Source organism: Canis lupus, chromosome 10 (genome assembly GCF_048164855.1).
Source record: "Canis lupus baileyi chromosome 10, mCanLup2.hap1, whole genome shotgun sequence".
Taxonomy (NCBI): domain Eukaryota; kingdom Metazoa; phylum Chordata; class Mammalia; order Carnivora; family Canidae; genus Canis; species Canis lupus.
The window spans coordinates 10,851,070-10,923,158 of record NC_132847.1 but is presented as its reverse complement, the minus strand read 5'-3'; the positions used below and the strand labels follow the sequence as shown (position 1 = coordinate 10,923,158).

General features: G+C 36.3%; 1 pseudogene; it reads right to left on the bottom strand.

Moving 5' to 3' along the window:
• Positions 1-46,028: 46,028 nt before the first annotated feature.
• Positions 46,029-67,709, bottom strand: LOC140640855 (dolichyl-diphosphooligosaccharide--protein glycosyltransferase subunit TMEM258-like; annotated as a pseudogene).
• Between the last annotated feature and the right edge of the window lie 4,380 nt (positions 67,710-72,089).

Below are 72,089 nucleotides of genomic sequence, written 5' to 3'. Positions count from 1 at the left end.
GTTTTTTTTAGTTCTACTAGATTTTTGCTGGAGCCTTTAGGGTTTTCCATATGTCATATCATGTATTTGCTAACAGTGACAGTTTTACTTCTTTACCAATTTGTATACTTTTATTTTTTCTTGCGAGATTGCTATGGGTAGGACTTCTAGTACTAAGTTGAATAAAAGTGGTGAGAATGTACATAATGAGGTTGTAGTTTTAAGGTATATCCATATAATATGACGGTTATTAATTAACTGGCCATTTAATCAAAAGAATTAAGGATTTGTCTTTAGATTCCTTAAATTGAGTCAAGTGTTAACAGGTGAATGGCATCTCTAAGGGTTGGATTTAGGCTCTTAGGTGTTTTATGTGCCATTGGCCAAATTAATTGCCTGAGTATTATTACCATGTGCAAATTATAATAATAATTCATACACTGCAGGGGTATTATGATGATTATAGGAAAAATGTATATAAAATGTCTGAACATCTCACTCTACCTGGCAGAGTAGTTGTTAAAATAACTGCATAAATAAGCAATGACAGTGTACATGTGAATGAATTAATTGAATGAGTGAACAGAGGGATCATTATTAAAATAGGCTGTTTATTTTTAAACTTCTTAAAATTAAAAAAAATTAAAATAGTACACATACAGTTTTGGAATGATAAGACTGAAATCATAACCTCAGCACTACATATGTTACTATTATTTAATTTTTTAATATTTTGAAACAGAAAAGTTGTATGTTACAATAACATTTGTGTCCTGAAATATGTGAAAGTTAACTGCTGACCTGATGCCCTACCACCCTAGAATGCACTTCCATACCCACAATATTACCATTCAAATTAGGGAAATTTATACTGATTCATTTCTATCGTCCAACGTACATATTCCATTCAAATTTCACTGATTATTTATTTATTTGGGGAAGAAAAGAGGGGGAGAACTCAGGGGGAGAGTGAGGAGAAGCAGACTCCCCATTGAGCAGGGAGCCCAATATTGGGGCTCAATCTCAGGACCCTAAGATCATGACCTGAGTCAAAGGCAAATGCTTAGCTGACTGAGCCACCTGGGCACCATAGTGATTTTTTTTTCCAAATAAAAATTACTTACTGAAAGAGGGAACCAGTTTAGAAGCAAGTGTTGCATTTAGTTGTAATGTGAATTTAGTTTTCTTCAGTCAAGTATTTTCCTATTTCTATGTCTTTAGTGACTTTTACACTTTAAGATTATAGACCAACTTCTTTGTTCTTTTTTAGAATGTCCTTTAATTTGTGTGCTCTGTTGTTTCTTCTTGATTTGATTTACATTATGTACCTTTGGCAGGAATATCACAGAAATGGGAGCTCAGGGCAAGAGGGTAGAAGAGCAGGGGGCATCAACTCACCTGGTCCCACCAGCTTCCCTAGATAACTTTCAAAACATCCTGAACACCTATGAATTTGACCTGATATTTAAAGAGAGAACAGGGGGGATCCCTGGGTGGCTCAGTGGTTTGAGGCCTGACTTTGGCCCAGGGTGCAATCCTAGAGTCATGGGATCCAGTCCCGTGTTGGCCTTCCCAACATGGAGCCTGCTTCTCCCTCTGCCTGTGTCTCTGCCTCTCTCTCTCTCATAAATAAATAAGTAAATCTTAAAAAAAATAAATAAATAAAGAGAGAACAGGGAATGCCTGGGTGGCAATTCAGCGGTTTAGCACCACTTTTCGCCCAGTGCGTGATCCTGGAGACCCAGGGTCGAGTCCCACATCGGGCTCACTGCGTGGAGCCTGCTTCTTCTTTTGCCTGTGTCTCTCATGAATAAATAAAAGAGAGAACAATCAGGATGCTATACAGAGAAAAGTTCTCACTTCTAATAAGGTAGAAAGGCAGAGAAAAACAAAAACAAAAAACAAAGAAGCCGGGAGGGGCCGCAGGAGGGCGGGGAAGCCTCCAGGCTCCCGGGGTCCCCAGGAGGGGAGGGGCCCCGGGGAGAGCTCCCCGCACCCGCGGGCCGACCTCGGGGAGGGGCTGGAGCGCCGCAGCCCCGGGAGCACCTCGGCCAGGGCGGGGGCGGGGGGCGTGGGGGGAGCCTGCGGTGCTGCCCGCGGAGCTGACTCCAGGGCCGGAGAGCCGGCCGCCGCCCTCCTGCTGCTTCCTCCTGGTTCCCCTGAGCCCGGGAGGGGGGCCCGGGGGACAGAGGCCTCGCGGGGGAGCAGCGCAGGCGGAGCCCGGCACCTGGCGGGGGGCGGGGCGTCTCCCCCAGGTGCACGCACCTGAGAGTCAGTGCGGCAGGCCCCGCCCCCGGAACCAGCTGGAAGGACAGGGAGGAGCAAGGTCTGCACCACGGGGTGCTGGGAAGCTCCAGGACCAAGGGAAAATCGAGGGAATTTAGTATATAGAAATAGAGGGTCCTCCCTTTTTTAAAAAAAATGTTTCTCCTTTTTCCATTACAACTCGTTTTTATATCAGACTAAAAATTTCCAATATTTCTTCTTTTTTCCCACCTTAACCACCATATTTTACCAGCTCTTCATTTTAAGTTTCTTCTGTTTTGACTTTCATATTTCTATAATTACATGTCTTAGATATATTTTTCGCTTCTGGATTCCCTTCAACATACTCAATTTAATTTTGGGAGATATGCAGGATATGGGTTTTTGTTTGTGTTTTTTTGTTTTCTCTACCTCATTTTGTTGTACAATGGCAGAAGTTAATACCTTCTAAAACATGACCAGCCTACTCCCAGAACCAAATGGAATACCATGGTGGTTCATTCGGTGAGATTATATTCTCTCTCCATTCCCATTCTGCCCCCCTCTTTTAACTCATTTATGTTTTGGTGGTCAGTGTTGGGGCTCTCTACAAGTATTGCTGGTTTATGTAAATTTGGGATTGAGCATCTTCTAACATACAGAACAAACTACACTCAGAACCAAGAGGATCACCCTCTAGGACCCCTCAGGTAGACTAAATTCTCCCTCCACTATACTTCTTCACCACTACCATCTCCCAGTCACCCACGTTTTTTCTTTTGTCTCTTTTCCTCTTTACTTTTGTTTTTTCTTTTTTTTTTTTCTGTTTTTCTTTTTTCCTTCTTCTTTGGGATTTTTAGCCTTTTATTTTTTACTTCTTTATTTTAAATTTTGTTTTTCACTTTCGTGGTCCTTGTTTTATTTTGTTCTGCTCTTCGTTTTCATTTTCTGGCCTCTGACCTCATCAGAATCATCTAAGGTGGAATTTACTTAGGTCGTGGTTGATATTCTTGACTCAGCCTGCTCATACAACCACTCTGCATTGAACAAAATGACTAGAAGGAAGAATTCACCACAAAAGAAAGAATCAGAAACAGCACTCTCTGTCAGAGAGGTACAGAATATGGATTACAACCCAATGTCAGAAAACCAATTCAGAAGTGCAATTATAAAGCTACCGGTGGCTCTGGAGAAAAGCATAAAGGACTCTGGAGACTTTGTTACTGCAGAATTTATATCTAATCGGGCCGAAATTAAACATAAATTAAATGAGATGCAATCCAAACTGGAGGTCCTAACAGCTAGGGTTAATGAGGTGGAAGAAAGAGTGAGGGAACATAGAAGACAAGTGATGGTAAGGAAGGAAGCTGAGGAAAAAAGAGAAAAACAATTAAAAGACCATGAGGAAAGGCTAAGGGAAATAACTGATAGCCTGAGAAGGAAGAATCTACATATAATTGGGGTTCCAGAGGATGCTGAGAGGGCGAGAGGACCAGAAAGTATATATGAACAAATCTTGGCTGAGAATTGCCCTAATTTGGGGAGGATAACAGGCATTCAGATCCAGGAGATAGAGAGGACATTCAACACATTTAATAGTGAAACTTGCAAAGTCCAAAGATAAAGAGAAATCATCAAAGCAGTGACAGACAAGAGATTCTTAAATCATATGGGGAGAAATATCAGATTAACAGCAGGTGTCTCCACAGACACCTGGCAGGCCAGAAAGGGCTGACATGATATATTCAGGGTCCTAAATGTGAAGAACATGCAGCCAAGAATACTTTATCCAGCAAGGCTGTCATTCAGAATAGAAGGAGAGATAAAGAGCTTCTAAGATAGGCAGAAACTGAAAGAATATGTGACCACCAAACCAGCTCTGCAAGAAATATTAAGGGGCACACTGTAAAAGAAAGAAGAATCCCAAAGAAATAATCCACAATAACAGGGACTGAATAGGCATTACAATGACACTAAATTTATATCTCTCAATAGTTACTCTGAATGTGAATGGGCTAAATGATCCCATTAAAAGATGCAGGGTATCCCCAACTGGAAAAAAAGCAAGACCCATCTATTTAATGTCTACAAGAGACCCATTTTAGATCTAAGGACACCTGCAATCTGAAAATGAAAGGGTGGAAAACCCTCTACCATTCAAATGGTCCTCAAAAAAAAAAAAAAAAAGCTGGGGTAGGAATCCTCATATCAGATAAATTAAAGTTTATTCCAAAGACTGTAGCAAGAGATGAGAAGGGATTCTATATCATACTTAAAGGGTCTATCCAACAAGAAGACCTAACAATCATGAATATCTGTGCCCCTAATGTGGGAGCTGCCAAGTATTTCAATCAACTAATAACCAAAGTAAAGAGATATTTAAATAATAATACACTAATAGTAGGAGACTTCAACACAGCGCTTTCTGCAAATGACAGATTTTATAAGCACACCATCACCAAAGAAACAAGAGCTTTAAATGATACACTGGACAAATGGATTTCACAGATATATACAGAACTTTGCACCCGAATGGAACTGAATACACATTCTTCTCAAGTGCACATGGAATAGATCCAGAATAGATCACATACAGGGTCACAAATCAGGTCTCAACTGATACCAAAAGATTGGGATTGTTCCCTACATATTTTCAGATCACGATGCTTTGCAACTAGAACTCAATCACCTGAAGAAATTTGGAAGAAACTCAAACACATAGACGTTAAAGGCATCCTACTAAAAGATGAATGGATCAACCAGGAAATATGAGGAGAATTAAAAAGATTCTTGGAAACTAGTGAAAATGAAGATACAAATCTTCAAAATCTTTGATACAACAAAAGCAGTCCTAAGAGGGAAATACACCAATAGAAGCCTTCCTCAAAAAGTTGGAAAAAAACCTCAAATACTCAAACTAACCTCCCACCTAAAGGAACTGGAGAAAGAACAGCAAATAAAACCTACACCAAGCAGAAGAAGAGAAATAATAAAGATTCAACCAGAATTCAATGAAATAGACACCAGAAGAACTGGTGTCTTCAACAAAACCAGAGCACATCCTTTCAAAACCAGAAGTTGGTTCTTTGAAATAATTAATAAAATAGATAAGCCCCTAGCGAACTGTATTAAAAAGAAATGATAAAAGACTCAAATTAATAAAATCATGACTATAAGAGGAGAGCTCACAGTCAATATCAAGGAAACACAAATGATTTTATTTTTTATTTTTTTAATTTTTTTAAAAAATTATTTATTCATGAGAGATGATAGATGATAGATAGATGATAGATAGATAGATAGATGATAGATAGAGAGGCAGAGGGAGAATCAGGCTCCATGCAGGGAGCCCAATGTGGGACTTGATCCCAGGACTCCAGGATCACGACCTGGGCTGAAGGCAGGCACTAAACTGCTGAGCCACCTGGCAATCCCCACAAACGATTTTTAAAAACATTATGAGCAGCTATATGCCAACAAATTAGGCAACCTAGAAGAAATAGATGCATTTTCATAAAACCACTAATTACCAAAACTAGAACAGGAAGAAATGGAAAAAATGAAGAGGCCAATAACTAGTGAGGAAATTGAAGCAGTCATCAAAAGCCTCCCAAAACACAACAGTCCAGGCCAGATGGCCTCCCAGGGGAATTCTAACATTTAAAGAAGAAATAATACCTATTCTACTAAAGCTGTTCTAAAGGATAGAAAGGGAGGGAACACTTCCAAACTTGTTTTATGAGGCCAGCATCACCCTGATTTCAAATTCAAAAACTTCACCAAAAAGGAGATTTATAGACCAATATCCCTTATAAACATGGATGCAAAAATTATCAACAAGATACTAGCCAAAAGAATCCAACATTAAGATTATTCACCATGACCAAGTGGGATTTATCCCCAGGATGCAAAGGTGATTTAACACTCATAAAACAATCAACATGATAGATCACATCAACAAGAGAAAAAACAAGAACCATATGATCCTCTCAATAGATGCAGAGAAAAATTTGACACAATATAGCATCCATTCCTGATCAAAACTCTTCAGAGCTTAGGGAGAGAGGGAACATTCTTCAGTATCTTAAAAGCCATGTATGAAAAGGCCCACATCAAATATCATTCTCAATGGGAAAAAAACTGAAAGCCTTTTCCCTAAGATCAAGAACATGACAGGGATGTCCACTCTCACCACTGCTATTCAACATAGTACTAGAAGTACTAGCCTCAGCAATCAGACAACAAAAAGCAATAAAAGACATTCAAGTTGGCAAAGAAGAAGTCAAACTCTCCTTCTTCCCAGATGACATGATACTGTACACAGAAAACCCAAAAGACTCCACCCCAAGATTGCTAGAACTTACACAGCAATTTGGCAATGTGGCAGGATACAAAATCAATGCCCAGAAATCAGTGGCATTTCTATACACTAACAATGAAACTGAAGAAAGAGAAATTAAGGAGTCAATCCCATTTACAATTGCACCCAAAAGCATAAGATACCTAGGGATAACCCTAACCAAAGAGGTAAAGGATCTATACCCTAAAAACTACAGAACACATCTGAAAGAAATTGAGGAAGACACAAAGAGCTGGAAAAATATTCCATGCTCATGGATTGGAAGAATTAATAGTATGAAAACGTCAATGCTACCCAGGACAATTTACACATTTAATGCAATCCCTATCAAAATACCACGGACTTTCTTCAGAGGGTCGGAACAAATCATCATAAGATTTGGGTGGAATCAGAAAAGACCCCGAATAGCCAGGGGAATATTGAAAAAGAAACCAGAGCTGAGGGCATCACAATGCCAGATTTCAGGTTGTACTACAAAGCTGTGGTCATCAAGACAGTGTGGTACTGGCACAGAAACAGACACAGAGATCAATGGAACAGAAAGGAGAATCCATAAATGGGCCCTCAACTCTGTGGTCAACAAATATTCGACAAATCAGGAAAGACTATTCACTGGAAAAAGGATAGTCTCCAATAAATGGTGCTGGGAATATTGGACATCCACATGCAGAAGAATGAAACTGGACCATTCTCTTACACCATGCACAAAGATAAATTCAAAATGGATGAAAGATCTAAATGTGAGACAAGAATCCATTAAAATCCTAGAGGAGAACACAGGCAATACCCTTTTTGAACTTGGCCACAGCGACTTCTTGCAAGATACATCTATGAAGGCAAGGAAAGGAAACAAAAGCAAAAATGAACTATTGGGACTTAATCAAGATAAAAAGCTTCTGCACAGGAAAAGAAATAGTCAACCTAACTGAAAGACAACCTACAGAATGGGAGAAGATATTTGCAAATGACATACCAGATAAAGGGCTAGTATCGAAGATCTATAAAGAACTTGTTAAACTCAACGCCCAAGAAACAAAGAATCCAATTATGAAATGGGCAGAAGACAGGAATAGAAATTTCACCAAAGAAGACATACATATGGTCAACAGGCACATGAGAAAATTCTCCATCAGGGAAGTTGGCCATCAGGGAAATACAAATCAAAACCATAATAAGATGCCCCCTCACACCAGTGCGAATAGTGAAGAGTAACAAGACAGGAAATAACAAATGTTGGAGAGGATGTGGAGAAAGCGGAATCCTCTTGCACTGTTGGTGGGAATGTGGACTGGTGCAGCCACTTTGGAAAACTATGTGGAGGTTCCTCAAAGAGTTAAAAATAGACCTGCCCTACGACCCAGCAATTGCACTGCTGGGGATTTACCCCAAAGATACAGGTGCAGTGAAAAGCTGAGACACCTGCACCCCAATATTTATAGCAGTGATGTCCGCACTAGCCAAACTGTGTAAGGAGCCTCAGTGTCCATTGAAAGATGAATGGATAAAGATGTGGTCTATATATACAATAAAATATTACTCAGTCATCAGAAAGGACGAATACCCACCATTTGCTTCGACGTGGATGGAGCTGGAGGGTATCATACTGAGTGTAATAGGTCAATCAGAGAAGGACAATAATCATATGGTTTCACTCATCCAGGGAATATAAGAAATAGTGAAAGGGATTATAGGGGAAAGGGGGGAAAATGAGTGGGAAAAATTACTGGGTGTTATGCTATATGTTGGCAAATCGAATTTCAATAAAAAAAAGGCATATCACAGAAATAATGCTTTGTTCTTCTTATTTTAACCTACCAGATGGTTTGTAATTTTGAGTTATACTACTACTGAAAATAATAGTGCTCGATCATTGTTTAAGGGGGTATTTTCCTGGCCTCTGTATTGTAAAATGTTTCCCTCTTAAAACAAGATGAATTGGGGATACATGGATGGTTCAGTGGTTGAGTGTCTGCCTCTGGCCAGGGCATGATCCCGGGGTCCTGGGACCGGGTACTGCACTGAGCCCTGAGCATGGAACCTTCTTCTGCCTCTGCCTATGTCTCTGCCTCTCCCTGTGTGTCTCTCCTGAATAAATAAATAAAATCTTAAAAAAATAAAATAAAACAAATATGCCTGGGTGGTTCAGCAGTTGAGCATCTGCCTTCAGCTCTGGGCATAATCCAGGAGTCTCGGGATCAAGTCCCACATTGGGTTCCCTGAATGGAGCCTACTTCTCCCTCTGCCTATGTCTCTGCATCTCTTTCTCTCTCTCTCTCTCTCTCTTTCTCTCCTGTGTGTCTCTCATGAATGAATAAATAAATAATATTTAAAAAATAAAACAAGATGAATTTTATGGGAAGGTATTTTGAAACTATATAAATACCTCCTTCCTCTTCAATCTTTATTTTTTTATTTTTTAAAGATTTATTTATTGATTCATGAGAGACACAGAGAGAGAGGCAGAGACATAGGAAGAGAGAAGAGAAGCAGACTCCATGCAGAGAGCCCGATGGGGGACTCAATCCCTGAACTCCGGGATCACATCCTGAGCCAAAGGCAGATCCTCAACTGGTAAACCAACCAGGTGTCCCATTGGTTTTTTTTCAAAGATTCCTCTTCAAGCTTTAAATTTTATGTATTTTTTGTTTACGTAGTGGTATTCCTGTGATGTCCTGGCCAGTAGAAGCCCTTTTAAATTGGCTTATGTGGCCTTCTAATATACTCATCTTTCTTTTTTTTCTTTTTCTTTCTTTATTCATGAGAGAGAGAGAGAGGAGAGAGAGAGAGAGAGAGAGAGAGAGAGAGAGAGAGGCAGAGACACAGGCAGAGGGAAAAGCAGGCTCCATACAAGGAGCCCAACGTGGGACTTGATTCTGGGACTCCAGGATCACACCCTGAGCTGAAGGCAGCGCTCTACTGCTGAGCCACCAGGTCTGCTCTACCCCTGTCTTTCTTTAAACACTTCTTTGTTTTCTGGTACAGCATTAGATTCCAAGCTTGTTTTGTATTTTTACTGATCCATTAGTGGTATTAGCCATATCTTCAAGGAACCCTAGTTCTTTTAGAGGAAAATGCATTCAGAAGCCACACTCTAGATGATAGATGTGCTTCCTGTCATCAGGGTGTTACTACTTTCAGGCTCCCTGAGTAGATGGAGCTAGAGTGTGTTTGTGTACATTTATCTGTCCATTTATACATGCTTTTATATGTATTCTCTTGATTTAGAAAGATTGTATATCATGAGTTCACACATGTTTCTGATTCCAGTTCAACACCTCAGGGTTTATTCTATTTTTTCTCTAATAGTGAGAATCTTGGTTCCTTTTACTATTAATATATACTTAGTCAATTAATTCCTGTGCATGTAACTAATGAATCACCTATCTGCATGGCCACTCTTTCCCCATATATGTGCCCTTTGAACCCTGTTGGACAGGTGGCTTTAAACTTGATTTTTGTTTCCAATGCATTGAGCTGTATTGTCTCATGGATGGCTTCCCTACTCCTCAGAGGCTATAATTCCTTATACTAGACTGCCTGCCCATGTAGGCACATTGCTTGTCCCATTTAAAGTCTGAATGTCTACACTAGTCTGTCCACATACAGAGCTCCTTCCATACCCTTTCACTCCTGCTTGGCTGACTCTGGAATCTGGAATGAGTGTCCTGCATACTCAGGATAAATGGGAATGGAGGCTCTCACTCCACACACAGGGCTACCCTTTATGTGGGTGCCTTGCTCACCCTGCATGGGCCCTAAAGCTCCACAGCAAGATGCACTCAAGTGTAGATTCTGTCTTCATCCTGCTTGAGATCTGACTTTCCTAACTGGACTCTTCCCTGAGGCCTGGATACCTTTTTCTGCCTCCTCTAGCTACCCAGCTCCTATCCAATCCCACCCTTACTCCATGTCTGTCATCTTGCTTCTCTTCCAATATCCTGTTCTGGGCCATCACAGCATCCTTAACCCTGGTTTAGGTAGACCCTGTTCTGCTTCACCTGTTTCACAAGTGAATTATTCAAGCAAGGAAAGGAAGAGGAAGAAGAGTAGGAGTCCTTGAACAGTTTTAAGATACCTCATTTCTTTGCTTAAACTACAACTGAAAACATAGAGGAACAATCTTAAATATTTACACTGGAGATGACTAAGTAGTGTCAGAATTACAAGCTCACAGATGTCAAGATACATATATCTCCATATTTGTATTCTCAGTATCTAGCATATGGCCTGGCACATGGCAAATATTTATGTTTAATGAATGAAAACTTTAAGAATGGGTTAACTCTATGGTTTGAGTTTTAAACTCCATCTAAATTTTGCAGGATTTTAAGTAACTAACAACTTTCCCTCTGATTTTTATTATTCTAAAAATACATGCTAAATAAAACATATTGAATGTATCCTACCATACCCAATTACTGTGTGTCTGCCTTTGGAGTGCTTGTGGTCCATAGCAATTGATGAGGTTCCAAATGATGTCAAAAAGCAATTTATTCTAAAGCAGGGGTTTGCAAACTATGGCCTGTGGCTTATGTTCAGCCCTTAAGGTAAGAATTGTCATCACATTTTAAAAGCAGTATAAAAAAGGAAAAGAAAGATAGAAGACATAGACTGAATGTAATCTGCAAACCCTAAAATATTTACTTTAAGGCTCTTTACAGGAAAAAATTTGCCAACCTATTTTCAGAAGCATTATTGAGAAAAAAATAAGAGAAAAGAAATTGGAATGGATGAATCTATGTAGATAAGAACACACTTTGGAATGGGATACTCACAGTTGAAGGTTAGAATTTTTGGCTCTTTTAAATTAATGAAATTTTGGTCATTTTATTTTTCTTTCAGGTTTCCTCTAAGGGTAAGATAGCTAGAGGGACCAATACTTCAAAAATGACTTATGACGTTCCAGGGTATGTCTTGGATTTTAACAAGCCATATGTTCCAGTTTCCCAGACAGAAGAAAAACTCAAGAATATTACCTGATATACATTATTACCCTGAGCAAGATATTGTGTAGTACTATATACTATTCAGTGGACTTAAACCTTATTAAAATATTAATGCCAATGTTCTTTCTTCTATTTTTTCTTTTTTTTAAAGAAAAAGTAGATTTAGTGAGGTATAATTGACATGCAATGAATGAAATATTTTAATGTATTTTGATAACTTTTGACACAAGCATACATCCTGAAACTATCACTATAGTCAAGATGATGAACATATTTCTTGCTTCCAATGATTAAAAGTGAAAAATAACTATGATAAATCCTAGAGAAACTACTGAAAAACTTAAACTATAGCTCATAAACCAAAAGCGGGCATTAAATGAAATACTGATACTCAAGTAATCCAAAAAGGCAAAAAAGGAGAAAAATAAGGAAGAACAAATATAAAATTTAGAAAACTAATAGCAAGATGGTAGATTTAAACAAATTGTATTAATAAATAATATAAATGGTATAAATCTCCAGTTTTAAGGCAGCAACTATAAGAGTAGATAAAAATCTAGATGTAACTTTATACTTTCAAAAATTAACATAAATATAAATACAGAGATGAATTAAAAGGATGGAAAGTCACCACTGTAAACACTAAGCTTAAACTGAAATTGCTCTATTAATATCATATAAAGTAAATTTCATGACAAGGAATATTAGAAGAGATAGAGACATGTCTTAATGAGTCAATTTATCAAAACCTAAAAATCTTAGATATGTGTAGCAACCTAATAATAGTTGTTTCAAAATATATCAAACTTCAGTTGATGGAAGTGAAAAGAAACATAGACAAATGAACATTTACAGTGAAAGATTCAATATCCTCATCCTAGAAATGGATAGAAAAATAATTTGTAAATTATTAGGGATATAAGAATATTTGAACAATATTGTCATAAACCAACATGACTTAGTTGATATATCTAAAGCATTCTACTCCACAGCAGAACATTAATTCTTTTCAAACATACATGAAACATGCACCAAGACACACCATATTCTGGGACACAAAATAAGTCTTATTAACACATTTAAGTGATTGAAATAATGAATTTTATTTTTATACATGGCCAATAAACAACTAAAAATTAAATTAAATAATTACACAACATGAAATATTTTGGGGTGAGTTTAACAAAATGTATACCCAAAAATATAACTCCTGAAAACTAGAAAATATTTTTTGATCACTGATGTGATCAGTGTGTAGGGAGCTAACCTGTAGGATGTTTTAAAGGGCTGGTGTATTGAGATCCCTGGGTGGTGCAGCGGTTTAGTGCCTGCCTTTGGCCCAGGGCGCGATCCTGAGAGACCAAGGATTGAATCCCATGTCGGGCTCCTGGTGCATGGAGCCTGCTCTCCCTCTGCCTATGTCCTGCGCCTCTCTCTCTCTCTCTCTCTCTGTGACTATCATAAATAAATAAAGGGCTGGTGTATTGTATATACTAGCAACATATGCCTTGTTCTTCTAATTTTACATGGAAAAACTTATGTCAGAATCTACCTAATATAAGTTGATGAATTTTTTCCATTTCTTCCCTCCACTCCTACATATGTAATTCTCTTTTCAAGGTGTAGCCTAAGGTTTGCTCAGAAGTTCTAGATCTGATCTAGAGAGCTGAGTTGGTTATCAATCATTTTGTGATTGTATCTGCCATTTTCGCCTCCTTTCATTCAGTATCTTCCACAAACTTCTTGTGAACATATTGCTACATTCCAGGAACTGTGGTTTATAATAAGAATTTAGAAAAAAAATAAATTGCTGCACGTATGATCACAATTTTGTAGGAAAGTCTATGCAAACTATTAATTTCCATATAACTTGGTCTAGTAGTTTTAGAAGCTCTCTTGATGTCAGACTGTTGCTCATATATTTCAGTGTCTTAACTGTACTCTTACTGTACTCTGAGTGTTTATTTGACAGACTAATTGCCTGGGTTCTGTCTGACCATTTTCTTTTTTAATTTTTATTTATTTATTTGAGAGAGAGAGAGACAGAGACAGAGCCTGAGCAGGGGGGAGGAGCCTGAGGAAGAGGCAGAAGCAGGCACCAGGCTGACTGACCTGGTGCTTCATCCCAGGACATCACCTGAGCCAAAGGAAGCTGCTTAATCAACCGAGCCACCCAGGTGCCCCTCTTTCTCTGACTTTTGATCCCATGTTAGTTTTTGCACCTGGCTGTTAAGTTATATTCTTATTTTAAACACTTTTTTGGAAGCTCTGCCTGAATTTGGCTGTCATTGTCCATCCTTTGGTTATCCTCAGATTTTATCCGTTTCTTCTAGTTTTGGTATAAAAGTGATTATAAGTCACTCCTCACTATGTTGTTAAAACTGAAGGCAAGGTTATTTTAATTTTTTACAAAATATTTTATTTAAACATGTCAATACATTGAATTGTATAATAATCTATAAGAAAAGTTCACTTTAATTCAAGGAGTTTCTCTCTTGTGAAATATTTTATGCACTGTGTATTTCATGAAGATGCAGTGTTTTCTCTTCTGAAAACTGTGCAGCCTGACTGCTGAATACAGTTTAAGAGCCATGAAGATGATTGTAGACTGGGAGTGGGTACTTGGCTGTTAAGGCTTTGTTGATTTTACAAGTTAGAGAATGACCGAGTCTTTCTTTTTTTCTCCCAAGGAATCCTATATTCTGTCTTTCTGGACACAAACTGTACCATAAAGAGGAAATAAAATGGGAGTGTCTGGCATAGTTAACGCCACCGGGAGCTTTTAGAAGTCTTCAGGGAATTATACTCCATGAAGGCTTCATAATACAGCGTTTAGACTGGCTGTCTAGACAGTAGGAAATGAAAATTTGGCAGCCTCAGCTATGTAATACACTGTTTATGAATATTGAGTTATGGAGTAGTCATGAGCTCCTGAATGTGTACAAGGAAAACTAAGATAAAGTTAGCTTGCACCACATTTGCCGTGGTGACTCACACTGCTGAAATCAGGACTCACAGCTTCTGACTTTATCTAATACCCAGAAGATTGTTTTATGCTCATATTTCCAAATATCACTGAATAATTTTGTCCAGAAACTCTTACTGTCATGAGGCTTAAACAATATGTTTAATTTTTTAAGTCATGAAACATTTGTTTGCTTTTCATAAATGGAATTGAGATTAATTATCTAAATATATGTGGAGTATTTTTCATTTGGGTTGTAGCAAATAATGAATTTTTATGTCTTTGTTTTGTGGAGCTACTAATGCTAAAAGTCAGTGGCTCGGCTACTCGTGTTGTAGAGATATGTGTATATCTGAGATATGTTCTTCCTGGATGCCAAAGCAATGCTTGCTTACAAACTCGTGTTTGCCTTTCTTTGAAGGCACCATTTCTATGAAAGAATTGCTTTTACTTTTTAAATTCGAGAGAATTTGACCTATGTCTATTCTGGGAAAGAAATATTAAAAAAATAAAATTCCATCAGTGAATAATAATCACTCTCTTGGCTGGTGGATTCTGAAGTCATAAATATTTTTTAGCAGTGTGACAGCTATATTTTTGTAATAGAATTTTAGCTTTGTTCACCAGAATATTGACTTCTCTTTAATTTTCTCTGTATGACAGATAATTTGTGTGTCACTCCTGAAGTGCATTTTTGCTGTCCTTTAAATGGTATCATATGAAGTTACTGGATCATTCAGAAAACAATTTTCACATTATTGATCACAATAAATGAACCAGAAATTTTATATAAATAAATTTTTTGGACCATGAAACCATTTGAGCTACATCTCTGAATAGATTATTTGCCAGTTTGGTATTTTAGCCACAAGAATGATGGATGGCTGACTAAGTTTTTAGATTGCTGTATAAGTAACTTCTTTTTTTTTGGGGGGGTGACTTAAAAATTGAAGTCATCTAGGCAGGAGTCTTCTTAAGGCCTGACATTTAAAATGATTACAAAAGACTGAGCAAGGATAATCTGATCCATTTCATAAAAAGTTGCCATTATCTTGGCACAAGGCTGGTTTGGAAATTAAGATAGTTATAATGATAGTAGATTTAATAATTTGTTTTGGGTGACCATTCATTCTTGAAATAGTCCTATAAAATAATTAATATTTATGTATTCCTTGCAGATGGAGAAAATAATATTTTGTGGTGATTCTCACATTTATTGCCTCTCTGAGGTGTTTTGATACTATCTCACCTGAGATGTAGATGTGACTCTCCTGGTGCTGACCCTTAGAAGGTTGTGAGGAAAAGTGCCTGGAATTGTCTGTAGAGTCTGTGGCATGCAACTGTAAAAAGTTTACAAATAGTTGATATTTGTATCCTTGTGTCTGAAATTAAATAGCACTAAGTTTATTTTACAATTTAAGAGTATACCATTCATCATTCATGGGGTTGCCTTCAAAAAGATGATGTTAAGATTTACCTGTCCTTTCTTTTCAGCAGAATAGGTAGCTAAGAACATACTAATTCAAAGTTGTTTAGAAGCAGAGCACCTTGGTGGCTCAGGTGGTCAGATTCTTGATTTTTGACTCAGGTGATGATCTCAGAGTTGTGAGATCGAGCCCTGTGTTGGGCTCTGTGCTGGGGATGGAGCCTGCTTAAGATTCTCTTTCTCTCTCCCTCTGCCTCTCCCCACTCCTCTCTCTCTCAAAAGATGTTTAAAAGCAAATATTTCATCATGTAATAAAATCTTGTATAAAAAATTAAAGAAGAAAATTGTACACTTAAAACTAAATCTAATGGACTTTATTATTTGTTCAAAAATATCAAGTGCCAGCTATGTCAGGCACAGATAGAATAAAACTATAATAAGGACAGTCTTTGCACCTAGGAAGCTCAAATTATAGTAAGAAAGACACATATGTAACTAACCATGTTATAATGTGGTTGGTTCTACACTTTTTATATATGAAATAATATGGGAGGACCAAATTATCATTTTTATATTCCTAGCTGTGTATCACTGTGAAAGACAGGGTGGTAGAGGAACAGGAAGAGCCATGAAAGTCTTCATAGAAGGAGCCCTTTTATGGTTTTATATTTTGAATCTCTGGAGTTATGTCTATATACTCAAATAACTTGATGCTTTTGGGTGATAATGTAAAATACTTTGGTTCATACAATCAATTTAGAGAAGCCATTATGGACTCTGATTAAACATCATAAATTCATTCATTTAAAGTGTTTATGGGCAGCAGTGAGTATTAAGAACTAAACCCAAAACTATACATGAATATAAAGCAAAGGACGATTTTGGAAGAAAGATGATAAATATGAATGTGGACAGGTTGATGTATGTTTTTTTTTTTTTAGGATTTTCCGCATTGATGAGTCCAGCCATGGTAGAATGTGTATATTAGGGCTTTGAAGATGTATGAGCATGTGGGTACTGTAGTGAAAACCCTAAACTTTGTTAAAATCATGGAGCAGAGAACACAGGCCAAGGTCCTAATTCTCTGATCCCAGTGTGACATAGAAAGCCCAAAATGTATTGGCACCATATATCCAGAAAGGTAGAAAAATATCTGAGAAACTCAGACCTTAGAGAATTTTGATAGTAGGCCAATTACTAAAAGTTCCAAAAATATTCATTGGATTGTATAGTATAAATGTCCATGATGACCTAAACCACAGAGTGACAAGGGAAAGGGCAATTGCCAAGTTGTAAGGGGTTTTCAAATGAATGAAGAGAGATTGAGAAAAGCCAAGATAGGGAATATGGAGAACCATTTCAAGAAACATGGAAGAAACAGGAGCCTAAGAAAAATACAGGTAGGTAGAAAGACAGAGCCAGGAATAGCAGAGTGGGAGAAATAGAATTTTGTGTGTGATGGGGAAAGACCCAGCAGATACAGAGATGGGAGAGGCAGTGACAAAACTGTTCTTCTTTATCAGACTTGCTACCTGCTAAATGGCATATTCTAGCCAATTTATTTACTGTATTTAGCAACCTAAAGAGAACAGATAGCCTTTATTGAATTTTCTGTCAGCAATGTATTTGTTAATTCTGTGAAGGATCCCTGTGTTGGGACTGTTTCTGTCTTTCCCAGATCCAGATGCTTTTGGATGAGCTATGACCACCTGGCCTGTGGTCTCTCTTGCTTGGGAAGTTGTCTGTTGCTCTGATGGATTCACCTGGGAATGCATGTGAGGAGAACAGACTCTGTCCCTCACCCCAGGGTGGGAGGGCTGTGGCCAGGTGCCTAGAGAGAGATATACTATTTTTTCCTTAGCCTCTCCCAGAGAGAACATACACCACTAACTCAGAACAATGTTTAAAGAATGTTTTGTTGTTTTGTGAACAGTCATGTCTGCATCCCAGAGCTCTACAAAAGAGGAGAAGTGTCGGTTGGGATCTAACTTATTTCCACGTGCTTCAAAAAGGGTCAGGTGTGGCAGAAGGAGCAATGATAGTACAGGCCCTGGGAGTGTATGAGACAGTCCCTCACAATATCACTCCAGACTCCTTTTGTCTATTTTTGCTAGTTCCCCTTAATTTCTCTTATCTTCATCTTTGGTATCAAAGATGTCTTCCCTCAGAAAACTGTACACATCCTTATATATTGAAGGAATCTGGAATACTTCCTTTTCTAATACCCTGCAGACTCAGGCTTCCTTAAGCATAAACTTTGCTAAGGTTTTACGTAAAGTGCCGTTGTAACACTTACACAAAGGTACTTCCCACCATCTAACTCACAAAAAAAATATAAATAAAAAATAAAAAAAGAAAAAGAAAAAGAAAAAAAGAAGAAAAGAAAGAAAGAAAAGAAAAGAAAAGAAAAAAGAAAAGGAAAAGAAAAGAAAAGAAAAGAAAAGAAAAGAAAAGAAAAGAAAAGAAAAGAAAAGAAAAAACTTGTATGCTGGTTGCAAACCTGAATGACCACACACTATGGCTCACTTACTCGGTTGAGGAAATGAGCTGATGGGTTTACCTGATGATAATATTTAGTTTATGTGAAAGATTATCTCACATATAAAAATCCTGTTTAAATCCATGGTTAGAGCATATGCATTGGACCTTTAAAGATCAGACAAAGCTTCTACAGAGTTCTTACTTTCCATAGCTGGCTGTGCATGTTCCCTATCATCTCCCCACGGTGAGGACACACATTTCAGGTTTGGGAGAGAAGAGCTGCTTCAGAATGCACAGAGTCTGGTAGGGGCAGAACTCCCATGCATAGATGGGCTGATGAGCATGCACATTCTCTGGTGGAGTGTGTGCGTGGCTGCCTGCGCAGGTCCCGGACGTGTAGGCGGGATCCTCCCCTTCCAGCTCCAGATTTCGTCAGGGAGATTTAGAATCTCTGCTCCTGTCTGTGCACGGCTAACAGTACAGTTATGTGACTATGCTATATATAAATGATACCCTTGGCATTGACATCCTCATGCAATATACATCTTTTTTAAAAAAGTGTATCAGCTTGCAGGAAAGAAGTGGAGATGGATGGCTTGGACTCCCAGGAGCAGGGTGCCCACACATGAAGCCTCCACTTCCAGTCGCAATTTCCACAAGTATGATTTGCCATTAGTTCTCTTTCAAGATATCTTTGCAATACCTATGTATTTTTCTTTTTTAAAATATATGGAACAATATCATTTACTATAAAGTGCCACAACATAGACAATGAATGGCTCTGTTTGAGCCATCTGAGAAGAATGGTGCCTAAAACTCAATTCTTTCCTATATGAAGGCAAGGAAGAGGGGTTAGTCCAACCAGTTTCACAAAGGTCTTTGTAAGCTGCAGGTTAAAAAAAAAAAAAAAAAAAAAAAGGCCAGCTTTGCAGGCAGAGGCTTAATGCCAGGATTTACTAATATGCTCTCAGACCCCAGCTCAGTGTTCTGTGTCATGATGACCCATGTGGCTATTGCTCTTAGGGGGATAGAGCACAGAGATTGTTAATAATCTGGAAAACCTGTTAATGTAGTTTTAATTAAGTGGAACAAAATAGTGTATGCAATACCTTCGTTGATACAAAATTTTAATTTAAAATCAGACTGGGAATTGTTCTATACTGCTCTGCCACTAAGATAAGTGGAGACAGAACTAATCTTATCACTGGTGAGGTTAATTATAAGGTGTGGCCATAGGGGACAGGGTGGAAATGTCTTTCTTCCTAAAACCTAGGTATCAGGTTTTTGGGGCTCTTCCACATGGCTAGAATTGGCTAACAGAATCCAAAGGTGAAACTAAGTCTTCCTTCCTTCTAAAGAGGTCTTGATAGGAACTGAGTGTAAAGAGTTCTCTATGTTCTGAAGGAGCAATAGGGTGGGTGCTCTGGTGACCCCTTCCATGAGGGTATTTCGGAGGAGGAGGGGGCTTGATTTGCAGGGAAAAGGACCTAGGGAAAAATGTGTGACTCTATGCCCTGGATAGGATTATTACTGAGAGATTTTTTCCTCCAATCAGTAGTAGGGGAGGTGGTTCTTTTCTTCCCTCGAAGCCAATTGGAAAATAAAAACACTAGGAAATCTGGTTCTAAACATTTGGGGATTTCTGAAAGAAGGGGAAATTAGGATGTGATTTCTCTTTGAGAATCTGCTTATATCTGGCCCAGTTCCAAGGAGAACTGAGGAAAGAGGATGGAGAGGGATGGCAGAAGGATTGGTTGTGATGCAGGCTTAGTTTTCCTGGACAGCAGGTAAAAGAAATAGCTTGAATATGCTCTAGTGCCAGGATGTGAGCCAAGTGGGCTGCTCACTAGAGAAATAACCCCACTAGAGAGGGGCCGTATGTGAACAGCTACAAATGGGGGAATTTAAGCTGGATCCATAGAACCCATGTCAGGAAATTTTGTAGGTCTGAGATCGCATAGTGCATTTCAGAGAAACCAACTGTGCTTCCCATGAGGGAGTTTGTGCTTGAATGCTCGCTGCTTAGAGGGCATGTACGAAGAATAATAGCCTCCTAAAATCAGTGGTCTGAAACCAAGAAAAGAGACCTCGACCCTTTCTAATCCTTCCTGTTCTCAACCACCTAGAAAAGCAACCAAGTATAAATGTTGTAGAATGTTGTAGAATTTTTCCATGGATATGAAATTAGAAATTTTAAACAGATTACACTTTTTAAAAAACCTAATATAACTAAAAAGCCAGGCTCAGAATTCCATGGAAGGATTGGTAGTATATTTCAGTAGGGTCGAAAAGCAAGGTTGAAGAAAGAAAATGAAAACTTTATCCACTTTGTTTATGCAAAAGATTGAGACTAATAAACCAGTCTAGCAGTGATCTGAAGACTGCAGGTTTGCAAACTTTTAATGACTGCAATAGAAATTGCCCCTTTACTTTAAATAGTGAAGAATCACAAAGCTTTCTACACTTTCAGAAGCATGGCTCATTACCTTAATAGAGAAACTGCCAAAAGATTTTCTTTGCTTATTTTACTTATGTCTCTACACATGAAGTACTCTGCGTGGAAATACATGATTTGACTCAAAATGCGATCTATGAGTTCTTTAGTTTGGCAGGCTCAGGGAAATAAGGATATGTTATGAGACACTATGGAATCATTGGTGCCCTATAATTCTTTGTGAACGTAGGTATATCTCCCAAGTTATACTTGGGTCAGAAGCCTATGTATCTCCTTAGGGAACTCATGGGAACCATATCTTTTATTTAAATATCATTATGAGAGCATAGAAGACCCAGAAGGCTTATAGGTAATGCTGTCTCTGGATTGGGGTGGAATGGGAATGAAGAAATCTACAACAGTTAGCAGTCCTTGGCATAGCCTGTGGAGCCCAGTTTTCCCCGTTATGTAGAATTATGGTTTAAATATAGGTTTGGGCAGAGATTGATGGCATCCTAGGTTTGCTTCAGGATTTTGTATATACATAGTTCTTCAAGGGAGTCAAGAATGCCCTAGGAGTTCCAGCATGCACTTTAGTGAGTGTCGATGGGTACCTACTGTTATGGATTCCATATAGATAAGTATATTATCCCTCATCATATCACTTATGTGTAGAACACTAGGCTCCTCACAAGACCCAAAATAGATAAGAATTACTAAAGGTCATAGTGAGTCTTCACTCTTAAAATTGAATGGTTTATCATTTTTGCTTTAACAGATGATGTTTTTCTAAAAATGTTTAAATGGCCCAGGGAAATTCAGTTTGTGCCTTCAGAATGGGCAGGTACACAGTGTACGTTCTAGAGCTAAATTCATCTGCTTCAGGTTAGATTGCATTTCAGGATACATGTCTCAAGGCTTATTAGCTTTTAAACATACTTCAAATGATGATCCAAGTCATTTATTCTGTGTGAAGTTGCAGATGTACCTAGGTCTTAATAACTTTCAAGAGGCAAAAAGTTACGTACCTTCTCTAGAAAGCTTAGAATATGAAGAAAATGATTGAGATTAATTTACACCAGAAGTGAAAGGGAGGAGATATAAATGTCTGTTATGGATGGATTTATTGAGCAGCGGATTTATAGGAAAAGTTGATCATTGGTTGTCAAGAAAGGACCTTGTTGCCTTAGAGATTTCTATGCATTTTTTTAAGTAATTTTCTTTTCCTTTTTTAAAAATTTTTATTTATTATTTATGATAGTCACACACAGAGAGAGAGAGGCAGAGACACAGGCAGAGGGAGAAGCAGGCTTTATGCACTGGGAGCCCAACGTGGGATTCGATCCCGGGTCTCCAGGATCGCGCCCTGCGCCAAAGGCAGGCACCAAACAGCTGCGCCACCCAGGGATTCCTCTATGCATGTTTTTAATATAGACTTCAGTGGAAATAAAACAAAAACCAAAGGCTTTTATTCTTTCACTGTTTTACTTCATAAAATAATGTAAAACACCATATGTAAGGAGAATCTGATAGCTGAAGCAGTAGGCACAGCAGAGGTCAGCACCTGCATAATGTAGGCAACACTTCCTAAAATGATGACAAAGATCAAAGTGCAGTCTGTATAATATGCTCAGATAGTTCTAATTAAAATCGCTATTTTATCATTATTGGAAGGACAGGAGAGTACTCTGGTTTACTTTTGCCCATATGTTTTATTCATGGAACCACCCCAGTATTGCTCCTGGAATTAAGAAGGTTCAGAAAGAAAAACCTGCATTTTCTATGTGTACCCTTGCTTAAGTTTCCCTTTTATTTTTTCCTCTGTAAGACTATGAAAATCAAGTTTAGGATAGTTCATCTTCTTATGTTACTGTTCATTATTATTACTTAAAATATTTCATTAAAATTACTTCCTGGAGGTGCTGTGCAAAGCCAACACTAGTCTATCATACAAAGTATCCAGACTTGTAGGTATTAACCATCTAAGAACCTGGAAGACTTTATTTGTATATTTTGTTAAATGTGTAACATTTCAAGTACTTGCAATCTGCTTCCTTTACTTTGAACTAAATTTTTCTTTATATCTTGGACATTTTTTTTTTTATCTTGGACATTCTTTATCATGCATTGATCTGAGGAGGACGACTGACTTTCTCTGTGTCAGGATCCTTTGTATAATTTTTAATAAGCACATGTTTAACTGAATCTTCAAAGTGCCTTTTTACAAAACATCTACTTTGTTCATATTGATGGCCCCACATAATAACTCAGGCACTGAATTTATTCCACCTGCCAAATGAAACTTTTTTTTTTTAAGAATTCTTTTCACAACTGTCAAACTCCACAAAAGCTTGCTGAGCAAGTGGCAGCAAAACTTTAGGGATAATGATGTATATATAGCCTTTCAGTTGATACTTGCTATTTATCTTATTATTACTTTTCCTCCTTATTCCTTATGGACTGGGATTCAGTACCGACAATAACTCCCAATCTTAAACTCCTGCTTCTTCTCTTATCTCCTTTCACAGGGGACCTGTTAACCAAAATATGAACATACAGACGAGAGGCACTGATACAGCAAGAGACAGTAACTCTCTTGTTAGAAAGTGGCAAACATAAATATTTTAAAATATACCATTTTAAAGCTTCCCATCTACTATAATTTTCTTCATTTTTACCATTTATGCTTTTCTTCACTTTTATACAATGCTGAATTTTTCACAAGTTTTTGGGGAAACTTTCATTAGTGTCTGATAACCTAAGTAAACAGTTTATTTACCATGTCATCCCATATGATGCTCTCCTATTTCATAGTATTATTATTTTTATTATTTTATAGAGAATACTCGGTGTTTTATACAGAAGCCTTACCTGAATAGTTTTTTGTTATTAAATTTTTAAAACTTTTCTTATAAATTGATGAAATCTCGACTTTTTCATTCATTCATTCATTCATTCATTCATTCATTTACACCCGTGTATTTATCATGAGCATGTTAGTCAGAATCTGCTTAGATTGGGGAGGGATACAAGAGTGATTCAATGGTATCCACTCCCAAGAGCACATAGTCTAATGATAGGTAGCAGTGGCACAGGCAGTTACTTTTCAGCAGGATCAGTATTATAATGAAGTTAAGCAGTACATTTTAGGAAATCAGGAGAGGAAAATACTGCTTTCACATAGAGCATCTGGGGAGTGAATTCAGATAAAATGTGAGAATTTTCTGGGAGAAGATAGGATTTGGGACAGTCTAAAAGAAAGCCAGTATGAACATCACCTAGCAGCAAGTATTTTATAGATATTAACTTGAAATTGATTTGGATGGTCTCATCATTAACCCAGTTTCTCAAAATGGAATAGTTGGGTGATTCCCATCTTGAGTTGAAGGGCAGATGGCTGGAGGTCCAGCTAGAGAGACCCATACATGTGTACTTAAAGCTAATCTAGCTCCCATCATGTGCCAGGTGCTTCTCATGTTTTCTCTTTTTCACTACAGCAAGATCTCAACATTAGGTATTAGTATACAACTTCTACAGATAAAGGAGCAAGTTTAAGAGATTAAATTTAACAAATACTCACTGATTAGCATTAGTTAGCATTTGCCAACTCTTAGCCCACACAGATTCTGCTGTACCAGTAAAGGACATTGATTTCTAGGGTAGAGAATTTTGGCTTTGTCCTCACGTAAGTGGAAAGCAAGTGCTAGCATGATTAGATCTTAGATTGCAAAACAAATTTTAATAGCCAGCTCTGTGGATAATGCTGGAGGGATAGATAGAGATGAACAGATAAAAGGTCCTTCTAATAGACACGGCAGAACATAATAATCATTCTAAACAGGGCAGAGCACGAGATTCTCTTTGCAGAGGGTGGAATGGAGAGATAGGAGGCAGATTAAAAGAAAGCAAGCAGAGAAGCGAAATCTTTGATATAGTGATCACCTTTTATGCGTCAGATATTTTATGTATATCTGTATATTGTGCTGCTTGAATCTACACAGTAAAGCCTATTTTTTTTTACTTGCTCAATCAAGAAATGTTTGTGATAGCCTGTATGAGCAAGAAATATGAGAGTGATTTAAAACAGATTCTACTGTCAAGCAGTGTATAGTCTAATCTAGGGTATTCTTATGTCTCTTTTTCTAATGTGTAAAGATCAAATCAGAGAGATAAACCCCTCCAAATTCACTCTCAGCCTTACATTGCCACATCTGTCTTCTGACCCCCTTTTTCACATCTGTAATGAGGGATTATGGTATCTCATTTCTTGTAGGTCAGAATTGTACACAGCTTCAAGGAATCATGTCAGCAGACAGTTAGGACTTGCTCCAGATGTTGTCAGAACACTGAATGTCAGTTTGTGAGTGAGTGGACTCAAGATAGTTCCTTTTCCAGTTTGATATTCTGCTTCACATTCCAATCCAACTCTCTGAGATCCACTTGTATGTGTATTCCCCTGGTTCCTGCTTGTATGACTTAGTAAAATACTCAGAACTTCTTTGGTGTGCAAACTATTTTTTTCTGGAGAAAGCACTTTATTTTACTTTCACTGTGTGAAGACAAAACACTACTTGCCTGGAGGCAATGAGGAGAGCTGGGGCAGATCTAGAAGAAAACAAATATATCATCAGAGGTATCAGCTTCATCTGAAGCCATCGCACTGCATGATTTCCAGTCAGGAACATGTTCATCAGTGGATGAAGTGACGCTATTCCTAAAATATAAGATTCAGAGAATCTAATAAATATTCCCATCTTATATTTCTTCATTTTCTTCTTTTTCTATCAAGGATCTGAATTTGACAAATGACTTATTGAAATGGTGCATTCAGTCCCCTCTGTAATTCTGTTGTGACTGTAATATCTTGGGCTGACTTTCAGCACATTCAGCACTTCAAGAGAGGAAAGTCTCCTTAAAAAACTGAAATCCCTCTGGCTTTCAGATTGTGCCCTCAGTTAGCAGATGGCTTACCATGAGCCTTTTTTGTTCTCTGCCCCCAGTATTTCCAATTCCATTAATAGAAACCAACCTACCCCAAATTCTTAAAATTAGTGATAATCTTAATGATTATATAGCCACTACCTATAAACTATAATCCCAACTGCAGTGGTGGGATTATTGTCAGTTTGTAAGTAAATGAATGGGTTTAGGCTTGGCTTAGTCATGTATATCAATTATTGAACCCTCCCCTCTAAATCAAGTGTGTGTAAAGGAGGAGAAGAATGGATATATGAATTGGAAATTCTATATGTATGGTTGACTTTGGATTCTTTTACACTGTCATAGATTTGAAAGCATTGGGATGCTTTGGAGAAACTTAAAACCTTTAAATTCATACAAGGTCCAGGCTCTGTAGACTATTGACATTTATATTAAATTACTTGCTCCATAGTAGAAAAAAATGAGTGTTTCATATAAGCCAGACCAAATTGCTGTTACCCTCTACTAATTCTTGCATCTTCTTGCCTGTTCTTTAACATCTCATGCTTTAACATTTCATGCTTCCATGCCAGTTAATCCATCCTGCACGACAAGAACCAGAATCCATAGTGGAGAACATATTGGACCCCATCTCCACCAAAACCAGTCTCAATAATAGAAAGAAATATCTTGAGGGCAGCCATGATAACTCTAAAAACTCTACACATACCTCACTTTTCTTCTGAGGAGAGTCAGGAAAGCTCTGGAACACGTGCCAAGGAAGCAAATGTTCAACCAAAATTGGACTTTTTACTTGAGTTGACGTCCCCTCAGAATCCCAGGAGGGGAGTTGCTGAGTCCAGCCATTTTCTGGTGAAACTGCAGAGAGCCAATCTAAGCTATTTTTTGACTTCTTTTACTTTCATTTGTTCTCTCCATGACTAACCTCTTGGCTCTGTGATTTGTGACTGATATCCTCTGGTCCTTTTGAATAGGCTCTGCCCAGCAGGTAAAACTCCATTCTTTGTTCTCAGATTTCTACTTTCTGCTCTTTGCATTGATCCTGACATTCCAGCTCTTTTTAGGTGTTAACTGATTACTCCAGACCTTGACTGGCAGAACCCAAGGTCACTCATTCACTCAGCCAGCATCTGGCTTTGTCAACCAGCATTCAGCAGGGTAGAAGGAAATTAGACAGGCAACATAAGATATTTCAAAGAATGCAAGTTAAATGAAGACTGAAAACATTCTCCTGACATTTTAGTTTGCAGTAGGTGATCTGCTCTAAGAAGGCCAAAGGACCAGTAGTTTGGATATACAAAAAATGCAAGTGAGAGGTAAGCTTAGTGTTTTACTTGGCTTTAAAGCATTTTAAAGCAAGGGCATTCTGCATGTATGCCCCTTACAGAACATTTATGGTAGGCTGCCTTCCTTCATAATGCACAACTTTTTTCAATCAATACAGCTTGGAAATAACGTTACTCTCCAAAACACACCAGAAGCATTTCAGGTATAACATTTCTCTGAAGACCATTGACTGGATTCATGAGATTTTGGACTGAGAGAGAACGAATCCAACGAAAGTTCCGGCTCAAAGCTTTTGCCCAGAAAGCTGATAGTACTTTTAATTACTGGAGATCTATAACCTAAAAAACAAAAAACAAAAAACAAAAGAGAGGAATGGGATGAAGATGGAGTAATTTTATCTTTGGAACTGGCCCATTTTGCTTTGGAGGCACTGTGTTTTTGGTTGACCACATACTGCAAAACACAGGATTTCTGACAAACACTGCGATTCCCAAAAACATATGCATGCCACTCTTCAAGTTTTTTTCAGCATATAAATACATCATTTTATCTTTTTCAATCTTTAGAATCCAGTGATTTTAGTGCTGTCAATTTCAATAACACGTTTGGATGAGGAAGAGAGAGAGCTTTGGATCCTAAAGAGAACAGTTCAGTCATTAAGTAAAGAGTTCAACAGAAATTTTATTTGTAGGTGGAGATATTTCTCTGTTTATTCTTTTGGGGACTCGTTGTTATAGCCAGATGAAACCCTCAGAAATTAGATATATCGGCAGTTATATCATCCAGTAGAAATTGTTCTTTTCCTCCTATACCTTTAGGATATGAACAGTAATTCCTGACTAGGAACATTTGTCCCTGCAATACAGAATATAAAGAAAAAGCAAGCACTATCTCTGCCACCTAATCCCTAGTAAAGTTAGAGTCCCTGTACTTTAATTACTTCAGTTGTAAAATGAAGACTAGTAATTCCCTTAATATAAGGTACTAAGAGAAAAATATAAATGACACCTGAAAACACCTGGCATAGTGCATAGAATGTAGTTCTGACTAAAAACATTTCCATTTCTATATTCTGGGTATAAAACCTACAATACATTTACCCCAAGTAAGACATTTTTCTTGAATTTTAGAAGTTTCACCTCTGATTTCAGTATTTACTTTGAAATGGGTAAATGTTTTGTCTTTCTTTTTTTTATTTATTTTTTTATTTTTTATTTTTTTTTGTGTTTTGTCTTTCTTAATATGACAACTTTGGCCAACTAAACTTATATGGTAAATAAATATCTTTTTATTAAGTATAGTTCTACTTGGATATTTTTAGCTGAGTCCAACCTAAGGTATTTTTAGTGATATTCTCTTTTTATCTTAGTTTTTTCAATTAAGTATCTACTTCTGTTAATTTTCTCAATTGGAAACATATATTAAGAAAACCATCTATCTTTCTTTTTTAAAAGTCACCCAACATGGGGCCCAAACTCACAACTCTGAGATCAAGTTTCGCATGCTCTACTGACAAAACCTGCCAGGTGCCCATCATCAATCTTTCTTTATCCTTTAATGTGTTATTTTAAACCAACCAATCCTTCTTGGGATTCGCTGTCCCCAGTTTGTATATAGTAGGTGAGGTTCAGCTTGGTAAGTTAACAGAGTGGCTGTTGATGGAAAATATGCATGGAGGAAAGAGGAAGAATGAGGATCAAAATGCCTTAGGGCAATACTGAATTCATCCATCAAGGGTCTGTTCACAGGATCTGATATCTTGTACCTGATGTCAGTTCTGATGGGGCAGTGATGAAGCCCTGGAAGTTGTTAAATATTTTTATTACCATCTTTCTCAGGAGAGAATTTGAAGCTTCATACATTTGCCTGGGTCAGGGACACCTGGGTGAGCATCTGCCTTTGGCTCAGGTGGTGATCCCCACATCTGAGGATTGAGTTCCACATTGGGCTCCCTGCAGGAACCCTGCTTCCCCTCTGTCTATGTCTCTGCCTCTCTCTGTGTGTTTCTCATGAATAAATAAATAAATAATCTTTAAAAAAAACTGCCTGGGTCAGAGATTGACCAAAAAAAAAAAAAAAAACAGTCTAGAAACAGAACTGCGATTGAAGATTAGGGTACAGAACAATAGTAATTTAGGATTAAATGAAATTTAAAGTGAGATTTTAATGGCATAAATTTCATGTCTCATGTGCCTGATTTTAAAGCCCACATGTATGCCATACATTTTAGTGCATTCTATCCTCAGACAGAAATGTGTTTGGATGCTGCCTCTGTTGCTCACTTGCTGTGTTATCATGAGTAACTTTCTCTCAGATGACTTTTTCATGAGCATTTTTGGACTATTGTGGTGCTTATTATGACTAAATATTGATATATGTGAACCTCTAAAATAGTGGATGTACAGTGCTTTTTTAGGTAATTCATTCTTTCCCCTGTAACTGACATTTATTGAAACAATTCAGTCTACATTGCAAAGAAAACACCTACCAACATGACCTGCCTCCGCAGATTTGTCATTAATCTTCTGAAAAATGTATAATTATATACAAAAAGAAAACCTGTTTGAAATCTATTCTTGGAGTCAATTAATTCTGTTTCCACAAATAAATTATAGTCTAATTATATTTTGACATTTTGGTTTTCAGAATGGATAATTTTAAATACTTTGTAACTAGAGTGTATTTAAAGGTTTTCTTGATGAGTTTTTTCTGTTTCCATATCTTTAGACTTTTCATTATTTTACTTTTAATGTAAATTAATTTTCCTTCTTCCCTAGAATTGCCAATTATGCTAATATTAAGTAGCCATTAAAGAAAATAATAAACATATTTATATAAAAGGCTTTTTAACAACAGCTTCAATTATCGCTGGTGACATTTTAATTTTTTTAAAAAAGTTTTAGTGTCTTTTAAAATGTCATTCATCAATTTTGGTAGTTTTCAGCATACAAGTCTTTTATGCCTGTTGCTGAGTTCTAAAGTTTTGTTTAGTCTTGTTTTCTGATGCTAATGTACGTGGGGTTGCTTTGTTAAATTTTCTTTTTGCATAGTTTATTGTTAATATATAGAAATATAACTGATTTTCTTTCTGTATGTTGTTTTTTTATCCTGCAAAATTTTTGATACTCATTTATTTATTTATTTTTTATACTCATTTATTATTCTCTCAGCTCCCTCATGGATTATTTATGTTTTTCTACATATAAGAACATGTCATCAGCAAAATTATAACTTTACTTCTTCCTGTGTGATTTGGATGCCTTTGATTTCTTTTTCTTGCCTAATTGCTTTTGTTAAGAGTTATAGTTCCGTACTGAATAGCAGCAGCAAGAATGGGAATCCCTTCCTTGTTGCTGATCTTTAGAGGAAAAGCTTTCAGTTTTTAACTGCTGAGTGTGATGTTAGCTGTGGGCTTATATATGGCCTTTAGTATGTTGAAGTAAAGTAAAACTTTCAACATGCTTCCTTACCTAGGATGTTGAAAGTTTTTTTTTATCATGAAAGGACACTGAATTTTTTCAAATGATTTTTTCTGCATTTATTGAGATGATCACATGATTTTCCTCTTCATTCTCTTAATGTGATATATCACATCAATGATCTGTGTATGTTGAACCATCCTTACTTACATCCAGGGGAAAATTCTACTTAGTCATGGCACATGATCCTTTTAATGTGCTATTGAATTCAATTTGTTAATATGTTTCAGGGATTTGTATCTGTACTTATCAGGGATATTGGCTTACAGCTTTCTTGTAGCATCTTTGCCTGGCTTTGGTAATAGGCTTCTGGCCTCATAAGATGAGTTTTGGAGTGTTCCTCTAATTTGGGGGAAGAGTTTGAAAAGGCTCAACATTAATTTTGTCTTTTTAAAATATGGTAAAATGGTAAGATTTAGCAATGTAAACATCCAGTCCTGGGCTTTCATTATTGGGATATTTTGATTACTGATTCAATCTCTATACTTGTTTTTAATTTGTTCATATTTTCTATTTGTTCCAGACTCAATCCTGGGAGATTGTGTATTTCTAGAATTTACCCATTTCTTCTAGAGTGTCCAGTTCATTTACATAAATTGTTAATAGGTGCCTCTTATACTTGTTATCTCCCTGGCACCAGTTGCCATGTCCTCTTTCATGTCTGATTTTACTTACTTGAATGTTCTCCCCTTTTTTCTTAGTTAGCCTAGCTAAAGTTTGTCAGTTTTCTATCTTTAAAAAATTAACTCTTAGCTTCGTTGATTTTTAAGTTTGTTTTTCTCCTCATTGTTTCATGTATTTACTAAATTGAACCCTTATGTTTCGCTACATATAAAAAAAAACTCAAAATGTATTACAGACTTCAGTATAAGATTTGAAACTGTATTAACTCCTATAAGAAAATATAGAAGAAAAGCTCATAACCTTAGTGTTGGAAGTTCATAAGCAACAAAAGCAAAGTAGACTAATGGGACTCCATCAAACTAAAAAGTTCCTACAGTGAAGAGTAAACAATTAACAGAGTGAAAACGCAACCTATGGAATGGGAAAAACAAATACTTGAAACAAGACATTTGATAAAGAGTTAATATGCAAAATATATAAGGTATTCCTATAATGAAATAGCAATGAATAGGGACACCTGGGTGGCTCAGGTGTTGAGCATCTGCCTTTGGCTTGGGTTATAATCCCACGGTTCTGGGATCAAGTCCCACATCAAGGGAGCCTGCTTCTCCCTCTGCCTATATCCCTTCATCTCTCTCTGTGTCTTTCATGAATAAATAAAATCTTAAAAAAATAGCAGTGAGTGAATGAATCAATAAATAAATAGACAGTGAGCATTTCTCCAAAGAAGACATCCAAAGGAACAGCAAGTATATTAAAATATATTCAACATCACTACTCAACAGGGAAATGGAACTCAAAACCACAGTTGGATATTATCTTGCACCTGTTATGATGGCTATTATAAAAAAGATAGCAAGTGTTGGCAAAGATGTAGAGAAATTGAAACCTTTGTTTATTATTGGTAAATGTAAAAAGGTTTAATATTTATGGAAAACAGTATGGAGTTTTCTCAGAAAATTAAAAATAGAACTAGTGGGCTGCCTGGATGGCTTAGTCAGTTAAGCATCTACTCTTGATTTTAGCACAGGTAATGATCTAAGAGTCATGAGATTGAGCCCCAAATTGGGCTCTGCACTGGGCATAGAGCCCGCCTAATATTCTCTATTTTCCTGTCCCTCTGCCCCTGTCCTCTCTCTCTCAAAAAGGAAAAAAAAAAAAAAAAGAAGAGGCAGAGGCAAGATGGCAGAAGAGCAGGGGCCCCACCAGCTTCCCTAGATAACTTCAAACATCCTGAACACTTAGGAATTCAACATGAGATTTAAAGAGGGAACAGCCGGAATGCACAGAAAAAAGTTTCGCTTCTAATAAGGTATGAAGGCGGAAAAAACAAAAAAGTAAATAAATAAATAAATAAATAAATAAATAAATAAATAAAGCATAAGGTGGGGGAGGGGCGCCGCGAGGAGCCGGGAAGCCCCGCCCGAGAAGCGGGACCTCGGACAGGCTCGGAGCTCCCGGGCGGACAAGTGCGGGGCGGGGAGGCCGGGGTGGGGAGTGGGTGGGGGGGGGCAGGAGGGCGGGGAAGCCTCCAGGCTCCCGGGGTCCCCAGGAGGGGAGGGGCGCCCAGGGAGAGCTCCCCGCACCCGCGGGCCGACCTCGGGGAGGGGCTGGAGCGCCGCAGCCCCGGGAGCACCTCGGCCAGGGCGGGGGCGGGGGGGTGGGCGGAGCCTGCGGTGCTGCCCGCGGAGCTGACTCCAGGGCCGGAGAGCCGGCCGCCGCCCTCCTGCTGCTTCCTCCTGGTTCCCCTGAGCCCGGGAGGGGGGCCCGGGGGACAGAGGCCTCGCGGGGGAGCAGCGCAGGCGGAGCCCGGCACCTGGCGGGGGGCGGGGCGTCTCCCCCAGGTGCACGCACCTGAGAGTCAGCGCGGCAGGCCCCGCCCCCGGAACCAGCTGGAAGGACAGGGAGGAGCAAGGTCTGCACCACGCGGCGCTGGGAAGCTCCAGGACCAAGGGAAACTCGAGGGAATTTAGTATATAGAAATAGAGGGTCCTCCCTTTTTAAAAAAAAATGTTTTTCCTTTTTCCATTACAACTCGTTTTTATATCAGACTAAAAGTTTCCAATATTTCTTCCTTTTTCCCACCTTAACCACCATATTTTACCAGATCTTCATTTTTAAGTTTCTTCTGTTTTGACTTTCATATTTCTATAATTACACGTCTTAGATATATTTTTCGCTTCTGGATTCCCTTCAACATACTCAATTTAATTTTGGGAGATATATGAGATATGGGTTTTTATTTGTGTTTTTTGTTTTCTCTGCCTGATTTTGTTCTACAATGGTGGAAGTTAATACCTTCTAAAACATGACCCAGAATTAAGTGGAATGCCATGGTGGTTCATTCTGGGAGATTATATTCTCTTTCCATTCCCATTCTGCCCCTCTCTTTTATCTTGTTTCTGTTTTGGTGGTCAGTGATGGAACTTTCTACAAGTATTGCTGGTTTATGTAAATTTGGGATTGAGCATCTTCTAACATACAGAACAAACTACATTCAGAACCAAGAGGATCACCCTCTAGGACCCCTCAGGTAAACTAAATTCTCCCTCCACTACAACTTCTTCACTACCACTATCTCCCAGTCCTTCCCAGTTTTCTTTACTTTTTTTTTCTTCTTCTTTTTCCACTTTCCTTTTTTTTTTCCTTTTTTTTTTTTTGTTTGTTTTTCTTTTTTCCTTCTTCTTTGGGATTTTTGGGCTTTTTGACTTCTTTGTTTTAAATTTTGTTTTTTACTTTAGTGGTCCTTTGTTTCATTTTGTTCTGATCTTCGTTTTCATTTTCTGGCCTCTGATCTCATCAGAATCATCTAAGGTGGAATTTACTTAGGTCGCGGTTGATATTCTTGACTCAGCCTGCTCATACAACCACTCTGTATTGAACAAAATGACTGGGAAGCTCTAGGACCAAGTGAAATGGGAAGAATTCACCACAAAAGAAAGAATCAGAAACAGTACTCTCTGCCAGAGAGGTACAGAATATGGATTACAAACCTACGTCAAAAAACCAATTCAGAAACACAATTATAAAGCTACTGGTGGCTCTGGAAAGAAGCATAAAGGACTCTGGAGACTTTGTTACTGCAGAATTTATATCTAATCGGGCCGAAATTAAACATAAATTAAATGAGATGCAATCCAAACTGGAGGTCCTAACAGCTAGGGTTAATGAGATGGAAGAAAGAGTGAGGGAACATAGAAGACAAGTGATGGTAAGGAAGGAAGCTGAGGAAAAAGGAGAAAAACAAGAGACCATGAGGAAAGGCTAAGGGAAATAAATGATATCCTGAAAAGGAAGAATCTACCTATAATTGGGGTTCCAGAGGATGCTGAGAGAGAGAGGACCAGAAAGTATATTTGAACAAATTGTAGCTGAGAACTTCCCTAATTTGGGGAAACAGGCATTCAGACCTTGGAGATAGAGAAGCCCCCACCCCCAAACAATAAAAACCATTTGACACTTTTAATAGTGAAAAAACCATTCAACACATTCAATAGTGAAACTTGCAAATTCCAACGATAAAAAGAAAATCCTTAAAGCTGCGAGACACAAGAGATTCTTAACTTCTCTAGGAAGAAATATCAGTTTAACAGCAGACCTCTCCACAGACACCTGGCAGGCCAGAAAGGGCCTGATATATGATATATATGATATATTCGGGGTACTAAATGAGAAGAACATGCAGCCAAGAATACTTTATCCAGCAAGGCTGTCATTCAGAATAGAATGAGAGATAAAGAGCTTCCAAGATAGGCAGAAACTGAAAGAATATGTGACCACCAAACTGGGTCTGAAGGAAATATTAAGGGGGACCCTGTAAAAGAAAGAAGAAGCCCAAAGAAATAATCCACAATAAATGAATAGGCATTACAATGACACTAAATTCATATCTTTCATTAGTTACTCTGAATGTGAATGGGCTAAATGATTCCATCAAAAGACTCAGGGTATCCCCGACTGGATAAAAAAGCAAGAATCATCTATTTAATTACAAGAGACCCATTTTAGATCTAAGGACACCTCTAGCCTGAAAATGAAAGGGTAGAGAACCATTTACCATTCAAATGGTCCTCAGAAGAAAGCTGGGGTAGTAATCCTCATATCAGATAAATTAAAGTTTATCCAAAGACTGTAGTAAGAGATGAAGAGGGACACTATATCATACTTAAAGGGTCTATCCAACAAGACCTAACAATCATGAATATTTATGCCCCTAATGTGGGAGCTGCCAAGTATATCAATCAATTAATATCCAAAGTAAAAAGATACTTAAGTAGTAATACACTGATACTGAGAGTTTCAACACGGTGCTTTCTGGAAGTGACAGATCTTCTAATTACAACATCACCAAGGAAGTAAGGGCCTTAAATGATACACTGGACCAAAGCTGGGTGCATCACACTGCCGGATTTCAAGGAGTATTATCAAGCTGTGATCAAGACAGTGTGGTACTGGCACAAAAACAGACACATAGATCAATGGAACAGAGTAAAGAACCCAGAAATAGGCCCTCAGTATGGTCAACTAATATTCGACAAAGCAAGAAAGAATATCCACTGGAAAAAGGACAGTCTCTTCAGTAAATGGTGCTGGGAAAATTGGACAGCCACGTGCAGAAGAATGAAACTAGATCATTCTCTTACACCAGACTCAAAGATAAACTCAAAATGGTTGAAAGTTCTAAATGTGAGACAAGAATTCCTCAAAATCCTGAAGGAGAACACAGGCAACACCCTTTTTGAACTTGGTCATAGCAGCTTCTTGCAAGATACATCTATGAAGGCAAGGAAAGGAAACAAAAGCAAAAATGAACTACTGGGACTTAATCAAGATAAAAAGCTTCTGCACAGCAAAAGAAACAGTCAACAAAACTAAAAGACAACCTACAGAATGGGAGAAGATATTTGCAAATGAAATATCAGATAAAGGGCTAGTATCCAAGATTTATAAAGAACTTGTTAAACTCAACACCCAAGAAACAAACAATCCAATCATGAAATGGGAAGAAGGCATGAACAGAAATTTCTCCAAAGAAGACATACACACACACAACAAGCACATGAGAAAATTCTCCACATCATTTGCCATCAGGGAAATACAAATCAAAACCACAATGAGATACCACCTCACACCAGTGAGAATGGTGAAAATTAATAAGACAGGAAACAACACATGTTGGAGAGGATGTGGAGAAAGAAGAACCCTCTTGCACTGTTGGTGGGAATGTGAACTGGTACAGCCACTCTGAAAAACTGTGTGGAGGTTCCTCAAAGAGTTAAAAATAGAGCTATCCTATGACCCAGCAATTGCACTACTGGGTATTTACCCCAAAGATACAGATGCAGTGAAATGCCGGGACACCTGCACCCAGATATTTATAGCAGCAATGGCCACAATAGCCAAACTATGGAAGGAGCCTTGGTGTCCATCAACAGATGAATGGAGAGAGGAGTGCTCTGTGTATATAATGGAATATTACTCAGCCATCAGAAAGGACAGATATCCACCATTTTCTTCAATGTGGATGGAATTGGTTGGTATTATGCTGAGTGCAGTAAGTCAATCAGAGAAGGACAATCATTGTATGGTTTCACTGATATGGGGAATATAAAGAAATAGTGAAAGGGATAATATGGGAAAGGAGAGAAAATGAGTGGGAAAAATTAGAGAGGGAGACAAAACATGAGAGACTCTTAACCCTGGGAGATGAACAAGGGGAAATGGAAGGAGATGCAGGCAGGGGGATGGGGTAACTGGGTGACAGGCACTGAGGAGGGCGCTTGACGGAATGAGCACTGGGTGTTATACTATATGTTGGCAAATTGAACCTCAATTAAAAAAAATTCTATATATAAAAAAAATAGAGCTACCCTATGATCCAGCAATCCCATGCCTGAATATTTATTCAGAGAAATTTAAATTAGGATCTGAAAGAGATATCTGTACTCCCATGTTCACTGCAACATTATTTACAATAACCAAGATGTGGAAACAATATAAACACCCATCTGCAGATGTACAGATAAAGAAAATGTAGTGTATACATATAATGGAATATGGAATATTATTCAGCCTTAAAAAAGAAGGAAATTCTGCCATAAGTGACAACATGGATGTATGTGAAGGACATTATACTAAATCAAATAACAGTTACAGAAAGGTAAATACTACTTGACTCCAAATACTATTTGGCTTAGATATCAAATATCTAAGACAGCCAAAATCATAGAAGCAGAGAGAAAAATGGCTGAGGGATGGGGGAAATGGGAAGTTTCTGTTCAATAAGTAGTGACTATCAGTTACACAAAATGAATGAATCTAGAGATCTTTTCAACACCACACCTATACGTAACAATATGTATTGTGTGCTTAAAATTGAAGAGGCTAGATTTCATGTTAAGTATTCTTACCCCAATAAAACAAAACAAAATACTTTAACAAATCAAGTTAAAGTGTATTTTATAAACAAAATTATAGTTACTTCTTTTTTGATTTTGCATTTTACTAAACCACACTTACAATGTAATGTTTTGTTATATGGTTGATTACCTTTTGCTACAGAATCTTTTCTTCCCTCCATAATCTTTTGATCAGATCCTCTAAAAGACCTGGAATGAGTCATATGATTTAAAAGAGCATCATTAGCTTCCATTTTTATTTAAATGCAAGCCAGTTTGTTTCAATTTTATTGCATTCTAACTTTCATTACAAATGTTTTCTTGGATATAAATTATTCATTATAATCCCTCTATGGATATCAACTGGCTTTTCAAACTTTAGTCATAGGGACATTTATTGAGAATATTTAATGTGACTAGTTCCTTATAACTGTTATCTCCTTTTATTTCATTCTTCTGAGACAGAAGCTGTCATTATCCCTATATTTTGCAAATTAGAGGACTAAACCTAACAGAGATTAAGTGAGGAATCCATGGTGATACTGATCCATGGAGAGACAGAGTTTGAACCCAAATGCGCATTTTAGAACATTTAGAAAAAAATGAAGAGGAGATACAAGACAGTCACTCATTGTTGAGTTATTTTCAGAAGTAAAATTGATAATTTTTGGTAAGAATATTCATATTGCATTGAGGTTATTTTATTTTCAGATCACAATTAACTGCTTTTAGCCAATGACAGTCACTGAAATATTTAGATGCCAGGTTTTAGCAATACAATTCATGGGATCATTTATGACACTGTACCCTATTCTGGTAGCAGTGACACAATCCTACATATAAAATTATTCTTCTGGGAATGGAAAACACTGCTTATATCTTTGATATTTTATATTTCTTCCCTTCAAATTGGTCTTCAGCAATAAATTATAAATGAATAACAAACATCTGAAAGAATGTGGACCCTTACCAAGAATAAAATAAATGAAATAAAACTTTGAAGAATAAAGTATCATTTTCACCTTTCAGTTTAGCAAATGAAAACTGATAATCCATGTTCATAATAAAGCAGTTAAATATTCTCTGATGGTAAGTGTATAAATGGAAGTAATAATTTTGGAGGGCAATTGCTGCTAACTCTGAACATTAAAACAGATAAACTTTGGACACAGACACTGTACTTCTAAGAGAATTTCCCACATCTCAGTTATGAAAATAGGGGAAAAAATACTCACTGAAACCATATACAAACTATGTGAGTTTAAATTGTCAAACTATTTAAGGCTTGTTTAACTCTGCTAAAATTGGAGCTCTTTTTAGAATCTTACTGAGTCTTGGATAAAGTAATCTATTAAACAGTTAATCTGCATGTAGCAGTCGCAATTTTTTAATCTTTAAAAAAGAAAAATTCTTATTACCTCTAACAACCAAACTTTATTTTTAAATTGCAAAATAATACATATTTATTAGAACACATATAAGAGTATGAGATGTGTAATTTTCTTCCTTTGATCCCAAGTAAGAAACGTGTTGATTTTGATATCTCAGCACATGGAGATTTTTCATTAGAGATCATGTGTGAATTGGAAGTAATTTCCTGGGATTATCAGATTATTCTTAATTGCTAAGGTATGGATTGAGGAAGTCTGCTCATTCTATTAAGTATGTTAGAGTTGGACCATAGTTTCTTAATTGAGATAGGCTTAACCAACAAGGAGATAACAATCAGCCACGCAAATCAACCCCTCTAAACTTCCATCATTGATACATAGCCATGAATGTCACGCACTCAAAAACAAATCCTTTTACATAGTAACAGCCTTTTGATTTTTCTTCTAGATACACATCTTTCTCAAATATGTTTTAACAGAAAAATGTAAAAATACTATTTTATATTCTCAATCCAAAGTAAGTAAGGAATATCACAGCCATTGGGGGAAAACATTTGCTAAAATGTTCTCAGAATAGATTACTAAAGAATTCTAAAGGGACATTAGAAAGGTTTAGTTTATTCCTTTTATTTTAAAAGTAAGAGAAACTGGGAGGTTTTAACATATTTTTCAGATTTTAAGATCAGACCACTAGTTAGAGGCAGAACGTGGTGATGTACTGATTCCTCATCTTGAGGCAAGGCTGTTCCAGCCACCACTCATTGCATTCCACTTGGCTATTTCTTTTTTTTTTTTAATTTTTAAAAATTTTTTTATTTTTTTAATAATAAGTTTATTTTTTATTGGTGTTCAATTTGCCAACATACAGAATAACACCCAGTGCTCATCCCGTCAAGTGCCCCCCTCAGTGCCTGCCACCCAGTCACCCCCACCTCCTGCCCTCCTCCCCTTCCACCACCCCTAGTTCATTTCCCAGAGTTAGGAGTCTTCCATGTTCTGTCTCCCTTTCTGATATTTCCTACCCATTTCTTCTCCCTTCCCCTCTATTCCCTTTCACTATTATTTATATTCCCCAAATGAATGAGACCATATAATGTTTGTCCTTCTCCGATTGACTTATTTCACTCAGCATAATACCCTCCAGTTCCATCCACATCGAAGCAAATGGTGGGTATTTGTCATTTCTAATGGCTGAGTAATATTCCATTGTATACATAACCACATCTTCTTTATCCATTCATCTTTCGATGGACACTGAGGTTCCTTCCACAGTTTGGCTATTGTGGACATTGCTGCTAGAAACATCGTTGCAGCCACTCTGGAAAACTGTGTGGAGGTTCCTCAAAGAGTTAAAAATAGATCTGCCCTACGATCCAGCGATTGCACTGCTGGGGATTTACCCCAAAGATAGAGATGCAATGAAACGCCGGGAAACCTGCACCCCGAAGTTTCTAGCAGCAATGTCCACTTGGCTATTTCTTATTAAATATTCCTATGGCTTATTGAGACTCACTCTTCCCTTACTCTTACCCCTCTTGGCTTTTATGGACATTGATTGAAATAAAAGACAAGAAAGAAGCTCACAGGTTTATCTGTAGCTATTCACTCATTTTACAGTGGTTTAGTAGGACCATAAATATACTGAATATGTCCTAATTGCTGTGGATAAAAAGTGAACAAGTGATTCTTTTAAGCAAAATGGATAAAAAATTTTATATGATTTTAAGGCCTCCTTTTATGTGGACTCTAGTCTTAGCCATATTTAAAATTTCCTTTCTTTCTTTCTTCTTTCTTTCTTTCTTTCTTTCTTTCTTTCTTTCTTTCTTTCTTTCTTTCTTCTTTCTTCTTTCTTTATTTTTCTTTCTTTTCTTTTCTTTCTTTTTTTTTTGGGGGGAGGGGGTGATCATAGGAATTTGTTAGCCTTAAAGTGAATTAGGATGTACTTTATTTGTAAGTAGTCATACGGTATCCACCTTGGATTTTTAAAATGTATTTTGGACATTAGTAACTGAGAGTTCCAACTATCTCAAGCACTATCCAAAGGAATTCTAACAAACTGGTTAAAAAACAATATCTGGAGCTGGAAAGCATGAGTCTGGATCCCAGCCCTGCCAATTGTCAATTTTGTAACCTTGGGAAGTTTTTTAAATGCCCAATATCTCAGCTTTCTTATTGGTAAAATGGGCACAATAGTTCTGAAGTATCATAAAGAGTTTTTGAAGATTAATAATGTAGATTGTATAGATAGCTATTATTACTTCTGTCAATAAATGAGTAAAGCAGGAGAATAATAAAGTGTTTAAATTAGTAAAACAGCATACTCCATCAAAATCAGAAAATAGTCCACATCTGTAGTTTGTGGAGGTAGTAACCTCTTTTCCTGAGAATTGATCATGGCATGGGTGCTTTCCTTCTAAGTCCTATCACAGCCTTTCAATTAGTATGTGCTCCAAGCATCAGTCAATGGGAGGTGATACTTGAATTGAAACCAATTTGCCATCCTGAACCTGTTCCATAGACAGCATCTCAGTGCTTCATGTGCTGGCACTCTTATTGGGAAAAGGAAGTAAATTGAAAGGATTCAAAGTTCTTTGTAGCTAAGGTAATCATATTTTCAGTTTGTTCTAGAAAGCCTCTGTTTCAGCCCAGTGTAATTATTGTTAGTATTCCCTCTCACTCTCAAAGTTTTCCACTTTGGATAACAAATTTTATGATAACTTTAAATATAGCTTATTATAAAGGGCATAGTATAGATTATTTTCACTATTATATTTCCCTATATTCATTATTTTGAACTTGGTCCTTCTAATAACTGTCCTTCAGAAATGGAAACAAGGAACAACAGAGCTGATTCTCATATGTATGAATATTAAAATCCAGCTGTAAAGACATTTATATATGAAATAATTACTTCATAAACTTTTCGAAGGATTAGTTTTATCTTCTGCACTTTTATTTTCCAATAAATGTTAAACTTTTATTGCTTTTCAAATACTCAATTCTTATGTGTGTGTAACAATTAGTCACAATTTCAAGAAATACAACCCCAAAACTTCTGTTCAGTATCCCTTGTGGGCCTACTTCGTTTTAAGTGACTAGAACAATTTACCATCCTCAAGAGGCTTATTAATTTCTTATCTCCAGATGACAGTCTTAAAATAGGTAGCTCATTTTCAAACTATTAGACAGTCTTTTACGATGCATGTTTTATGTGTATCCTTTAACAAGAATTTTTTATAACTTAGATAAATTGAACTCAGGAAATATTTACATATCCTCAATCAAGTCCATGTAATAAATATTTATTGGCATAGTTGTGATGGAATCCCTATTCAGAGAATGAAGTTTCAGTGATAAACATTTTCATTCAATTAATGGTTATTGTATGTTGAACAACTTTCCTGACCTTTGTCTTCCTACAAATCACTCACAGGTTAATTTACAACAAATAATCAGTTGGCAAGTGTTAATATTTAAATGATTTTTAATTAGGTTTGACTTAGCTTCCTTTAAGTTTTAAATATATTAACCAAAATCAGTGGTCTGATATGTCATCATTCATCGAAACAGATCATACTCCTTAAATAATCCCCTTACTCTTACACATGTACACACACATATAGTACTTGCAGATAATTTTAGAGTTTGTAGACTTCTAACATTGTTCATTAGAATCCCATTATTATTTGCAGCTATCTTGGTTGAAGTAGGATTAAACCAATTCAAGCTGATTTTTATAAGAAATTGAGAAAATCAAGTAAAAGCATGCCCCTGGAAAGCCCTGTTTCCATGGATTCCTTACTAAGAGACTGAAGACCAAAATGTAAAAAATTTAACAGGGTAAATGTTATATATACATATTAAAACAATTTTTTAACATTGTCCATATTTTAGACAGCTGCAATTGTATGATTTTTAAATTGAATAATGTTGGAAATTATTGATTATTTCTGTTACAAGCAGATACGAATTCTGTTTCCTAAGTACATTTCTTTCACATGTGAGTGAGTATTGGTTATATATTTAGCTGTAGTTTTATAATGGCCAATGGCATACATTTTAGCCTTGTTATTTCTACTAAAATTATAGTAAATTTACTTGCTAAAATGTGTTAAAATAGGTCATGTTCATGGATTTTGAAAAATCATCATCTTATTCTGAATTGAATTGACTCTGAAGACAAATCATAAATATTTCACCTGTGTTGGAAAAAGTCTGATCTGTCTTGTCCCTTGGGAATGATCTTCTTATCTTTTTGTTTGTGAAAAATGGTTCTGTGGGGTATGTTTGTTCATTTCAATAAAACAGTATTTTTAAAGAAAATAAGCCAGTGCCTACAACACAGTAATTGTTTGGAGAATGTGGCAGTTCTCTCTTTGTCTTTATGTTTCTGTTTCTCTCTTTTTATCTGTTTCATTCTCTCTTTCTCTTTCTCTTGTTCCATTTCTGATTTCTGTCATTACTTTGTCTCTTGAGCATGCATATGCCTCTGACTTTCTTTTCCTTTCTTTTTCAAACTGAATTAGAAGATCTAGTTTATAGTTCCAATTTCATAAACTCAGTAATATCTTAGGTTACAGCTCAAAATAAATTGGCTCTTAAAACTCTTGGGGACATTCAATCTCAGTAAAATTTCAAGAGCAGAAGGATGTATTGATAATTCTAATTCATTTGTGGGCCTCTGACTGCCTTATTTCCTGCTTGCCCACTCTTAAAAGCCAGTTACATTATCTAATTCAGTTCTAACCTAATTCAATTAAAAATATTACTAAAGTTTTATTGTATGTGAAGCAATGATTTAATTTCTCTGAGGAATGATAGTTAATAATTTATCATCTAAAAAGTAATAACACAGAAAGATAATATAACAATGGATATGTATGAATATGCATGCATGTAAATCCAGAGCCTTGAAAACTGTGAAACAACAGACTGTGGAAAATAGTTGATAAATCAGCCATTTTAACACACACGTTTCAGGGACTGACAAATCAAGTAAGAAGTAATAATTAGAGGTATCTGAGATAAGAGCAAAAGAATGAATATACCTTGGAGTACTAGTTATAAAGGTATCTACACTAAATAAACTAGAACATTTACAAAACAAACTGTGGATTAGGCCTGAGTAATCCATGATATCAGTATTATACAGAAGAAATGCTCCATTTATGAGGCAATGCAGTTAAGACTTAATAACGCAAAGCTATATTAAAAATTCAGTATGTTTAGAAATCATATGACATATGCTTAAATAATTTGTATTAAAAGGAAATTATAAAGAACACTAGAGATGATTACTAAGCTTTCAAAGGAAAGATTAATAAAAGAATGATATAATTTTGAAATTAGATGAAATAATTCCTATAAAACTACAAATTTAAAAAAAAAAACAAAAAAACTACAAATTACTGAACTTAACTTTGGAGGAAATAAAACATGAAAGAGTGATAAACAAATAAAAATGATATTCAAAACCCATGGCCATAAATATCCAAGGTCTGTTTTCATGGGAATTGTGTCAAAGTTTTCAGACTTATTACACTATCTACATAAACTACTGAAAGGGAAAAATCAGACCTTCCAAACTCATTTAAGGAGACTAGTACAATCTTATTCCCAATAAGGAGGAAAAGAAAAGTATTGGCTCTTCTTACTTACAATTATATAACAAAAATCTGAAATACTGCAAGGGCTAAATAAAATTAAAATATATTTTATAAGATATAATGATCAAGTAACAGTAATATAAGTTATAAAATGATTCAACATCAGGAATTTATCAGTTTATTTTATGTAAGTTCATTTATGTATTAATGATTTCTAGGAAAATATTATTTAACATCTTTAGATGTAGAAAAAATGCTTTAGTAATGTTTTTATAACAATTATTAACAAATTGGGGTACATGGGAACAGACATTCATATGTACTTTTTAATTATATAAGAAACATATGTATGCATATATAAATAGGTATATTTCTGTAAAAATGGACATTCCCAATAAGTATATCTAAAAACACATAAAACATATATTTTTCCATTCAATTAAATGATGGCTGAAAATCTACAACAAACATACTTACTGAAAACATTTAGATGCTCCTTTTTAAAAATGGGTCAAGACTAGGACATTCACTAGAACAGTTATATAACAAACATTTGATGTCTTGGTCAGTGCTCTGAGAGGAAAATAAGTATTGAGAATTCAAAGAGAAAAGATGAAATTGTGATTTGGGGCAAATTTAGAGGTTATGTACCTAAAACAACAATGATCACAATAAATCATGATCAATAAAGTATTAAGTATTTGGACTAATAAGTTTTCTACAAAGTTTTCAGGTAAAATACAAACATGATAAGTAGCATCCCTCTCTAAACCGGTTATAACCAACTATAAATAAGACACTGTAGAAAATTCACAAAAACTACAATGTATTTAGGACTTAGTTTAACCACGACTACACAAGAAATCTATGGAAAAATTCTGAAGGTAATAAGGTAGAAAATGATCTAGATAAGCGGACAGACATTGTTAGCCTTTAATCAATGATAATATATTTTTAAGACCTCTAATTTTTAATATTAGTTACTTTGATCAATTCCATTTTAACCTCCAGTTGGATACTTTTGAGAAACATGATGAATTTTCTATAAAATATAAGTGAAAGAATAAAGGTTAACAAGTAGTCAAATATAGTCTTAACCCTTGCCATTTCAAGTGTGATTCTTGGACAGGCATCATCATTGTCATCATAGTAGTGGGATCTGGAATATGCAGACTCTTGGGACTCACCTCAGACCTAGTGGATCAGAATATGTATTTTATCGAAGTCCCCAAGTGATTTGTATACAACTGTTTCTGTTTGTGTATTTGTGTCTGTTTGTGTATGTTTTATTAGACAAGATATTAGTATAAATCAATAAGAAAAAGAGAAATATCTCAACATAAGATTGCAACAATTGGACCCAGAACTTACAGAAAAAGACTTAAAAAGTCAATAATCTTATAAGGAGAGGTTCATATTCATTGGTAAATAGAAGAATTAAAAATTTTTTTCATACATCTGCCTTTATTGTGAGCAGCAGGTGGGAGAGACACTTCCATCAATAGAGGAGAAATTAGTTTACAAAAGTAGAGATTCAGTGAGGCCACCTGGTTGGAACTTTGGGAGATATTATGTAGGTGCTAACCCAGAACAGCAAAAAGGGAAATACAAAGCCCATATAGAGCAACACCACCAGGGAGACGGGAAGGCCTTTGTAGAGATCCCGAGTGTACTTGGTGGGGATAGCCTCTCAAAAGAAGAACCGGGTGGTGAAGAACATGCCAATGGCCAATAGCACCATAGTCAGATGGGAGAGAGCATCCAGGTTCACTGAGCTAGTGTATCTGCTCATGGCCTCAGCTCCATTTTGCCAGGAACAAGGTAATCCATTGCTTTGCCACTGGAATAGAAAAATGAAAATTATATCAAGAGATATCATTTTAGATACATTATGAGCCTGGATAACGCCACATATTTGGCAGAATGTGAACTACAGGAATCCTCACATTTTGTTGTGGGGATAAAAATTGCTGCAGAGCTCCTTGAAAGCACTGAAGCAGTATTTGGTAAAATTAAATATTTATAGGCTCTTTGAGCCAGCAATTCCAGTCCTAGACCCATACCACAAAGTCTATAAGGAAACACACACAGATTGATTAGTGCAGTGTTGCTTGTGATATCAACAAGCTATAGACGGTCTGGGCATTCATAACTTCATGATGGATGGATGCGTCTGGTAGGTGTACACTGTGGAATACTACACAGACATATTAGACAATGGATTAAATAAACACACATGTTGAAAACAACATGCCTTATAGGAAAGCAAAAACTAGATTTATAGCATCGTTTTTGTGAGTTAAAAAGATAACAGAAACCATTCAATCTATGAGACCATATAGAAAAGAAGCATACACATCAAACACATTGGAATAGTTTACTATTTTAGGGAGGTAAGGAATGGGAGTGGGAAATAGGTAAAATATACCAAATAATTAAATTCAGAAATGGACTAACGGTAGTAATTTGCTGTGAATTAAGGTGCATAATTAACTTTAATGGAAGAGAGAAAGACAGAGACAGAATGTAAATTATAAGAATTTTAATGTAAATTATATTAAAATAATCATGCAAATTATAATGCAATTATGTACAATTTAAAAGTCAATAGCCCCTATTTCAAGAGTTTTGAAATCTGACATTGCCCAGTAAAATAATATAATGCTTAGAAGTGATCCTTCGGAAGGTTTTATTTTTAAAATTTTATTTATTTATTTATTTATTTATTTATTTATTAAGATTTTATTTATTTATTCATAAGAGACATAGAGGGAGAGGCAGAGACACAGGCAGAGGGATAAGTAGGTTCTTCACAGGGAGTCTGATGTGGGACTTGATCCCTGGAACAGGGATCACACCTTGAGCCAAAGGCAGACACTCAACCACTGAGCCAACCGGGTGCCCCTCTCCTAAACATTTTAATACATCTTCATCATATTAATACTTTGCCATCTAATCTCAAAGAAACTTTTTAGTCATGGTTGTATTAAAATAATCTATAAAAATTTAAATTTTGTTGAGATGCAGCTAAGCCTTATCTTTTCAGACTTTTGGGTTGATTACACGAGGGTTCAGCTGTCCTGCTTCTGCATGTACTCATATGGTTAAATCCTGCTGCCCACAAGTGAAATTCTGTCCTAATAGAATCTTGCCCTTGCTCTTGTCAGACTGTCTTTGCTTTAGCTACTTTGAAATCTCTGCTTCCCTCTTCTCCAAATGTTTTCCAGACATATAAACGCAAACAATTATGTCTGTCAGACTGATGGCTAGAAAATCCTAAAACCATATTTATAATAGTTGGGTGTGGCAACACTTGTCTCATTTAAATATAGGCCAATGAGTTCTGTTACAGAAGTTAACAAAAATGTTTCCGATCTTCCTCTTAAATCTGTATTCTTTCAGTTCTTATCATAAGTGCTTTAATTTTAGAAATGCTGTCTGTTTTATTAAGTATTATTAATGATGAGTATTCAGATGATTTATTTCTAGGTGTCTTTTTATATATACCATTTGGCCATTTATTTAACAACATGAAACACCTCCCATGTACTTAGTGTGATACCAGGGGCCAGGGATGTCTGTGGGAATAAGGCTGCTTCTGTGCTCCTAGGAGCTTACAGAATGTGGAGAAAGGGGTAGGAAACAGTGCATAAAAGCCTATGTAGGCAGGGCAGTTGGTGAAGTACAAAGTGTTTATTTCTACCTGGAGAGACTAAGGAAATAAGAGGTAAAATTTCAGCAGATTCATGGAGAAAGTGACCAGACAAGGTATGTTTTCTGGCCCTCATTAACTCTGGTCCTGGCTCCCTTACTTACTTTCTTAATTACTTAATTTTACTCTTTTATTTTTCACTTGATTAAAATGACTCCTGAGCACACAAAATGTTTCTATAATCTAATGGACAGCATTATTTTTGTTAAGAAAAAAATCACTTGTAGAGAAAAAAAGAAAACCATTGCACGCATAGCTCTTTTCACCACTTGCTTTAATAAAAAGGTAATTATTTTGGCCTTGGAAAATAACAAGATTTCCACATAGTTTCCATCACTTAAGGGATTTCTTATTCCTGTATCATTGACTCCCCTAATACAAGTCTTCTCCAGCCCCTATAAGTTATTCTGTTTCAGCATCTTCTGCAGTGGTGCACAGGGCATGAGGCAGTTTTAGCAGGACCTAGATGGATTCCTTTTTTCCTTCTTTTTTTCTGATATATAAGTATATTTTAATATCCATTGGACAAAAAAATATGGCACCATTCAAACATGCAGTTTTATAGAAAGAATTAGGCCAGACTGAAGTCTGTGACTAAGTAAAAAATTGGAAAATAAATGGTAAGTGAATAATAGCAGGAGTAATATATAGAAATGGAAAAATTGTGAGGGTACATCTTAGGTGGCTAAAGTGTAAAAAATTCTAGACTAAGTGTTTTTATGATCATTTTGAACTTCAACATTCAGTGTTTTTATGAAATCTGTTTACTGATGGGAGACCCTGAGACTTTTCAGAGCCTGAAATGTCCACTGAGGTATGGCAAAGAAGCCCATGTGAAAATGTACTAAGGATGCTCAGAATTTGTCTGAGATACAAATTAAGTCCCTTGGGATAATGAACATGGCCCGTAGGACATGCATTTACTCCTGCATGACAGGAGGGTTCAGTTGATGATGAGCAAAAGGAAACCACAATGACTGGAGGATAAGAAAGATTCCCACAAGTGACACTGAGGCTCCTGCAGAATGAAATCTCTCACCACATGGCTGACTTTCCAGTACAAGTTATGCTAGAAGAAATACTAAATCATCTAAATCATCTTTCTCTTCCTTCAGTAGACAGTGGCTTGTAAATCATTATCCTATGAAGAGACTTTCAAAGAATAAAGATTGAAATGAAATAGGAAAAGCATAGAAGTGTATCAAGCAGTCAATTAATATAAATTATATGTGTGTGGATTTGTGTGGTATTTGCCAGCTTTGAAAGTTGTAATTTTTTATTTATTGTAAACAAATATTTACTCCTGTACTTAGTTCCTTGAGGGATTTTGTAAAAATTATATGTTGTTCTTATTGTTCATATATATTGTTCATTGTAAGCACAGAAGTAAATATCTATGAGATGCAATTCAGTGATCCCTAGAAGGAAGAGCAGGGGATGGGCCTTCTTCCCTCTTCTTCTTCTTCTTTTTTTTAAAAATAGAATTTTGTTTATCTTTTATCCAGGTGTAGTCTTAACTGAAATTCAAATCTTTATTAATTATATTTAGTTTTAAAGTGTTAACATAACATTAGCCATTTTACCTAGTTTTTAGTGGACAAATCAAAGGCATGAACTATATTCACAGGGTTGTGTAACCATTATTTCTCTCTGTTCCCAGAAGTTTATCATCATCCAAAAAAAAATTCTGTAATCATTCAGAATATTTGTTGGGAGTAATGAAATACCATGAAGCAATAACTCCCCATTGCCTCCTCACCCCTGGCCCTGATAACCTCTAATCTATTTTCTGTCTTTTTAAATTTTCCAATTAAATTATTTGTATTTTGCGTAAATACAACCAAACAATATTTGTCTTTTTGTGTCATACTTACTTTACTTAGCAAGTTTTCACAATTCATCCATGTTGTAGCATGTATCAGGTTCCATTCCTTTTTGTGGCTGAATAATATTCCATTGTATAGAATTAACACAGTTTATCCATTCATCTGTTGAAGGATCCTTGTATTTAGCTAGTGTGAATAAAGCTGAAATGAACTTTGAACATATAAATGTCTTTCAGTCCATGTTTTCAATTCTTTTGGGTTTACATCTAGAAGTAAAATTATTGCATCATATACCAACGTTTGGCTTTACAAGGAACCATCAAACTATTTTCCGCAGTGGTTGCACCATTTTACATTCCAACAAGCAATGTATGAGAGTTCCACATTTCCATATCCTAGCCAACACTTGTTATTTTCAATATTTTTGAAATCAATTCAAATTGAAATTTTGAATATCAATACTGTAACCCTCCTTATAGATGTGAACTGGTATCTCCTTGTGGTTTTGATTTGCATTTTTCTCATGACTAATAGGGTTGAGAACCTTTTCATGTGCTTATTGGCAGTTTGTAGGTCTTCTTTGGTCTGTTCAGGTCTCTTGCTCCATTTTACATGGAGTTTTGTTGTTGAGGTTTAGAGCTTCTTTACGTTTTGGATGTTAAACCCTTATCAGATGCATGATGTAAAAATATTTTCCCCATTCTGTTGGTTGTATTTTTTACTTTTTTAGAGACTTATTTATTTATTTTGAGAGGGAGAGTCAGAGACAGAGAGAGAAAACATGATCGAAGGGAGGGGCAGAGGGAGATAATCTTTCAAGTTGACTCCCCACTGAGTAAGGAGCTCCATAAGGTGCTGGATCTCACAATCCATGAAATCATGACTGAGCCAAAGCCAAGAGTTGAACGTTTAACTGACTGAGCCACCTCAAATGCCTCTTTTTACTTTCTTGATAATGTCCTTTGATGTACAAAATCCGTTTTTAACTTTTGATGAAATCAAATTTATCTATTTTTTCTTCAGTTGGTCATGCCTTAGTATCCTATCTAAGAATCCATTGTCAAATCCATAGTAATGAAGATGAATCCTTTTGTTTTATTCTAAGAGTTTTATGGTTTATTTAGGTCACTGATTCATTCTGGATTGACTTTTGAATATGGTATAAGGTAGAAGTCTAGTTTCATTCTTTGGAATGTGGAAATCCAGTTGTGCCAGCACCATTAGTTGAAAAAACTGTTCTTTCCTCCATTGAACAGACTTGGTGCTCTTGTCAAAAGTCAACTGGTCATAGATGTATAGGTTTATTTTTATTATAAACTCTCAATTATATTTTTGGTCTATATGTCTACCCTATGCTGGTCTTAAACTTATTTTTGTATTTTTTTCTTACAGTGGTCTCGTCCACAAATTAATTATGTGCATACCCTCTCAACCTGAATCTTCCAGTTATATTATCTAAGGACCTCTGAAGATTTATTTTCATAGTTCTGTTTTGTGCTTTGGTTTGTGTCTCTTTTGAAGTTATAAACAATGCCATCTATTTGTTACCATTTATTCTACATATACATGTATAATAACATGTATAAATATATGACAGTACATAGTTTTATCCTTACTAATCCTTAGCTAGCTCTCTCTATATAAGGGGCAAATTTCAAGGAGCTGTTTGTCTAGATCTGGATTTCTCTACCTTAAATGTACTTATTATTTAAAAAAATATTATTTGCTATTACATAGCTTATTTGCTCAAACTCTGTCATTGAGTTGAGGTGGTCCAATTCTATTGATTAGCTTTCATTATACTCTATTTGTTTTATATAATTTCTTCTATTTTTATATAGAAAATCTTAAGGTGAGTAGCAGCAACAACAGTGAAAAGTTGGCAGTAGGAAATAAGTGAGGAATTAAAATAAGTAAAGAATTAAAAGGCTTTCATTGACTTGTATATACTGGTGGAAGGTGGCTTTTTGGCTATTGGTATCTTGCATCACTGGGGTCTGTGATTATTGTATATGAAGGAATTAAAAACACAGTCTTCTCTGTGTCTATAATTAGGAGTATTATCCTTGAATACTACCTTCTTGTTAATGATATGTCTTTTAAATAGTTTGCATGTAAGAGGCTGGTAGTCCAGAGTTGCAGTTGCTCAAGAGATGAGAATCTAGGATAGCAGATTTCAATCACTGTGTCTTTTACTAAGATTTTTATGTGTGTCACAGAAAAAAAAATGTTTTGTAATTAGATAAATTTGAGATAAACTTATTTATATAACAGTTTTGTTTCTTCTTAATTATAATTTTCTCAGAATCTTTCATGCAAGATGTCCATGATAAGAGAGTGTAGCTTGCAGCCTTCCATAGCTAAGATATCAGAAACTGATCTGCATAAGACAGCTATGTAACACCGTTTTGGATAACACAAATCTAGAAAAATATATCTAGACCCTTTTTTGGAAGATTGAGGGACAAATTATACTGAATAGGAGAGATTAATAGTATGACACCACAGAAAGAATGACTTTAGGTTTTTTATAGCAGAAGAACACCCAATAATTATTAAATATAAATAGAGTCAGGTTAAAAAAACAAAAAGAAAAGGAAAAACTAAATGGGATTGGACCAAAACGGTGATCTTCATCAACCGATTTGGGGCTGACATACACATCACTTTAGAAATGGAGGAAAACCTGGTTCTTGGCTATGTTAGATTACTATAATTGGAAAGGATAGCAATGCAGCTTAGTTGTAATAGTTTTCACATTCCACAAATTTGGTTTGTCTTAGGCATGTTTATTCAATGCTTATATGTATAGTTGCTGTATCTCTCTGTGCAACACCAGTATTAAAATGTATTATGCATGAAAGGTTCCAATGAAAGGAAAGGCTACAGAGGAATCTGGGTAGATAGATTATCTAAGGGTTTTTTGACAGTAAACTCAAAATACAACACAGGGAAAAGCATAACCTCTGTGATTTTTTTTAAAAGATTTTATTTATTTATTCATGAGAGACACACAGAGAGAGAGAGAGGCAGAGACGCAGGCAGAAGGAGAAGCAGGCTCCTTGCAGGGAGCCCGAAGTGGGACTCGATCCCAGATCTTCAGGATCACGCCCTGGGTTGAAGGCGGCGCTAAACCACTGAGCCACCCGGGCAGCCCAACCTCTGTGATTTTAATGTAAAACTGGGAATGTCTTCAAGATGGACAATGCCTTTGTTCCTCAAGTCTGCTTTCATGCTGCATAAATTTCATATAACATTTGATCTTAGAGCTGCAAATAGTTTTTGTTTGAGAGCTTACTAATTTTAACTTGAAGACTTTATTTTTATTATTTTTTTAAGATTTACTTATTTATTTATGATAGACGGAGAGAGAGAGAGAGAGAGAGAGAGAGAGAGAGAGAGAGAGGCAGACAACAGGAGGAGGGAGAAGTAGGCTCCATGCCGGGAGCCCGACGTGGGACTCAATCCCGGGTCTCCAGGATCGTGCCCTGGGCCAAAGGCAGGCGCTAAATCGCTGAGCCACCCAGGGATCCCCTAACTTGAAGACTTTAAATGATCAGTGAATTGCTCATGCTTTCAAGTTGGCCCCATGCTTTTCTGGGGGCTAGATAGTATCTTTAAAATTTTTCAGTATTATATCCCCTATGAATGTCATTCAAGATAACAAATTTCAGTTAGCCTACAAAAGTAGCTTGTAGTCTTTTTAGAATGTAAAATAATATTAGGGTAAATCTTTACCAGCTATTGATGATGTGATAAATATAGATTATAATAAAACATTTCTTTTATAAAATAAACAAGCCACTTCTGTTGAGGAGTGAATGTGAGATCACTATGCAGATCCATTGGCAGGGTTCATTGCCTTTTGTTGCTCTATTATATAATTCAGAATGAAAATAGGATCCTCATTTTATAGTTGACTATTTTATATTTTTGGAATTGTTCCATAGTAATGCAGCAGGAAGGAAAAGAACTTCTAATAATACAGAGATTTTATTTTATTTTATTTAAGATTTTATTTATTCATTCATGAGAGAGAGAGAGAGAGAGAGAGAGAGGCAGGCAGCGACACAGGCAGAGGGAGAAGCAGGCTCCATGCCGGGAACTGATGTGGGACTCCATCCTGGGACCCCAGGATTGTGCCCTGGGCCAAAGGCAGGCGCTAAACCGTTGAGCCACCCAGGGATCCCTTAATATAGAACTTTTAATATCCCAAATAGATTAGCTCAAAGTATCAGATATTTAATTTTTTTTTTAATCAGATAGGTGTTTGTTTTTGTTTTTGTTTTGTTTTGGTTTGTTTTTACTTTTGTTCATTTCTGGCATAATAAAACAATTGTGGATTATAATCATGTTTAGGTTTACTTATTTTTTATTTTTTAAAGATTTTATTTATTTATTCATGACAGTCACAGAGAAAGAGAGAGAGAGGCAGAGACACAGGGAGGAGGAGCAGGCTCCATGCAGGGAGCCCAACATGGGATTTGATCTCCTGGATCAGGATCGCACCCTGGTCCAAAGGCAGGCGCCAAACTGCTGTGCCACCCAGGGATCCCTCATGTTTGGGTTTAAATCTTACTCTTAATCATCTTGGGAAGTAAGTCATTCCCTGAAGATTCTTTGCCTTTTTTTCCCCCTTAACTTTGGTGGCATACCCTTTCCCAGATCTCTCAGGTATTCATTGTCATGCTTGCTTTTCTCCATTGATCCCACTCTTAGGAATGGATCTGTAACTTGAAATGTAGGCTACAGTGTAAATATGACTTAATCACCCAAAATGTTATAGAGCATCAAGACAGCACTGTAGATTGATTTTGGAGAAATTTCATGCATCGCTCAGGACAGTTTAAGCATATATTTGGTACTTTATCTCTGTAATATTATTTACAAATATCTATTTATAGAATTCCAATAATATTGTAAGCCAGGACAATATGCCTGAGGATAAGAAACATTTTAGGTCTCTGATAACCATCCCTCTGGCTCTAAAGATGGAGTTTCTACTTCCAAATAGTCATGAGAATTTCTGAACCTCAGAAAGTCATGTTCCAGCCTTCTGAAAGGGTCTTTTCTCTTTTCAGCCTTTATAGATTCCTGTCCCTAGAGCCCTTCCACAGTGGCAAGCTGAGTTTTGAATTATGGTTTTATTTATTTACCAGTGGGAACTTTTTAAGCTATGAAAACATGTTGTATTTGGTTTGCATTTATTTAAAACACATGTGTCATATTTATTGATTCTGGAGAAAGCATTTATAAGTAAAAAACCAACTTTCTGTAGATATTAAAGAAACAAATTAATCTTTTGGACAATATGCTTGGAGCCATGATCTCTTAAGGTTCAGGGTTCCTTGGCTGGAGAACAGCAGGTAAAACTTCTTAGTGGGAAGAACTGAGATGGAATACAAGAAGCTCAGAAGGAAAGTTGGTTTCTTTTGCACTTCTCATCCTGTCACTCATTAGCTGATCATTTTAGCAAATTTCTCCTTCCTCTCTTGACAGCTCAATCTGCTCTTCTGCCTTCAGACCTATTATCTGAAAATTTAAAGCATGGAACATAGAAAATAAGAAAAGATAAAGGTGAGAAGGAGCTCACCTGAAGAGAGGATGAATGATGAAGGAGGGGAATAGCTAAATGGTACTTTTTTTGAATTAATTGTATTCTTCCTTTTTTTCTTTCCTGGGCTTCTGTTCACCAAAGAACTCTCCATTCTTGATCAATAGCAGTTTGATGCTGCCGCCATTTATCATCAGGAATAAGTTGAGCCTTCCTGCCTTCTGTTGTTTGGCGTTTAATTTTACCAAGCCCTGGATTTATTCCCTCTCATTTCCTCTTTGGAAATACTGCTTAGAAAGCAAAAGTAACTAACATTTGATTCAATTGGAATTTAATCTTCTGAGTTCTTCCAAGGCAATACTAGTCTCATTATAGCCTGTTTTATACAGACTCTGGAACGGCAGGAGGAAAAAGTAAGAAGAGGTAGGTAGGTTTCTAAATGCTAAATGATCCAATTATAATTAGTTTGTCCCAGATAACTCAAGGCCTAGGAAACAGAGACAGCCTACTGTAGTGGTACTTGCCTTGTTTTAGGAGAACAACCATCAGGAACAAAATTGTCAAGAAAAGAACAAAAATTTCTAGAAACAGGATTTTAAGTCAATCAGGGAAAAAACAGCAAATAAATGGATGAAACTGTAATGATGTAATCAGCAATGGCTTCTGGACTCAGGCTTTTGAATAAAACGTATTTTTGGACCTCAGAACCATTAGGAATATGTGAAAGAGGGAAATTTTCTCTGTCTTCTCCATTCTCTGTTTTTCATGAGAGTATAGATTAACAGGGTCAAACCTAGGTTATGCCTGTCAGCTGAATGAATGTACCTCAGTTTTGCTTAGGAAGATAAAGATGAAGGAAGGAAGATTTGAAGGAAGGAACACTGTGAAGGCAGGAAGAAGATTTTTGATTGACAATGAACAAATTCTGTCTCCAAGAATGTTTAATGTCAGTTTCTTAAGACAACTAAGGAACTGCAAAGTGTTATTTTCTACTTAATTTAGCAAATGGCATTCTAAGATTTGAGTAAGTTAAATGTGTAATCCCACATGGGAACTAACTAAACTGAAAGCAACACTAACCTACCAGTCAAATGAGACACAGTAGAACCAGTGACAGAATCAGGATATAATCAGAGTCACTTCCTTTAGGCAAAGCTCGTATATTCAGAAATTGCTGAATTTCTGAAGAATAGAAAGTCGTAAGTTACCATTAAACAAAAGAAGATAACAGTTGATATGTAGTTGAGATTATAAGGTAAACAGAAGAGAAAGCCAAAGATAGGATACACCTATCCCCTTTGCCTTTCTGGGAGGAATTTCTCTTGCTATCTCGACTCAAGGAATTTAGGGAAACTAAATGTTGCTTCTTTAAGAGAAAGTAAACCAAACTTGAGATTACAGTTACAAGTTAATTGCTGTATTTTTGTTTCTTGGTAGAAAATAAAACATTTTTTCCAAACTTATTTTCCTTTATTTATTTGCACAGTGAGTATAATCAATGTGTACCTGAGTTCAATATATTAATGATGTTTACTAGTCATGTGACTTGAGGCAAATAATATTTTTTAGCTCTTTTCCTCATCCACAAAATGGGAATTATAATACAGTCTTCTTAAATTTGTTGAAAAGGTATAAGGAGATTTTAAGATATTATAGGTTAAAAGAAGATTTTTAAGATAGTATCTAAAAAATTTGGACATGGATTATCAGTAAACACCATCTCTGAGAAGCTTTATTTTTTTTTTTAAGATTTTATTTATTTATTCATGAGAGACACAGGGAGAGAGAGGGAGGCACAGTCACAGGCAGAGGGAGAAGCAGGCCCCATGCAGGGAGCCTGACATGGAACTCGATCCTGGGTCTCCAGGATCAGGCCCTGGGCTGAAGGCGGCGCTAAACCACTGAGCCACCAGGGCTGCCCTCTGAGAAGCTTTATGTAAGGTTATAAACTTACCAATACACAGAAAATACAAATAAAAAGAAGGATTCTTCAAAAAACCAAGCCAAAATAAAAGGTCAGTTTTCCAGAGTGGTGCATTAGATACGGCAAATACCCACCACTTGCTTCGACGTGGATGGAACTGGAGGGTATTATGCTGAGTGAAGTAAGTCAATCGGAGAAGGACAAACAGTGTATGTTCTCATTCATTTGGGGAATATAAATAATAGTGAAAGAGAATATAAGGGAAGGGAGAAGAAATGTGTGGGAAATATCAGAAAGGGAGACAGAACATGAGAGACTCCTAACTCTGGGAAACGAACTAGGCGTAGTGGAGGGGGAGGTGGGCGGGTGTGTGTGTGTGTGTGACTGGGTGACGGGCACTGAGAGGGGCACTTGATAGGATGAGCACTGGGTGTTATTCTATATGTTGGCAAATTGAGCACCAATAAAAAATAAAAAAATAAAAAAAGGTCAGTGCACTAACAGGATAATAAAATGATTGCTACTATTAATAATAAATTTTAGAAAGAGCTATTTATAAGGCTTAGTGCATATCTGAAATAGTATTTTATGCTTGTAACTTCCAATGAGTTCATAATCATTTGCAAATAAAAAGTATATACGCTTTTTAAGGGAATTGGCAAGTAGAAACACCTGTATTTTGTTAGAGGAGGACTTTTCTATGTCGGTTTTGGTAATTTCCATCAGGCCTTAGAAGGAATTACAGAGGAGCAGAAATAAGGTCCTGGGTAGAAATTAACCCATTTGTAAAAGACACTTAACATTTATAAAGAAAATCTCAATCTGTTAGGGTGTCTTCCTCTCTGTACAAAGAGGAGGTGTTGAATAAATTTCCAAACGATGACTAAAACTCTTATCAATACTTACCAACTTAAATCTATATAAAAACAATATTCTTGTTTACTGTGTTTTACCTGGTAAACTCCCATAGCTGGCCTCCCTTCCCTAACCAACATTTCTTTTGTCTTTAGCTGGAGATGATATTTAAAGTGATGGCTGTGATCATTTAGGGGAACTATTCAGTGTTCCAGAATAGCTTCCATGTATACAGGAGGTATACATGTTATTAAACTTGTGTTTGTTTTTCTCCTGTTAATCTGTCTTTTTATTACAGGGCAGTCTCAGCCAAGAGCCTAGAATGGTAGAAGAAAACATTTTTTTTCTCCTCTATGGAATTATTAGAAATCCTATGTTTTGATATATATTTGTGGCTTTTTGTATCGTGACCTATCAGCGAGTGGAATGTTACAGTTATAAAAATATTTTTTAGGTCATTGAAAATACATCATTATGTATGTATTATGTGTGATGCATATATATTATTCATTTGCCCAAATCCAAAGAATGTATAGCACCTACAGTAATCACTAAATTATGGATATTGGGTGGTGATGAAATCTCAGTGTAGGTTTATCTTTGGTGAAAAAATACACCATTCTGGTTAAGTGATGTTGCAAATGAGGGAGAATATGCATGTGTAGGGATGGTATCTCACAATTTTCTTGTAAACCTAAAACTATCCTTTAAAAAACAAAAAGGCTTTTAGAAAACATTAAACAACAACAACAACAACAAAATATTTTTATGTAATTCTGGTTGTTGTAATGATGTGCTGACTTTATCCATGCTACTAGACCACTAAATATAGTAAAAATAATAATGATTTTTAAGAAACTCTAGCAGGATTGTGATACTGATTCATAGGCAGATCTACCTGTAGTTTAGAAATATAAATACAAAACTACATATGGCAGATTTCCTTTATTAAGCTACTCTGATTAAAGCTACTTAATACACTAGTGAGAAAGCAATGTCTATGGAGATATTTTGAGATTGTTGACTAACAGATGTTTCTCATTGTTCACCAGGATGGAGAACAATATATATGAGGAACCTCTTTCTGTCTCAGGAGCTCTCTGATTTATACTCTGCTCAGACAGGTATATAATGATTTGAAATATGTAGGGTTGTTCTAGAGATAAACAGCTGTATAGTCAAATGTTAGTTAATTTGGATTAAGAATTCCTGGAAAATAAAGTGACTTTTGTAAACATATCAGCTCTTTCTTGGCAAGTCTATTTGTATTCTACATATTGATTCATATTACACACATTATGTAGAAGTACCTGTTCACCTTAAAAATAAAACAACCAATTGCTTTACCGGCATGATAGGTTTATTCAGGAATAGCAGAATTACAACTCAAAATATGCAAGCTGTGGCAAACGATAGGCAAACTTGAAGGCTAAAAAAGAGGAATCTTACTTTATAGAGAAAAGGATGAAGTTGGGAAGTCAGAAGGGGAGTGTGAGTTCAGGATGGCAATGGACTCTCATTGGCTGAGTTGTGGTATTTTCTTATTGACTGGGCTCCCTGCTGGGCCAGAAATTCCTTCCTTCCTTTTGTAGTAGGTTTCTTCCTTTTGGAAATGCTCGGTGTCTCTGTTGGGGTCTGCAATTGACAACGAGTTGTGGTACATTATAGAACTCCCTCTTCCGCCCTCCCAACTTCATTTTAAAATGGGGTTTCTTTTATTAAGTTTCACATCCATCTTATAATTCTTTCTTGCTACATTGGTTATTTGGGATATTAGGAGAGAGAAAGAGAAGCTTAAAATACCTACAGTTATTACTGGAAGCAAAAACATGTGACAGATAAAATAAGAATTGTGTGCATCTCTTGCCACTGGCATCATTATCAGCTAGGGACTTAGAAATGCAAATACTTGGGCTCCACCTCAGCCCTACTAGATCAGGAATTCTGAAGGTGAGGTCTGGCAAATGGATTTAACAAGCCCTCTAGGTGACTTTAATGCATGCTAAACTTTGTGAGTGACTGTTCTAAAGGACAGGGGTTCCATTGTAATAAGTATTGGGAAAATATGATTACATGATGGATATTTCAAGCTCTGCAAAACAGAAGAGAGTCTTGACTGAATTAGAGGAAATTAATATGAAATTCAGGTCTTATGTGGCTTATAGAGGCTGAGAACCAATTAAAATCCCAAATTATGTCTTTCCCATATCTTCTCACAGACTACTCTTGGAATGTGCATAATTTTTATGCAGTCCCAGCACATGCACACACACATACACGCATACATAATTCACATGAAAGAATGTAAACAAACCAAATAGAAGTCACTTTTGATTCTTAGTTGCTCTGCATTAGCTGTGTACTTCTTGTCTCAATTATTTAAAAAAAATCCTATTCAAATCTTGTTTCATACACATCTCTCAAAATGAAAGTACATTAATGAACATAAGAAAGAGAAAATTGCTAAAGAAATGACTACTGTAATACTGACGGCCTTCATTTCTATTTCTTTATACAAAGAGATCTTTTGGTTAGCCCCAGTAATATTTTAGTTATTTAGAAAAAAAATAGAACATTAAGTTGTCGTTTTAAAACCTCCCTTGTAAATATAGCATGCAATTAATTTTGCAGCCCAGGTACACAATTTTCACTTGATGGGAAATTAAGTTACATAAGGAGGTCATATTTTACATAATTTATTTTTGATTAAGTAAATGTATTTGCTGATATTTTGTTTCTACATAAATTTCTTAGATAAAGCAAAATTCACATTTTGTATCATTTAATGTGTGTGGCTTATTTAAAAAAAATTTTATTTATTTATTTGATATCAAGCACAAAGGAGGCAGGCATAGGGAGAAGTGGAACTTGGGCTTGATCCCAGGACTCCCAAGATCATGACCTGAGCTGAAGGCAGACACTTAACCAAGTGTGCTGCCTAGGTGCCCCTGTGTATGGCTTATTTTTAAAGGAACCAAGGAGCAAGGATCAAATAACACTGAAATTAAGTTGTTTTGTTAAACTGTTTGATTTGGACTAGTTTTAAATTTCAGGTTAATTTGCAAAGATAGCACAGAAAGTTCCAGTGTACCCTTTACCCAATTTCCCTTAAGACTAGCACTTTGTATAATTATGCTATGTTCTTTAAAACTGAGAAATTAACAGTGGTACAATGCTATCAACTAAACTACAGACTTTATTGAGATTCCATCAATGTTTCTGCTACTCTCTTTTCTCTGTTTTAAGATTCAGTTTAGGATCCCAGATTAAATTTAGTTGTTGTGTGTGCTTAGTTTTCATATCTGTGAAAGTGTCCCAGTGTTTTTCTCTTTTATTTATTTTTTCTCTTTTATTTTTATTTTATTTATTTTTATTTTATTATTTGTGTGTGTGTGTCTTTCTCTTTTAGAAGTAATTGGGAATTGGCACTTTTTCAGAAGAAATGGGTAGATATTTTTAAGAGCCCCTCACTTTTGCTTTTTTTTTTTTAAGAGTTTTTAAATATATAATTTATTTTTTCATGAGAGACACAGAGAAAGAGGCAGACACAGCAGAAGGAGAAATAGGCTCCCTGCGGGGAGCCTGATGTAGGACTTGATCCCAGGACTTCGGGATCATGACCTGAGCTGAAGGCAGATGTTTACCACTGAGCCACCTGGGCGTCCCCTTCAGTTCTGCTTTTATAATGTTTTCTCATGCACATATAACAGACATGAGTTCATACTGACATCTCTGACTCTTAATTCACCTCAGAAGTCATCCTACCCTCCTTCTACTTCCTTTTGCTTTTTTGTAGCCTCTTTATCTTTTATGATAAACCGACTCTAAATACCTGTAATTTGTACAATCCTGGTATACATGTAAAGTAACTAAGAAATGCTAGCTCTTACCCCTATGAGATACAAATTTACCATCTAGACTACAGAGCTCACGAGTGGTTCTCTTTGTCTCTAGTCTGATGGCATCCAGTGAAAACGTTGGTTGCCAAACTTTCTGAGTCAACTCCTTTTTGCCTACCCCCTTTGCTTTCTTGTTTTACAATTGTAACACAGTTAGATTGTTTTTATGGATTAAAATAATGGTTCAGTTGTATTATTTCCAGCTTCCCTTGCATTATTTACTATCAGTAATGCTAGCTTTGCTATACAGAATTTCTAAGTATGAATATATATCTCTGTAGGCTTTTTTTTTTTTTTGTCCTTTGGTATATTTGTTCATCTGTATGCTAATGTCATTTATTTTATTTTTTTAAATGTTTTATTTATTCATGAGAGAGAGAGAGAGAGAGGCAGAGACACACACAGGAAGAGGGAGAAGCAGGCTCTATGCAGGGAGCCTGATGTGGGACTCGATCCCGGGTCTCTAGGATCACACCCCAGGCGGAAGGTGGCATTAAACCGCTGAGCCACCCAGGCTGCCCTGCCATTTAGTTTAAATAAAACTTTATAAGAATCGATGTCTGCTAGGAGATGCCTTCCTTCATTCTCATTATTTCAGCTTTATGAATTTGAAGAATGCTTTTTAAATTTTATGAGAAAGCCAATTCAGATATTAATGGGATATATTTTATGAATATTGTCATCTTCATTGTACAGTTTTCCTATCCATTAAGATAGTGTATTTCCACATTTTACATATTCCCTGATGTCCTTCCATAATATTCTGTACATTTTAAGTAATTCTTTTTATGATTTTTGTTAGTTTTATTTCCAGTTATCTATAGGTTTTTTATTATAATAATTTTAAAAACATCTATTCCTAAATGTTTCTTACCAGGTTATAGGGAAAGATGGATTTTTGGGTAGTCAACTTTCAGACACTTATACAGTTATCACTTATAAGCTGTGATAATTTGTAGGTTCTCCTGGATTTTTTTTTATGATTACATTGCACATTTAGTGGACAACTGCACTTTTGCTTCTATTCTCATCTTGAAATCGGTCTCAGTCTCTCTCGTACTTTGTTTTGTTGCATTACCTGAATTTTGTAATATCATGGTAAAGAGAACAATAATAGCAGGCATAGTCTTGCTTCTAACTTTTAAAAGTTGTCTTTTGACACATCACCAATATATGTAGATATCATTTTTTGACAGATTTTTTTATTGGTTAAAAAGTTAAATTTATTCCTTATACACTGAGATTTTTCTCTTAAATCGTGAATCATTAAACTTTCACCAACATTCCTATGCATTTATTAATAAGGTCATTTGACTTCTGATTTTTTACGGTTCAGTTTGGTGAATTACTTAAAGGATTGCTCAAGATTAAGATAGCTATTATATTCCTCTGATTAAATTAGATGTAGTAATGATTTACTCACTATTTTTTTGTGTATTTTTTTATTCAGTTTGCAAATATTTAGGATTCCCGCATAAAAATTCACAGGTAAAATTGGCCAACAAAGTTGCTGGTTGTTTGTTTTGGTATTTTTGTTTTGTTGTGAGGTGTTTTTGCTGTTTGCTTGATTTTGGCATCAAGATAATGGAGTTTTTGTAAAATTAGTTACATTACTGTCCATTTCAAAGAGCGGTATGTGATATTTCTGGTTTCTTCTTTAGGGGCTCAGAAATAGGGAAGACAGGTGTAAAGCTCAGGTAAGGAAAATATGTGATATGTGATATGTTCCTACCCCAGTTCTGGCTTTAAGTAGGCTACCAGAATTTAGATGCTTTTCCCAGAAAAACAGAGCATAATTATTAGGAAAAACAAATAAATATGAGTGTTTTTATACACCTATGTTTATAAATTTAAAGATTTGTACCTGATACACAAACAATTGAAGGACTCTGTGTGTGTGTGTGTGTGTGTGTGTGTGTGAGAGAGAGAGAGAGAGAGAGAGAGAGAAGAGACAGAGAAAAGGTGTGAAATCATATGAGACATAATAGACATGCAGGAAGGATAAATCAGGAGAGAAACAAAACAGAAAAAAATCATTCAGGAATTCTGTTTGAGTGAATTTTGGCTTTACTACTTACTGAAGGAATATTAGGATGAAGGAGAAAACCTTACCAGGATATGTGACAGGGAAAGGCACTGTATGAAAGCATTTTAAAATTATTCCTCCACCCCTGAGAAGAACTATCTCATAAAATTAATAAACTTATTTTCATTTAAATGCATTACTTTTAAATTTTTATTGTTGCCTCTTCAGCACTCTTGGGCAAAAATGTATTATTACCCCTTTGGATTTGCACCTGGTCAATTCCCTAGGACTTTGTAACTATCTGCTTCCCCAGATGTGCTGAACAGCAGTGATCCAAGGATCATTTATCTTCCTTAAATAGCCACAAAATAAAGTGAGGAAAATCAAAGAAAGTCATTTCTTTGACATCTAAAATGTGCATTACTTCCAAAAAGAAATATATAATAATTATAGCCAAGAATAAAGTTGTTATAATCTTTAAAAACATAAAATTACTAAAATCATGCTTTACTCAATCCAACTCTTGTCTCTCATAGACTCATTATGCATGCTCCTTTAAGAAGAGCAGATGTTCAGGAATTATTTTTTATTTTCCACCAATTAAGTAATGTAACCTTGGCACAATATCTATATTTGGCCATCCGAAAGGAATGCTTATTAGTATCAATGTAGTATGCAGTAGATGCCTAAAAAGCAATAGAAGATTCATATTCCACCCCATAGTTCATGATCTACAGTCTTGATAAGAATATTTGGAAAATACAGTGGAAGTACAACAAATCTGGTGTCTGAGGGTCAGAGAATAGATTTCTTTTCCCTTATAGTTCTTTTATCTCAATCCTGTTACCACATTTGTCAGTTTTTAATATGCGATATGTATCTTTCACAATGAAGAAATGCTAATAGCTATTATTCACTTGCCTCTGAAAATTTAACTACCTCTATCCACTAGTGAGTGGGATTACTTATGTGTGTGGGTTGAGACCTGCTGTAATTAAAATTACTTAACAATGTGTAATTTTTATTCAAAAAGAATTGTCTGTGCTTTGGGAGTCCCTTTGCAGCCATATGCTCTAGTATGATTATTAGATATATAAGGACAGTGTGTATGACATAAAGGTACCATGAGAACACAAAGGGATAGAATTTTTGTTATATTAACAATCACAGTCTTATTAACACAAATTTTAGAAAAAGAAAACTAGGGTATTGGCTGTCATATAGAAAAATGGTTTGATAAACTTTGCTTGCTCCACTGCAAAGAAAAAAAATGAGACAGGAGTTGAAAATAGGTAGACAAAATTGTTTTTAGACCTGAGTAGTTAACAATAAAATAAATACTTACCTCAAATAATCTGTGGTTCCTAATATGCTTCACCTGTAGTGAAAACACAAATTTCCTCATAAACTGGCTTATTTGACCATATCTATATAATAAATATGTAATGTTTTGCAACTATAATTTGGTGAATGTTTAAGAGATGGAAGCAAAATAGACACAAACTTAGTATTTTAAATAAGTATTAAATATCAAATGGCATATTTTCACATGAAGTCAGGAAGAGAAGAAAACTGAGCTGAATACATTAATTCATCCTTTTATAACGCAAAGGGAGCCTGCCATACTCTGCATCTTTAAATGTTCTCTAGAAGAGGATGCCAGTTAGTGAACAAATGAAAGGTGAATATAGGGGTTGCTTCAGTGTAGTTTCACAGGACAGCTGCATAGTACTTCAGTATAGATTTGTTATATAGATCTGGTTTCCTTTGCATTTCTGTGTACTTCTGTGTCTTTTATATTTCAATAATTACAAGCTATGATTTGAATTAGTATCAAAAATATGAGAATGATAGTTTTAGTGTTTTAGTAGGTATCAATACTGTGACTGGCAGCTGTAAGGTGACATTACAGTAAAATAATGAGTTTTGAAGGTTTACATCATAATAGGTACATTCCTCACACATATAAAAAGCTGTTTACTCTTTACATCTTCAGGAAAATAATCTGTTATAAAATAATACTTAAACTTAAGTATCAAGTCTGGAAATCTCTGAAAAGCAAGATGCTAGACAGTCTGGTTCGTCTCATACTGTCCCATCTTCATTTCAAGTCACTATGAGCAAGGTGTGCCACTGTGAGAGAACTGGGACCATTCTGTTAACTTCTTGCTTACTTTGCAAGCTCACATTTAACCCAGCACACATCCCTCTCATCACATTTGGCAGAACACCCAGTGTTTGTAGTTTGCCAGGGCACCTTCCACCACACAAACCTTGGAGCTAAGTGATGCAGGAAATTGAGGGGAAGAACTTCTGTTGTTCAGTCCATCATGGTCACTGGTGATCAAGCTGAGTTAATCTCTCCCAAAACAAGCAGCCCCATCCATCCGAATGCCTGCTTCCTTACCGCCAAGCCAGACTGCTGGTCCTCGGCCATGGCTCCCAAGGGTGAGGGGCAATGTGCTAGGACTGCAGGGAGCACAGAGGCACTCCCTCCCAGGCACTCTCTGTTCTCTGGTGCAGTGAAGGAATTTTTTTGAAGGTATCTGCTTTTCCAAGAACCTTATTAATTCTCTACCACTCTTGAAACATACTTCCTTTCTCTCTGTAGTTGAATCATTTCCTTCTCCCTTGAAGTTTTGTAGCCATGCTGGAGCATCCCAGAACATCAAATACTGTTTTCAGATTCTAGGGAAACCCAGATATTATCCAAGAGCAAAAATGCGGCTGCTCTGAAAAGAAGTAAGGAGTGAAAGGGGGAAAAACTCTTTTTATGTATAGCAAAAACTACACAAATGTAAAAATTTTCAGAATACTATTTTGCAAAGTTATGTACTAAATCTTGCTTAGGTTTTTTGTTAGTTTTTGGTTTATTTTATTTGTTTGGGTAAGACAAAAAATGTACATCCTTAGGACCTAAGCAAAGGAATGTTTTTTCTAGAAATAATATTAATAATCAAGTAGAAGGATTCTTCAAAAAAATGAGAAAAAGAGGTGGGAAAGATTCAGACTGCACTTGAAAGGAAGTGCTTATTTTCATCAGTACAGACTGCTATAACAAAATACCGTAGAGTGGATGGCTAAAACAACATGTGTGTATTTCTCACAATTCTGGAAAGTAGGAAATCCAAGGTCACGGTACTAACATTGCCTGACTGGAGTGGCTTCATGGCTTGTAGACAACTGTCTTCTCTCTGTGTGCTCTCGTGGCCTATCCTCAGGGAGTGCTTCTAGAGAGATCTGTGGTCTCCTCCTTTAAGAAAATTGCTAACTCCATCATGAAGGTACCACCCTCATGACCTCATCAAAAACCAACCACCTCCCCCAAAGCCTACATTTAGGTATCCTCATGTTGAAGGTGAACATTTCAACACGTGAATTTCAACGGAACACAAACATGCAGTCCATTGTGATGTCATTAGGAGCATTTTTTTTCAACTTAATGTAACTAACACACAATTTTCAGGTTTAAATTTATCATCCTGGCCATCATGCAGGCCACTATTGTTCTTTCTTCTTCTGTTCATGGCTGAATCTTAATCATGATCTCTCTTCCTTTCTTCAGTTATGTGGCTATCCCAATCAGCTACCTTGGCATTTCTCCTAATATATCTTACCATTTTTTCAAATTCAGTAAGCCCAAAACTGAGCTTACCCTCATATTTTTTTCAAAACATCCTTCCTGGCATTCTGAATTCTCTGACTTGAGCCAACAATGACCTGGTCCACTCATTCCAGAGTTTCAGTCATCTTTGAAGTATTCCTGTAATTTCCCCTATCAAGTATGGTTCTCAAGTATGATATACTTGGTTTTTCCTTTCTAGCCTTACTCACTTCACTGTCATCATTTCTGATTCAGGCAGTTATTATTATTTCATGTTTAGAGGATTGCCACTGTCACTTTACTTTTTTTTTTTTTTTTTTCTATTTCTACTCCTGCCAGACCCTATTGTAGCCCCTGGATTTTTCCTCCTCCAGTTTACCTTGGTTAATGTTACTCCATTGCTTAAGATTGTGGATTCTTTCTTTATATTTCTGTGGTAACAATTGCTTGTTTCTGGCCATCACAGCCGTATGATATGGTCTCATTTCACTTCTACATTCACCTCCATCAAACTCACTGACAAAATTTTTCTTTCTTGCCTGCCTTTCCCTTTCCTGGTACACTTTCAGAGCTTTTGTCTTCCGCATCTCAAAATTCCACCATTCCTTGAGGCCTGGTTTTATTTGACACTATCTTTATTAACTCTACCTGATGTTCCAGCCATTCATTAATAGACTTCTCTCACAAGAACTGCTGTTATATTTCTTATGCCATCCACTTGATGCACAATGTCCATTGATTCGCATTTTACTTTGTTTGGGTTATTTTGTTTTGCTTGGGTTTATTTGTATCTAAAGCAGGCTTAAATTTACATTCACAACTCAAGATCTGTACATGTGTAATTTTAGTTATCTTTTACACCACAACTAGCTTTGCTTGGAACTGAGCCAAGTTCTGGGGTTCACACTTCTGATGAAAAGTCTTTTGATTCTCAATAATCACACACTAAGATATCTCAATTTCCACAACAGGAAAGGGCCCAGGATGTTTTTTAGATTTCTTCTATCACTCTCTGGAAGTGCGCAAGATAAGATAGGGATGATGTTACCATTGTGTCTGTCATTACAGTAGCAGACTCATAATGGCTTATGTCCAAGTGCATAGTTCTATCTTAGCCTCTGCTGCCTTTTAACACTTAGCAGTTTGCCTAGCTTCAGTTATAGCCATGGCCTATGGATTCAATGTATGTTTGCCCAGTTCAACTACCACTGCCTTCCAAGTCAAAGCTCTTACATATTGCCACTTCTGGACTCAGACAAAACACAACCTATTGGATATAAGATCTGGCTTTACAATAAGCCGCTAAAGGGTTGGATGATACCCTTTGGTATTGGCGGTAACTAACCTCCTATGGAGAAAATAGAACATTCTAAGGAGCTGTTCAGATAAACATCTCTTTTTTTCTTCCTTTTGAAAAACTTTCTAAAGCATAGTTTCTCTGTAGAGTTGGTCTAGAAATGTCCTTCATCACTGAGTGGACACACCTTTGCTGAGAAAGTAGCTAATTGTGAAGCCACAGCCAGTATGGGGCCTTGAGGCCAATTCACAGCTTCCTCCCCTTTCTTCCATACTTCATATATTCTTTCTCTCCTCACTCATAGGCTCTGAGATTACATATTACCAAATCTTTGGGGTATTCTGGAACCAATTCAAGTGAGGGCTGGTGTTGGTTTTCTCCACAACACCAAGCAGTTCTTGGACACCAGCTGGGTGTCCTACAATTCAAATCACTTCTGACACTGTCTGCTTGTATCAGATCCCTTAGGTTAAGGGTTCAGTCTTACCAGACTGACCCTCACAGAGATGTCAGACACCAGTCGGCATCCTGGGCTCCTGACCAGTCAACTATAGACTGGAGCTTTCAACAACTCTTGCCTTGGGTTTCAGATGCCGGTAGCAAGTCCAAGTTGTTACCAGGACTTCTAATCAACCAGATATAACTCAGAGATTCCCACCACCCCTCCTTTTTTGGGTTTAATTTGATAGAATGGCTCACAGAACTAGAGAAAAACAGTTTCCTTATTAGATCAGTGGTTTATTATAAAAGGATATAACTCAGAAATAGGGAGATAGGAGTGATGCATAGGGAAAGGTAAGGGGAAAGGATGTGGGAACTTCCATGCCTTCTCCTGACATTTTCACACATTTACCAACCTGGAAGCTCTCCAAAACTAGTCACTGGAGGGTTTTATGGAGGCTTCATTATGTAGGCATGATTGCTATTTCCAAATGATTCAACCTCCATCCCTTTTCCCTTCCCTGTAGATCAGGGTAGTGGAACTAATATCTCTAATGGGTTAATCATGTTTGGCTGTTTTGGCAACCAGCTGCCAACTGTAGATACTTCTAAAATTGACCTTATTAAGATAGACTAAAGACACTTTCATAGTTATTATCACTTAGAAAATTCCAAGAGTTTTAGTAGCTTTGTCCCAACAGTGGGGAAAAGACAAAATATTTTTTAAAAAAGATTTTCTTCATTTCTTTTAGAGGAGGTAGGGGTAGGGACAGAGGGAGAGTGAGAGAGAATCCCAAATAGAGTCTATGCCAAGTGCAGAGCACCACAGGGGGCTCAATCTCCTGACCCTAAGATTATAGCCTAAGCCTAAATTGAGAGTTCAGCAGTTAACTGAGCTACCCAGCTCCTCAAAATATTTATTTATTTTGATAATGACCGGAATAAACCACAGAATCACACCAAGAAAGATCAATACTTATTCCCTCCCTCAAGCTGGTTTTCTATAAAACCTTAGCTAAGTCACTTCATAATGTGATGACCTTATCTGGCAGGCTTCCTGATTGCCCAGTAGGTATGAAATCTGACAGAAAGGTCAGGATCACGCTCTGCTCAAGCACAAACTCTGGTTCTCTTCTCTGTACTACTGTCCCAGCCTTCCCTACAGTCCAGAAGGGTCTTTCTCTTTTTCCTTCTCAGTTCTCTAATTTTTGTTTTTGCATCTTGAACCTAAATGTTTTCTGCTTCTAATAAAATCTGGGTCTTGTAAATGAATGCATTGTTCTCCAGACTATTATTTCTGACAAGTGCTTTAAAAAATCTATTTGGAAGGTCAAGTCCAGGCAATCTCTTTTTCCTCTAGGCAGCACCTTCTTTTGTCCTGATCAATGGGTAGTACTAGCTCCATGTGTTCAAGGATCACATTGCAGCAGGAAGTTTTCTGGAAATAAAAACCTTATTCAGTGGAAATCATCCAATAGAGGAATGAAAAATAATATATGTATTCAGCAATGAAAATGAATGAAATAGACCTATCTTTATCTGTCTTTATCTCAGCAAAGACATATCAATGCCTAATGTTTAGTAGAATTATGTTTCTAAGGAGATAAATATAATTTTAGCTGTATGATGAGCTCATGGACTTTTAAAAAACATTATCAATGTTCTCAATGTTTAAATGTTTTTTAGAAAAGAAAATTAATCTCAATGTAATACTTAATATATTATCCTTCTATATAGATTATATATTTAACTTGGGAACAAAAATGTATCTCTTGAGCTGGATCTCTCATGATTGCACTTCTTCATATCACTAAATAGGTGTCATGCATGTAACAGTTTCTTTGTTTATTAATTCAATAAACATTCATCCAATGGTGGTATAAAGATACTAGATTGATAGTGTGTTTATCAGTGTAATTGTGTTTATGTGTATAACTAATAAAACATTAGTTAATTTAATAACATTTTACCTAAAAATATATAATACAAATTTCAGTGAATCTAATGTTGAATTAGTTTTTCTGCTCACTGTTTAAATACCTTAAATCACTAGTGTTTTGTTCAGAAATCTGTGGCCTATTAGAAAGACTGAGTTTGCATATAGTTGGGTGTTTGAAGGAAGAGAAAAACGAGTATATTTCCAGGGAGAAAAACAGAAGAGAGGCAGTTCATTTGTCACAAAAGAATTGTGAAAAGTGCCCATCCTAGTTCCCCAACCTGGTCTGATTTTCAGTCATAATCAAATCATGTGTACACCTCTATGTGTTGGTCATGCTGGAAACTAAGTGATAAAGTAAAACTGTAACCACAGTCCTCAGGAGTACTCCAGTAGAGTTTAATCTAATCTGCTTCTTTGGGTGAAGGAATGCTTTTCAAATGGGGGGATATTT